At 37.6% G+C, this 62543-nt stretch overlaps 3 protein-coding genes and 1 long non-coding RNA gene across 7 annotated transcripts; 2 read left to right on the top strand and 2 right to left on the bottom strand.

The window, feature by feature from the left end:
* The first annotated feature begins 22493 nt into the window (after positions 1–22493).
* On the top strand, positions 22494–24252 carry LOC122994281. Its single transcript, XR_006406550.1, has 5 exons — positions 22494–22642; positions 22841–22939; positions 23183–23212; positions 23656–23694; positions 23823–24252. It is a non-coding gene; the product is annotated as an uncharacterized LOC122994281 (long non-coding RNA).
* Positions 24253–28125: 3873 nt separating this feature from the next.
* Positions 28126–32513, top strand: ackr4a (atypical chemokine receptor 4a). Of its 2 annotated transcripts, none has more exons than XM_044368124.1 (2): positions 28126–28264; positions 30859–32513. In XM_044368124.1, the coding sequence occupies exon 2, from the start codon at positions 30874–30876 to the stop codon at positions 31981–31983; it is 1110 nt and encodes a 369-aa protein (XP_044224059.1). In that variant the 5' UTR covers positions 28126–28264; positions 30859–30873; the 3' UTR covers positions 31984–32513. The 2 variants fall into 2 exon arrangements, with proteins under 2 accessions (XP_044224059.1, XP_044224058.1); XM_044368123.1 differs by lacking the exon at positions 28126–28264 and adding an exon at positions 28901–28987.
* A 1741-nt stretch (positions 32514–34254) lies between these two features.
* Positions 34255–43422, bottom strand: e2f5 (E2F transcription factor 5). Of its 3 annotated transcripts, none has more exons than XM_044368127.1 (9): positions 43309–43422; positions 43076–43211; positions 41506–41615; positions 41084–41245; positions 40372–40474; positions 39775–40099; positions 36500–36637; positions 35542–35580; positions 34255–35409 (listed from the first exon to the last, which is right to left on the bottom strand). In XM_044368127.1, the coding sequence occupies exons 2-9, from the start codon at positions 43202–43204 to the stop codon at positions 35333–35335; spliced, it is 1083 nt and encodes a 360-aa protein (XP_044224062.1). In that variant the 5' UTR covers positions 43205–43211; positions 43309–43422; the 3' UTR covers positions 34255–35332. The 3 variants fall into 3 exon arrangements, with proteins under 3 accessions (XP_044224062.1, XP_044224061.1, XP_044224060.1); XM_044368126.1 differs by having other exon boundaries at positions 40372–40480; positions 43076–43224; XM_044368125.1 differs by having other exon boundaries at positions 40372–40480; positions 43309–43421.
* A 1600-nt stretch (positions 43423–45022) lies between these two features.
* On the bottom strand, positions 45023–60614 carry lrrcc1 (leucine rich repeat and coiled-coil centrosomal protein 1). The gene is made up of 19 exons (XM_044368122.1): positions 60163–60614; positions 58485–58690; positions 58250–58315; positions 57984–58151; positions 56320–56486; positions 55289–55504; positions 54605–54795; positions 53707–53881; positions 53363–53511; positions 51470–51674; positions 51024–51163; positions 49455–49656; positions 48644–48829; positions 48191–48365; positions 47447–47610; positions 47022–47230; positions 46556–46693; positions 45619–45754; positions 45023–45295 (listed from the first exon to the last, which is right to left on the bottom strand). The coding sequence occupies exons 1-19, from the start codon at positions 60204–60206 to the stop codon at positions 45185–45187; spliced, it is 3048 nt and encodes a 1015-aa protein (XP_044224057.1). The 5' UTR covers positions 60207–60614; the 3' UTR covers positions 45023–45184.
* Between the last annotated feature and the right edge of the window lie 1929 nt (positions 60615–62543).

Raw genomic sequence — 62543 nt, forward strand, 5'->3', positions numbered from 1 at the left:
GCATTTTCTTGTAACAATGTTATGTGTGTTAATGTTAATTTTGTTAAAGGTGAAGAGATGGACTGCTCCGCAAATAAGGCACGGATCACGTCGCGGCCTTGTAAGACTGAATTTGATTGATTTTTATTTATTCAATTTCTGTCTTGTAATTACAATACTGTGAATCCTCCAAAAGTTATATCTTGACATTAATCTTAATCTATCTTAGTTTTTAACATCTTAATCTGGTCATTGTGCAGTAGCCGGTTACTAGTGGGTGCAAAAGTTCCTTCTCATGTAAATTATATGCAAGGAGGTTTTCTTGTATTGTAAGATCCTTGATTTAGGTCTGTCTGTTTAGGTCTGTCCAACATGTTGACACAGAGAATTTTTTTTTGATTTGCAGCCATTTCTATCTATCTATTATTAAGTAGAAGATTACAAATGTTCAGTGAAACAGTAGATGGGGGAAATAAGGCATTTTCTTATAATAATGCTCTTTTGTTAAAGGTGAAGAGATTTCGCCTTCCTAAGAACCCTGCAGAAGAGGTAGTACTAAAGAAGAGACAATGTGCAGAGAAGATCGGAGGATGTGGCTTCCTGGTAAGACTGAATTTGAATGATATTTATTTATTCAATTTCTGTCTTGTAATTACAATACTGTGAATCCTCCAAAAGTTATATCTTGACATTAATCTTAATCTATCTTAGTTTTTAACATCTTAATTTGATCATTGTGCAGTAGCCGGTTACTAGTGGGTGCAAAAGTTCCTTCTCATGTAAATTATATGCAAGGAGGTTTTCTTGTATTGTAACATCCTTGATTTAGGTCTGTCTGTTTAGGTCTGTCCAACATGTTGACACAGAGAAATAAAAAACAAAATGTTTTTTTTTGATTTGCAGCCATTTCTATCTATCTATTATTAAGTAGAAGATTACAAATGTTCAGTGAAACAGTAGATGGGGGAAATAAGGCATTTTCTTATAATAATGCTCTTTTGTTAAAGGTGAAGAGATTTCGCCTTCCTAAGAACCCTGCAGAAGAGGTAGTACTAAAGACGGTAGACTGTCGTCGTAGGATCAATGGATGTAGGGGCCTGGTAGGACTGAATTTGAATGATTTTTATTTATTCAATTTCTGTCTTGTAATTACAATACTGTGAATCCTTCAAAAGTTATATCTTGACATTAATCTTAATCTATCTTCATTTTCAACATCTTAATTTGGTCATTGTGCAGTAGCCGGTTACTAGTGGGTGCAAAAGTTCCTTCTCATGTAAATTATATGCAAGGAGGTTTTCTTGTATTGTAACATCCTTGATTTAGGTCTGTCTGTTTAGGTGTTGTAACATGTAACATGTTGACACAGAGAAATAAAAAACAAAATTTTTTTTTTTTTTGATTTGCAGCCATTTCTATCTATCTATTATTAAGTAGAAGATTACAAATGTTCAGTGAAACAGTAGATGGGGAAATAAGGCATTTTCTTGTAACAATGTTATATGTGTTAATGTTAATTTTGTTAAAGGTGAAGAGAGGGACTTCTCAGCAAATTGCAGGAAAAAAAGGACAAAAGAGGAAAGGAGAATATATAAGACCTGGCGGATTTCCCGTCTTGGTAAGACTGAATTTGATTGATTTTTATTTATTCAATTTCTGTCTTGTAATTATGTTACATCTTGACATCAGTTATATCTTGACATTAATCTTAATCTATCTTAGTCTTCAACATCTTAATTTGGTCATTGTGCAGTAGCCGGTTACTAGTGGGCGCATTAGTTTCTTCTCATGTAAATTACAGTATTTTTAGTTGTCTCTCTCTCTCTCTCTCTCTCTCTCTCTCTCTCTCTCTCTCTCTAGGACCAGTAGTTTCTTGGTGGTATACTGGTACAGCTGACAATACCACAGCACCGTTTTCACCTTCCCATTCATTTGAATGAGAAAGTGTGGCTGGTATTGTATAACAGAATCTGCCATCTGCGCTGAACAACACTGCCATCAAACTAGAGGCTTTGCTCTTTTCAAACAGTTGAAGGATGTGAAAGTGACAGCTAACCTGAACCCTCCAGTCCTCGTTTCTCATAATTCATCAACCCAAGAACAAATCTCATCGACAAAACATATTCAATTTTTAATGTAAATTTATATTTTAGTACTCATGAGTGTTTATTACGTTGATGGCACAGGATACTTCTCTATTAATCATCTAGTTTTTTGTTTCTAAATCAATTATCAATGAAAGAAGAAGATCAGTAAATTTGGAGATTGCCATATTAAGAACATTTCCATCTGCAAAACAAATCATTTTCTACAGACATGTTGCATATGTTATCTCGCTTCAATGTGCTTTTTAATTACAATGACAAAACTGTTTAATATCTGTTAAATAAATGTTTTAGTTAAAACAAAACAAATTTGCCTTTAGAGACAATATGCTAAGATGTGTATCATTCTCTGCAAGTGCTCTATTATGTGACCACAAGATGGAGTCAGTCAGCCTGATGTTCTGTTATCTACTATGTGACAAAAAATAAAGGGCTTTAACAAAAATCCACATGAGTTCATCATCTCTTAAGCTTCCATTATTGTTCTTTACATGATGTTAGTTGTATGTAAGAATGTCCTACTGTCAAAAACCAAAACACAGCTCTTCCCTAGTAAATTATATTAATATGTCCCCCTCCACTCAAAAATGTTTTGCTTATCGTTCCTTCACTTGGATATTTGAGCTTCACTGTATTGAATGATGTATGTGCAGAGTTTGCACATTTGTCTGCTGAAAGTGGAAAGTTTCTTCCTTCTATTATATACAAATATTATAAACAAATTATTATTCAAAGTAAAGTATTAAACATCTTAAAGCATGTCTTGAGGGGATCTTTAAGTAAATTTGATTGAAATTATTTTGTTCATGTTTCTACTTTCTAAATAAAACAAATAACATAAATAAACATATTTTGTTTCTCTCAGGATGGTTGGGGGGTCCTGTTGGAGGGGCGGGCTGCCAGCATATAGGGAGCATTAACAACAGCTTACTGACTAACATGCTTAACTGAAATTTACAAAATGATTGTGTTTTCTTTGTCATATTTTGAGCCATCCTAGTGGTGTGGCTTAAGGAATGGCAATGTCTAGATCAGCAGTGCAGCAGATTTTATACCTTTAGTTTGGAAGGTCATCCATATTCAACCCATTAACCTGATCTGTTACTGTGGACCTTGGATGCATAATAAGAACTGGATATGGTGGCATCGCTCATCCTTGCTGTCAAGTTTACCCAGTGGCCCCTGCGGCCCAAAGAGCATTTTCCCCATAGACCACCATTATAAAAAAGAAGTCTATGAAGGTTTTGTGTTTGTAAAACTTTCCTAGAACCTGGAAAAGCGATTTTAAAATCCATGTCATGTCCTGTTTCAGCAGGATTTCGAAAAACTTGTCCATGCATTTATCTTCAGTAGACTCGACTACTGTAAAACACAACACCGTAGGTATAGGAGGGGTTGGGAATGACATGCTGGGTTGGCTGTGCTGTGTTCCATTTTCTAATTTTTATATCTCTTCTTTTTTTATGTCTGTTATTTACATTTAAATATACATTTAAAAACTGCCCACAATTTCATTTGAAGTGTTGCCAGACGTAAGTGCTGCATAAGTGCTGAGTTGGAGCACAAAACAGGATGTGTTGACTTTTTCACTATTTAAACAAAACCACAATCTCGCCCACACAAGGGTGGAGGTCCCGACAAAAAATACATGCTACCACTGCAGGTCAATGGCAACAGAAGATAGTCAATAACAGTTTTACTGAGTGTGTTATTGTACTTGAATTTTTATAGACAGAAATAAAAAAATACCATGAGGTCCAGCAGAAACTGTGGCAGGAATGGGGTCATGTGTCAGAAGGCCAATCCAGCTGCACTGACCTACAACAGTCAAGATGAGAAAGGAGGTATTAGTTAAAATATGTGTTTTATATTGTAGGAGCAGAAACCATTAGTTGATGAATTCAACAGAAAATTAATTGGTAACCATTTTGATAATGTAATAATCATTTTAGTCTTCTTTAAGCCAAAATGCCAGAAATTAGCTGGTTTCAATTTTTCCTCTCTCAACTAAAGGTAAATTTCTTTGCTGTGTAGTTTTTTTTAAACTAAACATTAAAATTGACTTTTTGCTTTTATAAAACCCCAATAATGTCACTTCCTTGTCACCATTACATCTCAACTGCAAGTGTGTAGCTGCTGATGACTTGCATCTTGGTGATAGTGATAGATTACATCCTGTTGTTGCTTCATCTTTGTCTTATCAGTTCCAGTGAGCGTGATAAACGTCGGCTTCCTTTGGCCTTCAGTCCGTCAGCCATGGACAGAGGTGTGCTGCTGGTTCTGTTGTGTCTGCAGGCTTTCCTGCTCATCACAGCCTTCACTTCTACAGATGCAGCCGCTCTGGTGAAAGATGATCAACAACAACAGTCTACTGAGCTGGTAAGAAGATCCACTGCTGGTCACCGACTGCAAGGAGCTTTTCTTGTGTTGTGTTTTTTTTTATTTGCAGCCATTTCTATCCATCTATTCTTAAGTAGAAGATTACAAATGTTCAGTGAAACAGTAGATGGGGGAAATAAGGCATTTTCTTATAATAATGCTCTTTTGTTAAAGGTGAAGAGATTTCGCCTTCCTAAGAACCCTGCAGAAGAGGTAGTACTAAAGAAGAGAGGATGTGCAGACCTGCCCGGAGGATGTGGCTTCCTGGTAAGACTGAATTTGATGGATTTTTATTTATTCAATTTCTGTCTTGTAATTACAATACTGTGAATCCTCCAAAAGTTATATCTTGACATTAATCTTAATTTATCTTAATTTTCAACATCTTAATCTGGTCATTGTGCAGTAGCTGGTTACTAGTGGGTGCAATGGTTTCTTCTCATGTAAATTATATGCAAGGAGCTTTTCTTGTGTGGTAAGATCCTTGATTTAGGTCTGTCTGTTTAGGTCTGTCCAACATGTTGACACAGAGAAATAAAAAACAAAATGTTTTTTTTTGATTTGCAGCCATTTCTATCTATTATTAAGTAGAAGATTACAAATGTTCAGTGAAACAGTAGATGGGGGAAATAAGGCATTTTCTTGTAACAATGTTATATGTGTTAATGTTAATTTTGTTAAAGGTGAAGAGAGGGACTTCTCAGCAAATTGCAGGAAAAAAAAGACGAAAGAGGAAAGGTGGATGTAGAAGGAGGCACGGAGCATGTATGGGCCTGGTAAGACTGAATTTGTTTGATTTTTATGTATTCCCTTTCTGTCTTGTAATTACAATACTGTGAATCCTCCAAAAGTTATATCTTGACATTAATCTTAATTTATCTTCATTTTCAACATCTTAATTTGGTCATTGTGCAGTAGCCGGTTACTAGTGGGTGCAAAAGTTTCTTCTCATGTAAATTACAATATTTTTTGTTAATAGTTGTATCTCTCTCTCTCTCTCTCTCTCTCTCTCTCTCTCTAGGACCAGTAGTTTCTTGGTGGTATACTGGTACAGCTGACAATGCCACAGCACCGTTTTCACCTTCCCATTCATTTGAATGAGAAAGTGTGGCTGGTATTGTATAACAGAATCTGCCATCTGCGCTGAACAACACTGCCATCAAACTAGAGGCTTTGCTCTTTTCAAACAGTTGAAGGATGTGAAAGTGACAGCTAACCTGAACCCTCCAGTCCTCGTTTCTCATAAATCATCAACCCAAGAACAAATCTCAGCGGAAAACATATTCAATTTTTAATGTAAATTTATATTTTAGTACTCATGAGTGTTTATTACGTTGATGGCACAGGATACTTCTCTATTAATTATCTAGTTTTTTGTTTCTGAATCAATTATCAATGAAAGAATGAAGATCAGTAAATTTGGAGATTGCCATATTAAGAACATTTCCATCTGCAAAACAAATCATTTTCTGCAGATATGTTGCATATGTTATCTTGCTTCAATGTGCTTTTTAATTACAAAGACAAAACTATTTAATATCTGTTAAATAAATGTTTTAGTTAAAACAAAACAAATTTGCCTTTAGAGACAATATGCTAAGATGTGTATCATTCTCTGCAAGTGCTCTATTATGTGACCACAAGATGGAGTCAGTCAGCCTGATGTCCTGTTATCTACTATGTGACAAAAAATAAAGGGCTTTAACAAAAATCCACATGAGTTCATCATCTCTTAAGCTTCCATTATTGTTCTTTACATGATGTTAGTTGTATGTAAGAATGTCCTACTGTCAAACACCAAAACAGCTTTTCTCGGTGGTAAATGGTATTAATTTGACCCCCTCCACTCAAAAATGTTTTGCTTATTGTTCCTTTACTTGGATATTTGAGCTTCACTGCAGTGGTTGACTCAGGGTATCTCAGGGGCAGGGGCAAAAAAATATAAAGGGCACCCCCACTTCACAATGTTTTTTCTCCCATACAGTGCACGCTATAGGGCACACTTCAGTATGTTAGATTTAGTGGAACCCTAAATTTGCACTTTTTCCTTTTTCGTTTTTGTTCACTAGAAGGGCACCCATACATGACCTCCAGCTCACCTCATTACAACAGCATCATAGGGCACTGTGTTACATCCTCTTCATTTAAAGGGCACGTCATATTTTCTCATCTTTGGGAGATCTTTACAGGGCACTATTACATTTTTTTCCACTGAAAGGGCACCATGAGGACACTTCATTTCAGATTGTCACATATAGAGGCCCTCTACAGGGCACTTCATCCTGATTTACCCATAACTAGATAGTCATTACAGAACTTTTGTTTTCTCCTTGGTGTGGGCACTAAGGATATGCAGAGAGTCCACTATTTGTATTTGTATCTATATTTGTTGAGGCAGCAAAATTATTTATATTTGTATTTGTATTTGAATAAAAGTGGAAATTGGTATAATAATCCAGTGTTAGTCTTACAAAGGAGGTCTCCACACAGGGTCTTGAACTGGAGTCTCCCAGATCATAGACGACTGCACTGACTACTGAGCTAAAACAAAATGAATCACAAGAGTGCAGATAGACCTCTACTTATTTATACACCCATAACACAGAGACAGCACAGTGTGTAATGTGAAGAGAAGAACTTCAGTGGCGATTATTGCTTTGCACTTTTCATTTATTGCCTATTTTTTACAACCTAACTTTGTGGAAAGGACGAGGGGAACAACAGGTTATGGAGAATCCCTTGAAAACACTTTGCTTGTGTCAGTAGCTCAGCTTTATCTCTGAAGAACAACCCCAACTTCGGGAGTGATGTCCAAATAAGGAAATGTGCATCATGCAGCAGGTGGATGTGATGTAATGAACATGTTCATTATTTTCCACACACATTCACACTGGCAACAGCCAAGTGTGACCACAGTCTTTTACTGGCAGTTGATGAGAAGCTTCACTTAAGCTTGAGCTGGGCTTTTCTGGTTTGCTCAAGAGCACACCAACAGGACATAGCATTGCAACATGGTTTAATACCTCTGGTATTTTGTAAATATGGTATTGACAATTTACAGTTTTCTTTGATATCAAAGACCAGAAATATGTATGGTTGCAATATAGGTGTCTCTTTATTTTCTGGATGGTCTCTATTTTGGCTGATACTATATACTTAAACTGATGAGCAGGAAATGGCCGATGGGGGGGAAAAGCAGAGATATCAGTCAAATCAGGGAGTCAGTGACTAGAGCTTAAACAAACAATTTCAAATTGTCTGTGTGGATGCCTGTGGCTGTGTTATTTTTCATCTGCATACACCCTTTGAATTGCTTTTCCTTCCTTTACATGGAAGTGGTTGGTTGGCAGTGAGTATATTAAGACTTGTGTGTTTCACAGCTGTATCAAACTCTTCATTTCATCAACCATGAACAACAGTATGCTACTGGTCCTGTTGTGTCTGCAGGCTTTCCAGCTCATCATAGCCTTCACCTCTACAGACACAGATGCCGTCACTCCGGTGAGAAATTATCATCAACCGTCTCCTGATGGGGTAAGAAGATCCACTGCTGGTCACTGACTGCAAAGAGGAGGTGCTTGACTTTAATAGTGTTTTCTAATTAGACTGTTTAGGTCTAAACATCAAACATGTTATAGCTGAGAGAGAGGTATGTATGGCTGCAGATAATGGTTACTTTCATCCTCGATTAATCTGACGATTATTTTCTTAATTAATTGAATCGTTGTTTGGTCCATAAAATGTCAGAAAATGGTCAAAATTTGTTGATCACTGTTTCCCAAAGCCCAAAGATGACATCCTCAAATATCTTCTTTTATCCCGACCAACAGTTCACAACCCAAAGATATTCAGTTTTATTATCATAGAAGTATATTCACATTTAAGAAGCTGGAATCAGAGTTCTTTTTTTTTTCCTTAAAAAAATTGCTCAAAACAATTAATTGATTATCAAAATAGTTGCTGGTTCATTTAATAGTTGGCAACTTATCTATCAACAGATCGTTGCAGCTCTAGAGTTTTGGTTCATAGCTTAATCAAGTGTTGACAAATTAAAGGCATGGTGACACGGTATTTTAAAGTCCAACTTAAATCAAATTGCATTTTTTGTCTGCTATAGCGTACACATCTGTTCTGTAAATCATTTGTCCCGTGTTTTCCTTGAAACCAAAAACTTCAAAACAAAAGGGAGAAATTCACATTTTCAATTCTTTGGTTTCATGCTGGAGTCATTATTTCAATACAACAAATGAAACCTTGAATAAATGTGTGTTCTATCGTAGGCAGAGCAGACGGTCACACTGAGCCTGATTGCATCCTGCTACACAACACAGGAGCCACTCTGAATAACAATCCACATTAGCTTTCCTGCTAAAGTCTAAAGGACCGTTTAGGTATAGATGTCAAACACTTGCTGAGAGAAAACTGTGAAACAAAAAGATTTTGTTCTGTTTCTGTTTAAATACAACTGACATTGAATAGGAGTATAGTAAAACAGTGGAACAAAGTGGTTTTCTGTGTAGAATAATGTATAATTTCACCTGATTTTGTTATAAGTGGACAGAATGAGTGTACATTACAGAGAAAAGAGCAGACAAAGAAAACAACGAGTGCCCAAATACAGTTGGAGACCAGGTGTACGTTCAGGCTTCCACTGGATTAAGACCAGATTTGCTTGACTTTTGAGTTCTTTTAATTTACAGGAAAAATAAATTCATCCGCCTGTCATCTACAGTACAATATTTGCTGAACATCATCACTGCCTCATTTCAACATTTTGCTCATCAGTGAAAAAGAGTGATGCTAATAGGTGAAATACAGTCATTTGTTTTGTGTTAGTCACAGTACTTACTGCATACTAATTAATAGTTACTGTTTGTTCTATCACAGCATAAAACTGAGACTGGAACACACTTGGAAGCCACAAAGGTATACTGAATGTTAATACAAATGGTTTTACAAGAACTTAAAAATAATACTAACAAATAAGTACTGCATGTGATATTACTGTTACTTTTGTTGAATTTAGTAGCTCCTTTTCAGACACTCTTTCTCTCTCTCCATTTACAGATTCCAAGTACAAAGAGCCCCCAATTAAAAAGTGTAAATATGCATATTTTTAAGAAGAATTATAACATACAGTAGATTTAGATCAAATTTATTTTGAACTCTTGTGTGAGTGACCCAAAGGTAAATACAAAAAGAGCTAACCTCTGTACTCAAGCAAGAGGTGTTTAATTTTTAACCCCTGACTGATTAGCTGACTTCGATAGAAACCATTTTTTGTGATTCTTCTTATCTAACTTACAAATATGAACACATATCTTGTCCTGTACCTCAGCTTGTTGAATGAGTCACTAAACAAACATTCAAGGTCAGTTATCAGGCTAGATAGTTATATAGCTGCTCAACTGCAGCACATTAAACAGCATGTTAACATATGGGCCCAGTTAGATGCTGGTTTGGTCAAAATCCCTCTTCACAACACACTGTCTGTCCATGACTTGTAGTTACAGCAGTTCGTTTACTTTGTCTATGTTCAGTATGGTGGTAGCCTGCCAGATAAAGTCAATCAAACAAGCCTCCAACACACCTCTCCAGCCAGCTGACACAAAAAGGAGTATTTCTGATATAAAAACTTTTTTCTTCATTCTAATACTACACTACTAACAATACATTTGAAAAGCATGTTGACATGATTTTTGACTGCAGAAAGGGATGATTAAATGTGATTTCATGTGATTTCAGTTGGACTTTAAAAAAGAAGCTGGTTTTCTTAATGAACATTTTATTTTATTATATCATTTTTAGAGCTGCAACAATTAGTCGACTAATTGATTTATCAATCGACAATCAGCAACTATTTTGATAATCGAATAATCGTTTTAGTCATTTTTAAAGCAACTATGCCACCAGGTTTACTGCTGCTCAGTTGTGAGGATTTCATGCTTTGTCAATCATTTTAGTAAATTGATGATCTTTGGGTTTTGGACAGACACAAAAAGACATTTAAAAACTTCATCTTTGACTGTGGGAAACAATAACAGGCATTTTTCATTATTTTCTGACATTTTATAAACGACTAATTGACCAAAAAAATCTGCAGATTAATCAATACTGAAATTAATAATTACTTGCAGACCTAATAACTTTTCCTCATTTTGTTGCAGGTCATAGGAAAGCCTGTGGATCACAGAAAAGGGATAAAATAAAGAGGTAAACGGCCAGGATCCAGCTGTGGTAAGAGAGCAGGATGTCATAGTGTCCTCATGGTAAAATGAAACTTGTTGTATTTCTTTTCTGTCCTAAAATAAAATAACTTTCCTACATTGAGAAACATTTACTGAAAGCAAAACTGACAGGTGGCATCATTTAATTTTCCCTCATCATTAAAAATGCTGATACTAATAAGGGAACTATAGTATTTTTTGTGTAAAGAAAAAGAAAAGAATGATATTATACAAACTGGTTACATAAGAATAATCTTTCTTTTGCTTTTATCAAGACCCAACCCTAACCCCATGCAAAAGGATCTGAAAGTGACCACTAACTAGAGGACCTGCGCGCTCTACTTACCGTTTCTCATCATCAACACGGGAACAGATCACATCTTTTTAAGAATATGAAGAGCCCATCAGTGTGACAGAAACTGCAAATAAAATGTATTGACTAGGCAACTGACACTGCATTCATTGCTTCCAGAGAGACATGTTAATTTCTGCTAAGTTTCCTGTTTCTAAATCAGTTAAAGAAACAGGACAGTTGATATGGACATTTAATCATTTTATGCAAATGTGGTGCATATGTTACTTACTGTAGTTTTAATGTGGATAAATGAAATATGCACTTACCGGCCACTTTATTAGGTGCACCAGTGCAATATAGTGCAATCCAATCCATAACAGCCATAAATTCTACATTTACGAAGCTTATACATTTTCAGTTTTTGTTGACATTAAGTGTAATGGGGTGCATTATATTGAATGGTGTTCCTAATATTTTGCCCCCCTCATGTATGTTAATGGAGTGGGCAAAATATTAGAAACAATATTAGTACACCACCACCACCCGCTACAACCTCAATCATAAACATAAAGTAGAATTATCACCTTTTTGACAATGTCGACAACAACTGAAAATGTATAAGCTTCAAAAATGTAGAATTTATGGAAGAGCTGTTGTATTGGATTACATTATATTGCACAGGTGTACCTAATAAAGTGGCCAGTGATTGTATCATTATGTAATACTTTTTTATCCAAAGTATTGCATAATGTGACCACAAGATGGAGTCAGTCTGCCTTGATTTTCTCTTTGTGTACTTTGCTGTAAACAAAATAAAGTGGTTGAGGTGAAAATACTCAAAAGTGATAATATAACAAAATGATATGTAAAGAGGACTTTTAAAAAATCGTATTATTGGCAGATCTGGGATTTGTCAGATAGTTCAATACAATATTCTTGGACCAAAAAGTTGTTGAATCTATGTATCTCCAAGCACAAAAGTTCTGTAATGTTACATTCCCTGTAAACTAGGTCGTTTCTGGACATCTTAGTGCTCTAGGATGTATCATTATAGACAATAATTGAATGATATTTTAGTTTAATTCAGCTTTTCTCAACTTCTGCTGTGTCATGTCATCATCAACACGTAGTCTGTTAATTAGTGCCTTTACATGCACACTAGCGTCCCTGCTATGACTTACACTGGTTTTAATCATAAACAGGATAACAGGATATAACATGGTACACATACCCCCGGGGGTCAATACATTTTCTTATCTAACAACCTGCTGGCATTATGTTTACTGATATGAGCAGGAATGTTTAAGGAGGGATATCAGTCAAATATACTGCTACTTTTGGTTAAAGAAAACATTTTCCAAAAAATAACCCATCCACACTGTGTTTGTGTGGATGGGTTATTTTTTATCTGCATTCACCCACTTAATTCCTCCCTCTTTCTCCACATGGAAGTGTTTGTTTGTCAGTGAGTATATAAAGACCTGTGTGGTTACAGCTGTATCAAACTCTCCAGTCCGTCAGCCATGGAAAGAGGTGTGCTGCTGGTTCAGTTGTGTCTGCAGGCTTTCCTGCTCATCACATCCTTCACTCCTACAGATGCAGCCGCTCTGGTGACAGTTGGTCAACAACAACAGTCTCCTGATCTGATGAAAAGATCCACTGCTGGTTATACTGACTGCAAGGTTTTGGTACATATTACAAAATACAGTTTTGCAATATAAAAATTGCAAAACATAGTCTGTGTGTGTGTGGTATGTGAGAGAGAGAGAAAGAGAGAGAGAGAGGGCAGTTTGATGTGTCTTCTGTTTATCAATTTTAGGGCTTTATCTCTGTCATCATTGTTCAGTTGAAGTGGATTGCGTTGCAACATTTAGTCCATGACCATAAATGCTCTGTTACAACAGCTACAACTTCTCTAACAAGCACCCAATTATTGAAAAACTTCACTAATGTTACATTCAACACAAAGTGATTCAAACAGAAAGAACCCTGGGAGACTGAAACTCTAAAACTCACTAATTACACTTTAGTTTTTATATAGCTTTAACTAACAAACAAAGATATTACCTGTTAATTTGTGAGTTTAAGGTGCTGGTAGGCGGATTCTGTTTAGACAGAGCCAGGTTACTTGTTTCACCCAGTTAACCAGTCTCTCTGCTAAGAGAAGCAAACAGGCTGCTAGCCCTGTCCTCTTCCAATGCACTTTTACAATTGGTAAAGTCTAATTTTGTAAACACAGTATCTGTATCATTGGTGGCCCCAAAACTGCACGTTTTACATTTTGTGAGATCACACTACACGTTTTACTCGGCATGAACACGCAACATTTATGTTCACACTGTATGGATCAATTGAATGGCCACAACATGGGTGCTCACACTGGACATATAAGCACACAACCCCTGGTCGGTTTTGTCCAGAGACAATTCAAATAAAGTTTATTCAAATAAGATGACTGTTACTTTGTGCAATTCAACTCATAGACACAGACGCTGCATTGACTGCTTCGGCTTGTTGCTGCCATACATCAACGTCGTCGCCATATTATACCAGGCAAGTCTGGCCTGTAAACAAATGGAAGTAAACAGGGGAGCTGCAGTTGCTCTGGATAAAAAGCACTATAACATTTACATTTCTTATCCAATTTCAGTGAGTCATTTTTATATTCAAGGGTTTATGATCTAGGTGGAGTAGAAAAAAGTTTTGAAAAAAAAAAATTTTTCTACTCCACCCAGATCAAACCCTTGAATATAAAAATGAATCATTGAAGTCAGATGAGAAATGTACACATTATAGTGCTTTTTATCCAGAAAGACTGCAGCTCCCCCGTTTACTTGTGTTTGTTTACAGGCCAGACTTGCCTGGTCCAATGTGGTGGCAGCGTTGATGTACGATCCAAAGGCCAATGCGGCGTCTATATATATATGTCTCTGATTCTACAATGAATGAAAAGTAAGAAGAAAAAAAGAAAATGGTTGGAAGATGCAACCAGTATGATCCGTCTGTTCTGCAGAGAAGTTCAGTTTTCTATCAAAGCAGTCTGGACTATAATTTCAGCCACAGCCTGTAAAATACTACTCCAATAACATTAAAATAAGCTCAACATAGTTTTAATGAGCTTCTTTTGACAGCAGCTATGTGGGAAATTGGATCAAGGAACTGCTCAAACTGCAAGTCAGCCAAACAAAGTTTCTGGTACACCTGAAATCCAACAGGTTGCCTGACAACCAGATCATTGATCATTCAATTAATCAGGCACTGTGACCCCCCTCAAACTGCACAACCTATGACAACCAATCTCGCAGAAATTCGGCCCAATATTTAAATCAGTCAGAGCGACCAATTCAGGCTTAATCTGTAGAGTGTTTGTCTGTCATGCCTATATTAGCCTACTCTCCTCTCCTAGCAAAACTGCTTGACTGAGACAATTGCCACAAATGACACAGGAGCTAGCTACTTTTTTGACTCATGGACAGATGAGATATATATAATCTAGAAAGCATTGAAAAAAAAAATCTAATTGTTTGATATTCAGTCACTCTGCTTCTGACCATATATGTGTTTTAGAGGCCGTGTCATTGGGTGGGCCTGAGCTCTGATGGGTGACCCAGAACCACCTGAGCCCACCTCTGGATACAAGTATGGAGAATTTTTCTTCTTTAAACTAAAGGTAAATTTTTTTGCTGGATAGTTTTCTTTGAAATTAAACATAGCAGTGAAGATAATTTACTTTTCGCTTTTGTAAAACCCCAACAATGTCACAACTTTGTTACCGTTATATCTCAACTGTAAGTGTGCAGCTGCTGATGACTTGCATCTTGGTGACAGTAATGGATTACATCCTGTTGTTGCTTCATCTTTGTCTTATCAGTTCCAGTGAGCGTTATAAATGTGGGCTTCCTTTGGCCTTCAGTCCATCAGCCATGGACAGAGGTGTACTGCTGGTTCTGTTGTGTCTGCAGGCTTTCCTGCTCATCACAGCCTTCACTTCTACAGATGCAGCCGCTCTGGTGAAAGATGATCAACAACAACAACAACAGTCTATTGATCAGGTAAGAAGGACCACTGCTGGTCACTGACTGCAAGGAGCTTTTCTTGTGTTGTAAGATCCTTGATTTAGGTCTGTCTGTTTAGGTCTGTCCAACATGTTGACACAGAGAATTTTTTTTTGATTTGCAGCCATTTCTATCTATCTATTATTAAGTAGAAGATTACAAATGTTCAGTGAAACAGTAGATGGGGGAAATAAGGCATTTTCTTATAATAATGCTCTTTTGTTAAAGGTGAAGAGATTTCGCCTTCCTAAGAACCCTGCAGAAGAGGTAGTACTAAAGACGAGAGGATGTGATAAGTTGATCGGAGGATGTGGCTTCCTGGTAAGACTGAATTTGAATGATATTTATTTATTCAATTTCTGTCTTGTAATTACAATACTGTGAATCCTCCAAAAGTTATATCTTGACATTAATCTTAATCTATCTTCATTTTCAACATCTTAATTTGATCATTGTGCAGTTGCCGGTTACTAGTGGGTGCAAAAGTTCCTTCTCATGTAAATTATATGCAGGGAGGTTTTCTTGTGTTGTAAGATCCTTGATTTAGGTCTGTCTGTTTAGGTCTGTCCAACATGTTGACACAGAGAATTTTTTTTTGATTTGCAGCCATTTCTATCTATCTATTAAGTAGAAGATTACAAATGTTCAGTGAAACAGTAGATGGGGGAAATAAGGCATTTTCTTATAATAATGCTCTTTTGTTAAAGGTGAAGAGATTTCGCCTTCCTAAGAACCCTGCAGAAAAGGTAGTACTAAAGACGGTAGACTGTGCAGAGAAGATCGGAGGATGTGGCTTCCTGGTAAGACTGAATTTGAATGATTTTTATTTATTCAATTTCTGTCTTGTAATTACAATACTGTGAATCCTCCAAAAGTTATATCTTGACATTAATCTTAATCTATCTTAGTCTTCAACATCTTAAATTGGTCATTGTGCAGTAGCTGGTTACTAGTGGGCGCATTAGTTTCTTCTCATGTAAATTACAGTATTTTTAGTTGATAGCTGTATCTCTCTCTCTCTCTCTCTCTGTCTCTCTCTCTCTCTCTCTCTCTCTCTCTCTCTCTCTCTCTCTCTCTCTCTCTCTCTCTCTAGGACCAGTAGTTTCTTGGTGGTATACTGGTACAGCTGACAACGCCACAGCACCGTTTTCACCTTCCCATTCATTTGAATGAGAAAGTGTGGCTGGTATTGTATAACAGAATCTGCCACATCTGCGCTGAACAACACTGCCATCAAACTAGAGGCTTTGCTCTTTTCAAACAGTTGAAGGATGTGAAAGTGACAGCTAACCTGAACCCTCCAGTCCTCGTTTCTCATAAATCATCAACCCAAGAACAAATCTCATCGACAAAACATATTCAATTTTTAATGTAAATTTATATTTTAGTACTCATGACTGTTTATTACGTTGATGGCACAGGATACTTCTCTATTAATTATCTAGTTTTTTGTTTCTGAATCAATTATCAATGAAAGAAGAAGATCAGTAAATTTGGAGATTGCCATATTAAGAACATTTCCATCTGCAAAACAAATCATTTTCTGCAGACATGTTGCATATGCTATCTCGCTTCAATGTGCTTTTTAATTACAATGACAAAACTGTTTAATATCTGTTAAATAAATGTTTTAGTTAAAACAAAACAAATTTGCCTTTAGAGACAATATGCTAAGATGTGTATCATTCTCTGCAAGTGCTCTATTATGTGACCACAAGATGGAGTCAGTCAGCTTGATGTCCTGTTATCTACTATGTGACAAAAAATAAAGGGCTTTAACAAAAATCCACATGAGTTCATCATCTCTTAAGCTTCCATTATTGTTCTTTACATGATGTTAATTGTATGTAAGAATGTCATACTGTCAAACACCAAAACACAGCTCTTCTCTAGTAAATTATATTAATATGTCCCCCTCCACTCAAAAATGTTTTGCTTATCGTTCCTTCACTTGGATATTTGAGCTTCACTGTACTGAATGATGTATGTGCAGAGTTTGCACATTTGTCTGTTGAAAGTGGAAAGTTTCTTCCTTCTATTATATACAAATATTATAAACAAATTATTATTCAAAGTAAAGTATTAAACATCTTAAAACATGTCTGGAGGGGATCTTTAAGTAAACTTGATTCAAGTTATTTTGTTCATATTTCTACATTCTAAATAAAACAAATAACATAAATAAACATATTTTGTTTCTCTCAGGAGGGTTGGGGGGTCCTGTTGGAGGGGCGGGCTGCCAGCATATAGGGAGCATTAACAACAGCTTACTGACTAACATGCTTAACTGAAATTTACAAAATGATTGTGTTTTCTTTGTCATATTTTGAGCCATCCTAGTGGTGTGGCTTAAGGAATGGCAATGTCTAGATCAGCAGTGCAGCAGATTTTATACCTTTAGTTTGGAAGGTCATCCATATTCAACCCATTAACCTGATCTGTTACTGTGGACCTTGGATGCATAATAAGAACTAGATATGGTGGCATCGCTCATCCTTGTTGTCAAGTTTACTCAGTGGCCCCTGCGGCCCAAAGAGCATTTTCCCCATAGACCACCATTATAAAAAAGAAGTCTTTCCTAGAACCTGGAAAAGCGATTTTAAAATCCATGTCATGTCCTGTTTCAGCAGGATTTCGAAAAACTTGTCCATGCATTTATCTTCAGTAGACTCGACTACTGTAAAACACAACACCGTAGGTATAGGAGGGGTTGGGAATGACATGCTGGGTTGGCTGTGCTGTGTTTCATTTTCTAATTTTTATATCTCTTCTTTTTTTATGTCTGTTATTTACATTTAAATATACATTTAAAAACTGCTCACAATTTCATTTGAAGTGTTGCCAGACATAAGTGCTGCATAAGTGCTGAGTTGGAGCACAAAACAGGATGTGTTGACTTTTTCACTATTTAAACAAAACCACAATCTCGCCCATACAAGGGTGGAGGTCCCGACAAAAAATATATGCTACCACTGCAGGTCAATGGCAACAGAAGATAGTCAATAACAGTTTTACTGAATGTGTTATTGTACTTGAATTTTTATAGACAGAAATAAAAAAATACCATGAGGTCCAGCAGAAACTGTGGCAGGAATGGGGTCATGTGTCAGAAGGCCAATCCAGCTGCACTGACCTACAACAGTCAAGATGAGAAAGGAGGTATTAGTTAAAATATGTGTTTTATATTGTAGGAGCAGAAACCATTAGTTGATGAATTCAACAGAAAATTAATTGGTAACCATTTTGATAATTAAATAATCATTTTAGTCTTCTTTAAGCCAAAATGCCAGAAATTAGCTGGTTTCAATTTTTCCTCTCTCAACTAAAGGTAAATTTCTTTGCTGTGTAGATTTTTTTATGTTAAACATTAAAATCGGCTTTTTGCTTTTATAAAACCCCAATAATGTCACTTCCTTGTCACCATTACATCTCAACTGTAAGTGTGTAGCTGCTGATGACTTGCATCTTGGTGATAGTGAAAGATTACATCCTGTTGTTGCTTCATCTTTGTCTTGTCAGTTCCAGTGAGCGTTATAAACGTGGGCTTCCTTTGGCCTTCAGTCCGTCAGGCATGGACAGAGGTCCCCCTCCACTCAAAAATGTTTTGCTTATCGTTCCTTCACTTGGATATTTGAGCTTCACTGTACTGAATGATGTATGTGCAGAGTTTGCACATTTGTCTGCTGAAAGTGGAAAGTTTCTTCCTTCTATTATATACAAATATTATAAACAAATTATTATTCAAAGTAAATCTTAAAACATGTCTGGAGGGGATCTTTAAGTAAATTTGATTGAACATGTTCATTATTTTCCACACATATTCACACTGGCAACAGCCCAGTATGATCACAGTCTTTTATTGGCAGTTGATGAGAAGCTTCACTTAAGCTTGAGCTGGGCTTTTCTGGTTTGCTCAAGAGCACACCAACAGGACATAACATTGCAACATGGTTTAATACCTCTGGTATTTTGTGAATATGGTACTGACAATTTACAGTTTCCTTTGGTATCAAAGACCATAAATATGTATGGTTGCCGTACAAATGTCTCTTTACCTTCTGGATAGCTTTCTACTTTTTGGCTGATACTGTATACTTTAACTACTGAGCAGGAAATGTCTGATGAGGGAGAAGAGCAGAGATATCAGTCAAATCAGGGAGTCAGTGACTGGTGTTTAAACAAACAATTTCAATTGCTTTGAATTGCTTTTCCTTCCTTTACATGGAAGTGGTTGGTTGGCAGTGAGTATAATAAGACTTGTGTGTTTCACAGCTGTATCAAACTCTTCAATTTATCAACTATGGACAAAAGTATGCTACTGGTCCTGCTGTGTCTGCAGGCTTTCTTACTCATCACAGCCTTCACCTCTACAGATACAGATGCCGTCACTCCAGTGAGAAATGATCATCAACCGTCTCCTGATGGGGTAAGAAGATCCTCTGCTGGTCACTGACTGCAAAGAGGAGGTGCTTGACTTCAACAGTGTTTCTTATTACATGTTATTGCTGAGAGAGATATTTATGTTATGTAGGGCTGCAGCTCATGATTATTATCATTATCAATTAATCTGACAATTATTTTCTCAATTAATCGATTAGTTGTTTGGTCCATAAAATGTCAGAAAATGTTGATCACTGTTCAGTATTCAGTATTCAGTTTATTATCATAGAAGACTATAGAAATCAGAAAATTCACATTTAAGAAGCTGGAATCAATTTTGAATTTTTTTCTTTAAAAAAATGACTCAAAACGATTAATTCCAACTTCAGTCAAGTCAAGTCAAGTCACATTTGTTTATAGAGCACATTTAAAAACAACACAAGTACTGTACAGTACAAAATCAGGCAATAAAAACAGAATGAAAGACTAAAAACAAAACAGCCACATAACATATAGCACAAATCAACAAACAGTTAAAGCATAGAAAAAGAAACCATTTTAAAGTGGATCCAAATGCTGAAGAATAAAAGTATGTTTTGAGCCTGGACTTGAAGGAATCAATGGAGAGGGTAGATCTTAAATAGAAGGGGATGCTGTTCCACCGTCTAGGGGCTACACAAGCAAAGGCGCGGTCTCCCCACCGCTTGAGATTTGTTCGGTGTACAGCCAGAAGCCCTAGGTTAGATGACCTGAGAGTCCTGAAGGTGGAATAAGGGGTTAAAAGGTCAGAAATATAGGAGGGGACCTGTCCATTTAAAGCTTTAAAAACAAATAGTAGAACCTTGAAATCAATCCTGAACCACACTGGAAGCCAGTGGAGAGAAGCCTCAATAGGGCTATTATGGTCTTCTGGACCAATTGCAGGCAGGATAGGGACGACTGACTAATCCCCGTGTACAGGGAATTGCAGCAGTCTAAGCAGGAGGAAATGTATGGATGACTTGTGCATGTAAACAGAGAGGAGGATAGGACCTAGGAGGGAACCCTGTTGGACACTGCAGGAGAGACTAGCTGGGGGGGAGGAAGAACTGCCTATGTTGACAGAGAAGCTTCTATTGCTGAAGTAGGATGCAAACCAGTTTAAGGCAGAGCCAATAACACCAACGCCATACTGGAGACGGTTGATTAAAATGTTATGGCCTACTATATCAAATGCTGCGCTGAGGTCGAGTAGAATCAGGGCGGCACAGTTACTGGAGTTGACAAAGGAGCAGGTCATTGGACTGGACTTTTTCCAATATGTTATTTTGGTGTAAGTAGGACAGGAATTGATTTAGGATAACCTTTTGATGAGACTGGGAGTTTAGAGATAGGTCTATAGTTACTGGGTAGGGTGGGGTCTAGGTTGGGTTTTTTCAACAAGGGCTGGACCACTGCATGCTTGAAGCAGGTTGGAGCAGTACCAATGGCCAGGGAGGTGTTGAGCATGGAGAGGATGCTGGCTGTGTTAAAGACTTCCTTCAGGAGAGAAGTGGGAACAATATCAAGCGGGCAGGTTGCAGGTTTCATGGGTGAAACAATCTTTATAAGGGAGGATAAAGAGATGGGTTGAAAGCTGTCCAAGATGGATGAACAGACCAGTGAGAAAGCTAGGTCACGGGTGAGGGGGGAAATGTTTAATCTGATGTCCTCAATTTTGGAGGTGAAATTTTTTCAAAATTCCTTGCACTTAGCTGGGGTCTCATGTAAGCTGGTGCTGGGGGCAGGACAGATGAGAGAGTTAATGGTATTGAATAAGACCTTGGGATTATGGGAGTTGTTGGTGATGAGGTCAGAAAAGTATTTTGCTCTTGCTGCCCTTACAGCATCCTGATAGTCATCCAGATGCATAAAATCAGTCACAAGGGGTTTAGAGGGAAAGCAAACATGGATATTGAAATCACCAAGAATCAGGACTTTGTCAAAATTAGATCTTCAGTATTCTTGGTGGACGACAGACAAGTGCAATTAAGAGGGGATTTGCCAGGCCCACTTTAATTAATTGCACTTCAAAGCTGGAGAAATGATCAGGATTTAATAGGCGACAGTTAAAATGTTTTTTGAACACAACAGCAAGACCCCCGCCTCATCTGGAGGATCAAGGCATACTAAAAAAGGTACAGTCATCAGGACAGAGTTCAATAAGTGGAGCAAGCTCATCAACGTTAAGCCAAGTTTCTGTCAGCAGGAAGAAGTCCAAGTCATGGGTGATGAAAAAGTCATTAAAAATAAAAGTCTTATTTGATAGAGATCTCACATTGATCAGGAGCAGAAATGCTTTGGAGAGCATATCTGCTTTGTTGCATATTGTGACCACAAGATGGAGTCAGTCTGCTTTGATTCTCACTTTGTGTATTTTGCTGCAAACAAAATAAAGTGGTTGGGGTGAAAATACCCAAAAGGTGAGTCAACAGTGAGTGTCTGTATTAAATGGCATTGTGTAATAATATAACAAAATGATATGTAAAGAGGGCTTTTTAAAAAAAAAATCTTATTGTTGCTGGATCTGGGATTTGTCAGATAGTTCAATACAATATGCTTGGACCAAAATGTTGTTGAATACTGTGAGATTTATGTATCTCCAAGCAAAAAAAAGTTATGTAATGTTACATTTCCTGTAAACACAGTTGTTTCTGGACATCTTGGTGCTCTAGGATGTATCGTTATAGACAATAATTGAATGATATTTTAGTTTAATTCAGCTTTTCTCAACTTCTGCTGTGTCATGTCATCATCAACACGTAGTCTGTTAATTAGTGCCTTTACATGCACACTAGCGTCCCTGCTATGACTTACACTGGTTTTAATCATAAACAGGATAACAGGATATAACATGGTACACATACCCCCGGGGGTCAATACATTTTCTTAACTCTTAATCCAACAACCTGCTGGCATTATGTTTACTGATATGAGCAGGAATGTTAAAGGAGGGATATCAGTCAAATATACTGGTAGTCGCTGTTTTGATGAAATTGGACTTTGTCATGTTTGTTTGTCAGTGAGTATATAAAGACCTGTGTGGTTCACAGCTGTATCCAACTCTTCAGTTCGTCAGCCATGGACAGAGGTGTGCTGCTGGTTCTGTTGTGTCTGCAGGCTTTTCTGCTCATCACAGCCTTCACTTCTACAGATGCAGCCGCTGTGGTGACAGCTGATCAACAACAGCAGTCTCCTGATCAGGTGAGAAGATCCACTGCTGGTTATACTGACTGCAAGGAGCTTTTCTTGTGTTGTGTTGCTGAGGCAAAGCTGCGAAAAAAAAAGATTTTGCTCTGTTTTTGTTTGAATAAGTGACTCTGAATACGAGTATAGTAAAACAATGCAACAAAGTGGTTTTCTGTGTAGAACAATGTATAATTTCACCTGTTTTTGTTATAGGTGGATGGAATAAGTGTGCAGTACAAAGAAAAAAGAAGACGAAGAAAACGACAAATGCCCATCTGTAAATGGGCAAATGAATGTGGGCGCCCGCCCTATGTAAGACCAGATTTGCTTGACTTTTGAGTTGTTTTAATTTACAGGAAAAATTAGTGAATCTACCTGTCATCTACATCTTGAAAAAACATTTTCTGAACATCATCACTGTTTTATGTCAACATTTGATTTTGTTCATAAGTGAAAAAGAGGGATAATAGTAGATGGTGTACAATCATTTGTCTTGTGTTAATCACAGTATCACTGCATATCAATTAATACTTACTTGTATTTGTTCTATTGCAGACAGTTTAAAATACCCGGGATGTACCAAAGGTATACAGAATTCTTAAAGAAATGCATTCACAAGAAATTAGTGGTAAAATAATACAAACAAATAAGGACTGCATGTGATATCACTGTTTGCACACAATTACAAAATGTAAATGTGCTTGATATTTTTAAGAAGAATTACAACCTACAGTAGATTGAGATCACATCTATTGTGAACTATTGTGTAAGTGAACAAAAAGTAAACATAAAGAAAGAGCTAACCTGTGTACTCAAGCAACAGGAATTCAATTTTTTTGGCTGACTTCGACAGAAACCATTTTTGGTGATTCTTCTTATCTAACTTTCAAATATGAACACATATCTTGTCCTGCACCACAGCTTGTTCAACAAAAGAGGGATGTTAGTAGGTGAACTACATTTGTCTTGTGTTAATCACGGTATTACTGCATATCAATGAATAATGACTTTTATTTGTTCTATCATAGAACAAAACTGAGACTGGAACACTCTTGGAAGCCACAGAGGTATACTGAATACTTGAACAAATGTATTTACAAGAACTTAGCAGAAAAATAATACTAACAAATAAGTACTGCATGTGAAATCACTTTTGTTGAATTTTCAGACACTCTTTCTCTCTCTCCATTTACAGATTCCAAGTATGCAGAGCCCTCAACCGACTGTGGACGTATAATTAAACAATGTAACTGTGCTTGATATTTTGAAGAATAATATTACTGTATGAGTAGATTGAAATCACATCTATTGTGAATTATTGTGTAAGTGAATAAAAAGTAAACATAAAGAAAGCTCACCTGTGTACTCAAGCAACAGGAGTTTAATTTTTAATCCGTGATTGATTGGCTGACCTCGACAGAAACCATGTTTGGCAATCCTGCGATGGCTCCATTATTGATATGTTTCCATCTGCGTGACTTTTCCCCTTTTTATTCGAGTCACTGACCTGAAGAAAATGGAAGAAGCAAGACATGAATCATATTCTCTTAAAAGATGCTGTGCCTTGCCATTTGGCATGTTGGTGATAAGAACGTAAGGGTCAAATATTAAAGTCCTTGTCTACTCAAAAATGTGTTTTGCTTATTTTTACTAATATTTTAGCTTCACTGTGCAGGATAGTGTACGTACAGAGTTTGGGTTGTTTTTACATCAATCCATAGAAAGGGAAAGTTTCTCTGTGCTCACCTTAAATCTGAGTTTAAGACATGAATGTACAAGCATGATTTTGTGACATCAGAACTAGTTTGGAGCCAGTTGTGGTCCAGTATGCAGCTTACACAAGTGTGATGTGGAAACTTGAGGCCTCCGGTGCAAACAGGGGTAAATGTGTCTATTAAGCCCACCAAATCTGCTTTTCAGACATTTTTAATATATACTGCCCCAATTTAATTTAATTTATTTTATTTCTTTTTAAAGTCTAATCTCTCTTTTGAAGTGTCAATAATTCAGTTATTACAATTTCTAATATTTTTATCGTTTAATTTGTCAAAATATGTCTGGCTTGTGCTAAATGGCTACTTAACATACCCTTTAAGCCCATGGGTGTTTCAAATCAGCCCACTTCATGATTTGTTGATATATAAATATATATAATTAAAAAATCTTAACAATACAAACTTGTTCTATTCAAATCTGTAATCTCTTAGCTCTCAATAGCTATTTTCAAAATTAGAAAATGGTTCAAAAGTCAAAAGAGAGAAAATTGAAACACAGTCAAGTGGGCTTAATAGGAGCAGGTGGGCTTAAAGGGAACATCAATGAATTTATGGTTAAAATACAGAATATTCTATTCTATGCACATGACATTTAAAAAACAACTATATGAAATAAATCTATATATGGCACAATACATAACATGAAAAGCATAAATTAATCATGCAGAGAAGTAATTAGCTATACTTATTTACATCCACCCCAGACAGTGTGATTTTTTGTTATCATCACCTTTAAGCCCACCAGGCAAAAATTTTAATTAAAAAAATAAATAAAGATAAACATACACATTTATTGTCTATTTAACAGTGTAATGATATAAACTGCATACAAAAATGTAAACTATACATGCTTATCAAGCTTTATGTCAGTGCAGTGAACCATACTATGCAGCTACTGTATTGATGCAGCATGTGGTCTGTGTGCTAGCATGCTAAAACTCATATTTTGATTTCAAAAGAAACAATATTTCTAATACAAGTAATATTCTAATATATATCTTATTCACTAATCACTGTTGATAACAATTGAGTCTTTACCAAAAACAGGGGTAGAAATATGCAAAAAATATTTGAGGGAACCAAAATGACCAAAGTTTTTGAGTAACTTCTTCTGGGATCAGCAGGCTCAAGTCACACATGTGCTTCAATAACAACATCGACAAATCTGATTGGCTTACAATAAAAAATGTCATTTATGTAACAAGCAGCAAAAATCACACAGCAAAAAACAATGATGTAGTTTTTTTTTTTTATTTGACTCAGATGTTACAAATGGGCTTATATGGTAGGTGGGCTTAATAGGGACGTTTACCCCACTGAGAATGGACTTTTCAGTGAAGTAGAAGACATCTTGTGTCCATCACTTAAACTTTTGAAATGAATTCCACATTTTTGATATTTAGTTTTTAATATTGTGTTATTTTTTTACTCTCTATGTGCATGAAGTTCTGCTCATATTGTTTAACCCCTTAACATCCACTCTTTTTATAGAATTTTCGCCTATTTGGCATACCCAAATGGAAAAGCTTATAACAGAAGAACTGTAAGGCCATGATGCACGTATTAGGCTTCATTTGACAAGTGACATCTTCTAGTTTCTGGAAATGTGTTTGTTTAGCATGTGGCTAAAACACAAACAAAACTACATCAGTTCAAATAAGGCTCAAAAAAGTGTTTTTGGTCCTCGTCTATCATGAGTCATATTTGAATAACAATAATTAGGACATGCTTAATGCCAGAACTATTCAAATCACCACATACATTCTACATCTTGTCAACCTGTATAAAATTCCAGACCTATAGGCCTAACCTTATGGGAGCTAAGGAGTTTTTAGTTTGTGGTGTCACTGGTGTCCCCGAACCTCTCCAAACATCTCAAATTGGCCAAATTGTGCCAATTGCTTTTACTCATTACTGCCGCTTAAGCGTGTTGCCGGATAAATATTGATATTGTCTCACGATATGTGCTCCACAGCAGTTTTTATACAAATAAAATTTCAAAAAACGCAAGTAAGCTGTATCTTAATTAAAGGGTTCATCCATCCATCTTGTAACCTGCTTATTGTGTGTAGCGTTGCAGGTGCAACTGCAAGAAACAGTTCATAACCTCAGCAGCTTAACTAATAGAGTGCAAACATACTCACATGCACACCTCGAATTTAACAGTTTGCCCAACTTTCAAGTCTTTGCATTGTAGGAAAACTGTATTAGAACATGCAAACTCCACACAGAAAAGCTTCTTGGTCCTTGGAACAGTGCTAACTACCACTGAGACACTGTACCACCCTGAAAGTTAGATTATCCACCAGGCAACTGCTGATGCCCCAGAGCTCCAGCCTTAATATGTCTCAAATGGTGTCGGCAAATTGTGCAAATTTGTTGGGCAAAATGCACCAATAAAACACAATACAAACTGATATAATACGTAGTGCTTTATTTCCTAATCCTGAGGCTTCATTCTAGCTTCTAGCATCACCTATTTCACGTGGACACACAGATGAACTTCGCTACGTGTGTGACTGGGCCCACAGCTCATTTTTGCCCCGAAGCCCCCTACATAGCTCATTAATATCACCCTCAATTAACCTCTGAAACAAATGTTAAAGCTGTCAGTGATGGTGTCAGCTATATGCGGGTGTGAGGGTGTAGCTTCTGATTAACATTCAACACCCACTGAATACACTTTTATTTATCATATGTATTTTTCACTGCTCACTACTTCTTTTCACTGATGGTAAACAACTTTATTTAAACCTGATATTTCACCAGCTGGTCTGCGAATTCAAACAGTGAGTATAATCACTCAGTCATGACAATAGAAATGACTTGAAAGTGATGTATAGCCTGTTTTTTCCTCTACGTGTGTATGTTAATTTTTCCTATTTAATGATCTATTTTTGTAGCACACAAGACAATTTTATACTGAAAACAAGAAAGAAGCCAGTGTTTGTTTTCTCTGTTCATCACAACTGTGGAAAATACAAGCGAAAGGTCTTTTTCTTTAAAAGAAACAACATGCGTCTGCCAAATGTGGGTGGATTAAAACCAAAGGTAATCCTCCACATTCCATGTGGTTTTAGCTGCAGGGTGATTATTAAAACAGTGGGTGTGGATGTAAACTTAAATACAGTAAAGACGATACAGGTGCATGCTTTCCGGAGGCTGTAGGGTATTCTTACTAAAATATTGCATATTTAACATATGCAATATTTACTTTTGCACATTTTGCACAAATCTGCGCAAATATTTCCTTTTATCATTGCTAAATTAAACATCTTCTGTATCATCAAAGTTTGCTAAAATGCAGGTTAAACTTCAATTTCTAAATTAAATACATTTTTAATTTAGTGATTTATTTATATTTCATTCACAATGCATTTGCAGGAATGCTTAATGTGCTCCAATACAGCCATAGCCTGATCTAATGGCTAATAAGCAGCTGCACTGAGGTGATTAAGGCTTTACAGTTAGTGTCTTGCTCAAGGGCACTTCAGCAGTGGAAATGAGGGATGGACAAATGCCTGTCTTTCACTTCCCCTCCGATATTTGGTTTAATGAATTACAGTCTCTGTCTTACATCTGGTGTTGAAATGTTGCTAACATAGCTGCTTTTATCTTGGTGTAAACATGTTCATTCATGTTCATAAAACTTCTCCTCAGTAAACACCCCAAACAGATAGTCTAGAGTGGTGACTTCATTTATGTCTCCTGTCACTTGACTTCTCGCTCTCTCCCTCTCTCTCTCTCTGAGTCATCCTTCTCCAAAGGGTGTTTATAGTGTGTAGAGCCACAAAACTCAGCTAGACTTGAAACTGGACTGGATCCCTGCTCTTTGCCCCGAGAAACAAAGCAGTGAATCACGGTAAGAAAGGTCCCTGCTGACTAGGTGTGTTCACATTTCAGACCTTCAGTATGTGTAATGTTTATTTTTCATATCTGATTTCATCACATTTGATTTGCATAACACTCACTAATCTGCTATTCCCAAATTTAAAATTTAAAATAATGAAGGAAAATACTAGCTTTACCTGACATGTCTAAGTATTTTTCAATTATATATCCTCTGTAATTCTGTAAAACTGCTGTTTGATGTAGAAGACACAGATGACAGCTAACTAATGTTTTTGTTGACAAAAAAATCGAGATGAAAAAAACGGAAAGTAAACAATTAGGACACCATATTACACCTGCAGGGTCAGAGTAAACTCAGTGAATGGCCATCACCACATTTGCTATAATCAGGAGGAAATTATTTAACAAGGAGAGTCTCATTGAGATTAAATTATCTAATTCTGTTTTATGCGAATGCCACTGCGCATTCCTGCAATTCCACAATGAGAAGGCATTTCTTTCAATTATAAATTTTGGGGTTTGTGCTGCGCTACAATTACGATGTCTTCACCTCAGACACAGAGCACTCATAAAGCAGGATTTTGTAACGTCCCGCCCACGCGTGCTGTGCGGGTATTAAATCATTCGAACCTTTCTCAGTTGAGAGCGACGTAGTCTGGACTCTACGAAAAGCTTTGACTCGTTCTTTTACGGGACATATTCATACACACGGGACATGGTTGTATAAAATACCGTAAGTATCTATCAAACATTATGCACAGCTACATTTGTCCTTATCTGTAATGTAATATCTCTCTTTTTTATCAGCCGTGTAGCTTTATAAACGTCAAGAGAAACATTTCTTGTTGTTGTGATGCGCCACCCCACCTACAAATACATCTGTAACACTGCTATATAACCACAAGTTTCACAGTCTTTTTTTGTTTCTTTGTTTTAAAAAACTGTAAGTAATCAGATTTAAAGTCGTTTGATAGGCTACTTTAGTAGAAATGCCACAAGGCAGAAATAGGATACCTGCAAGTGCTACATTCAAAAGTGTACTTTAAGTACATGATTAGAAACAAAATGTAGTTATGATATCAGAAGTAAAATTATTGCACAATGTCCCTTTCAGAATAATGATAATGTTATTATATGCAGTATATATTATATTAAAGGACAGGTTCACAATTTCTCAAGTCGGTCTTAAAACAACAGTCTGGTGGCTAAATGACCACTGAAATAGGTTTTTCTTACTATAATCATCCCTCCTGTTTATAATGACCATTATTAGATCCCTTCATAATGAGCTTACATTGTAAGTGATGGGGGGCCAAAATCCACAAAATGTATTTAAAAGTTTATCTGAAGCTAATATGAAGCTTCAGATAAATGTCTAAACGAGTCAAATCAGGTAAATAAAGATGGATGACAAATTAAAGGAAAAACCTGAATAAATGAGTGGAGAAACATAACGAATGCAGATGCTTCCACATAGGCACACTGCATGGTACAATTAAGCAATTAACATCCAATCATGCTCTGTGACAGTTGATTTTGATTTTGTATCAAGATGGCAACAGGAAAAGATCTAAGTGACTGTGAAAGAGGGTTCATTGTTGGGGCACAGACGGCAGGAGCTTCAGTCATAAAGACTGCTCAACTTGCTAGTGTTTCAATAGGAACAGTGACTAAAGTGGCATCTGCGAGAGTAAACCTCACTCCCTGACATCTTAGCCTCTTTGCTAGCGTTCCCATCTCCCATGTCTGAGGTTATGAGTTCAAGTCTAGCGTGAGACTGTGCTTGTCTACACAGGCCTACTATGCCAAGGCACATTGAAGCTGTTCCGGTGGCACATAGTGACCCAACACGTTACTAAGACACTTAATGTTGGTTTTTCCTTTAATTTGTCACCTGTCGTATCTTTGTTAATGTGTCAATGTCGTATCTTCTGTTTTCATCCAGGACCAGGTGTCCTTCTTTCAAATAGATATTTTGAAACTCTTCATCTTCAGCATATTAATTAATGCAGTGAAGACATCTGAGCAGGGGGATCTCCGTGGGAGTTTCAGTTTATACAATCTGGACTTGTAGAAACTATGTGTCCTCCTCTGCTCTCGGCACTTAGTCACACTTCAGCAAGACAGAATGAGCACATTATTTTATCTCAGCAAAGGTACAACAGGGAGGAATAGTTCAGGTCAGGACACGATATCCTGGTCCCAGATGTCGACATGGGGATGTTGACTTTGATGTTATCATGGTACTTTAATTAACCTACAATCGCACAACTATTTGCAGATTGCATAGGGTGTTTCTTCTTTTTTATGTATTTCCCCAAACAAGGGGAATTTTTGTTTCTACATATTTTCTTACTAGAAGGAAAGTCAAGTTCTCAGATAGCAATTTCCCAGATTTTGGCTCTACGGTAATATTTGCTTGTGGCTTTAGTGGGGTCATGGTACTAAATTATCATGACTTTTATGTACATATAATTCCCAACTTTGTTGGCAGCTTTTAAATTCGTGCTCCTGTTTAATTTAAGATATTTTCATTGTTGTTCAAGCAGCACTGTGAATGTTTAAAGGCCATAGATAAATAACCAAAAATGTCCTCCCTCACAGATTTATCTAATTAGAATGGAAGTCTCGGCGGAGGATGACTACTATTACCATGAGAACTTCAGTTTCAACTTCAGCTATGATGACTACTCCCCACTCTGTGAGAAGGGTGACATCCGCTCTTTCGCAGCCCTTTTCTTCCCCATCACGTACACAGTGTGTGTGGTGGTGGGGCTGACAGGAAACATCTTAGTGGTGGCCGTGTATGCCTACCACAAACGCCTGAAGACCATGACAGATGTTTTCCTCACCCAACTGGCTGTGGCGGACCTGCTCCTGCTCTTTACGCTGCCTTTCTGGGCTGCTGACGCGGCGAGGGGTTGGGAGCTCGGGGAGGTCGTCTGCAAGATCGTGTCGGCCTGCTACACTGTCAACTTCACCTGCTGCATGCTACTGCTGGCCTGCATCAGCCTGGATCGGTACTTAGCGCTGGCCAGAGCACAGGGCAGAGAGCAAGGAGGGTGGTTGCAGAGGATATTCACCAGGAGACACTGCTGGAAGGTGTGTGGGATTGTTTGGGGGACAGCTTTCATCCTGGGCCTGCCTGATTTGATACTGTCTGAAGTTAGGTGGGCATCGGATAGGAATATCTGTCAAGCTATCTATCCTCCATCTTTAGCTAGAGAGGCTAAAGCTTCCCTGGAGATAGCCGAGGTGCTGCTGGGATTTGTGATTCCTCTCCTGGTTATGGTGATCTGTTACTGGAGAGTGGGCCGAGCGCTTAAGAGCCTCCCTATCAAGAGCAGAGGCAAGAAGTGGAAAGCCCTGCGTGTTCTCCTAATAGTAGTGGGGGTGTTTGTGGTCACTCAGCTGCCCTATAACGTTTTGAAGGTCTACCGGACGATGGACTTCGTCTACATTTTAGTGACCCACTGTGGGACAAACAAAGTGTTGCACCAGGCGGCTCAGGTGACAAAGAGTCTGGCCCTCACTCACTGCTGCCTCAACCCGATCCTCTACGCCTTCGTGGGGTCCTCCTTGCGGCAGCATATGATGAAAGTGGTCAAGAAGTTTGGGGAGAAGAGAAAAAGAAGCGGGAAGACGAGAACTCCTGCAGAGGATGAAGGGATGGAGATGTCATTCAACTCCTGCAGTGCATCCCAAGAGACTAACACATTCTCAATATGAGTTACCACTAGTACTTCATGGTGAAAGACATATAGACATGCATCAAAATCACATATTTAGACTTATTTAGTAGAGTAGAAGAATAGATACAGTTACTCTGTGTTATAGTCTACATTTTTTGAAAACAACAGCGATGGAACCATATGTGGAAATCATTACATTTACACTACCATGAATATGGACAATTTAGGGTTTTTTTAGATATATTTTTGAGTATTTTTTTTGCCTTTAATAGATAGCTGATAGTAGAGAAGCAGACAGGAAACGAGGGAAGAGAGAGGGGCAACAACAGTCCCTAGCCGGAGTCAAACAAAGGACATTGCAGTCGCATGCGCAGTTACCACTCAGTTACGAGGGCAATGTAGTTTGAGTCAAACTGACATACACTGTCCTGCTACAGTAAATAGTCACTAGAGAATCAAATGTGTATCAATCTGTGGATGAAAATAGTCCACAACAAATGCATTATTTACCCCTCTTTGTGTAACTTTTTGCAATTTTTGTTTTAAGAAAGCACATAGCCTTTTTTTTTTTAAAAAAGATGGAACTATATATTTGTGGCGTATTTTTTAAGATTTGATTCTTTATTAGGTATGAATGGGCCTATGTTTTGTATGATGTTTTGTCAGTTTTTACAGCCTTGTCCTGAATAAATCATATTTAGTTTTAGTTGTGTTTTTTTTGTAGTGGCATGACAATAAAAGAGCTTCAAAATGCTCTTTTCCTGCATATCTCACAAGCTTAAATGTGTTTGTTTATAGTTTATTCTAATCCATGAAACATTAACTACTTTCTTGGAAAACCACAAACATTTTTCCAACTACCCACGCAATACAAAGTACAAATAACTGAATAAAAGATGAAAAAATAAGAAAGAAAAAACAAGTGTTTGTAAATCTATGAAAGAACTTTGCTCTTTTGGCAAACAACCTTGTGATAGTGTCAAATAGTGCTCAGCTTATTTTTTATTGTAATCAACTTAAGTAAATAATACTTACATCTACACAGGCAATAAATTAGATGAATCACACACGCCGGCTGAGACATGATCTCTGATAGTCATCTACGATCTTTAATATTGTTCCATTTGACAAAATTATGATGCTAAAACACAACCGTGTACTTTCAGATAAGGTATTTTATTTGTCAGCTCAACAATATAAATGATTTATGGAAAACTAAAAGATAGCACATGTCAAAGCATCCGCTAGGGAGCTTCTGGACTGTTAGTGTAGTTTGCAAACAATCCTGTGCCAAATCTACATTCAGTTGGGATTTGACTGGCTTTGATGTAAGGAAGCCACAGTTTTGTTCTGTCCTGAATTCCTCAGGACATCTGAAACCCACATTTACTGAACACTTTTCACTGTTTTCACTTTACACTGCACAGCTTTTCTCTGAGCAGGCAGCCAAGTTTGCTTAACAGTCTGATAAACTACTTCTGGTAATCTTTTCACGAGGTGATGTTGAGCTGCTGGAAAGATTGTCATTGTCTTGATAGTGGAAATTCTTACTTTATAATTACAGATGTTTTTTCTGTGACAACGATTAAACCTGGCAAGATGAAAACATTCTTAGTATTCGTTTGTGTCGCTGCATAGAGAGGGAGGGACATTCAAACATCTAGTACATTTGCAAAAGTCCAGCACTAGCACACTCGGTACCTGTTTAGATAAACAAAGGTCAGTGCCAGACTTTGCTTGCTCTTCGCAAATCAGTTATAAGATCTCCTTACAGTTATACATAAGTTATACATAAACATAACACTACATAGTTTAATCATGTTTTTGTTGTATCAACAGTACTTTTCCCTGTTGATGATTTAACATATTTATCGCTCAGAGAAAACGTAAACACACCTGGTGTGACGCAGGGTCATGGATTACCTTGTATGTCTCTGTTTTTTTTCCTTTCTTTCTTTCTTTCTCTATCCCAGATGGTACAAATCAAGTAATGGTTTGTTAAGTGACGCTAACACGTGTGAGGCTTCATGCAGAAACCATATGACTAAGGTTTTCCATCTGGCAACTGAGCAAAAAATTAAAAAAAAATAAAGGTTTTGCGCTTCAACCTGAGGATAAAACATGTAGACACAGCGTGATTAACAAAGCCTGCTGTGTGGTTTTAAACTACTTTCACAAACATGCCAAAAACGTTATTGAGAGGCTTCTTTTTGCCCATGTTTTAACGATTTGTGCTCTGTTGTACTCTCATTTTACATTTGTAAATTAAACTATAATCATTATTTGTTAGGAAAGAAAAGTTTGTAAGTCAAGATTAAATCCTTTATTGAAAAAAATTTTTAACAGTGCAAATAAACAACTAAATGTAACAAAAACATTACTTCTTGCAATCAAAGAAAACTATAAATATACAAAAATGCCGACCAAGGCTCTTAACATCTGATATTTCAGATCAGAAATATGGCTAATTCAGTTATTAAATTACGATTAAGGCAGTCAACCAGCTTCAGTTTCAACAAACTACAACCAAGAATTTTCTCTTAAATTAAGTAAAAAATATTAGTTATTCAAATATATAACTGTGATAATAAAAATGTATAAAACAAAAACTTAGAGGCCTAAGATGGCAGTGTGACAATAATTTAGAGAAGAAAACTTTCTGGCTTTTTCACATGAGAACAAGGTTACAAAATGTAACAAAATCACTCCTTAAATACAATATGCCATTTTTATCAAATATAACTATGGAAAGGTACTGTACCAGTGTTACCAGTCTGTTTATGTACCCTGAACTAGATCGTCAACCCTGTATCAAAAGGTTTTTAAAAAGCCAATACTGAATCATTACAAGTTACTGTAAATATCAGCTAAAGCAAAACACTGTCACAGTTCCAAATGTTGACCAAGCAACAGAAAGTAAAGCAGTTTTCTTCAAGTCTCAGACTTTCCACCAGATGTGGAAAAATCAAAGATGCGTACATGCAAAAGTGCAGTAGGAGGCTGAAGGATTCATCCTGGTTTATTTCCACTAAGGCACCTCATTTCTCTGGAACGTTGTGGATATTTAACCAGTAAATCATTAAAAATCCAATGACGACATAATGACCCTGTAGCTACATAAATATCTTATCCTCATTCAGGCACTATGTTTTGTGTTGGCTGTGAAGGCAAAAACCCAGCTTAGTAAAAAAAGAAGCTGTCTGGTGCAAAGCGGTGAAATCTTACATATGTAAAGGGTATTTAAGATAAATGACAACGGCATGTTTAAGTATCAGCGGTGCAATTGTAACAAAAATAGCAGAAAAGTATCTTTGAAGTGTCTCTAGAGGGAGGCAAAAAGTGCTTCCTGAGATTGTATAAGCATATAGCAGAGCCCCCATCAGCCGTCAGTAATTAAGGATCTGTACGTCAAACAGGTCGCACACGCCTTCATTGTCGTCCAGGTTGAAGCTGTAGTCTATGCCTGCATGTAGAGAGAGAAGCATCAACGAGAATACTGTAAAACATAAGTAAGACAGAAACAGATATATATAATCAAAATTCTATATGCAGTCTAAGTAATATATAACTGTTGAACAGGTTTTGAGGTGCTTACCATCAGTACACATCAGCTCATCAATTAGGTCAACAGCTCCTACAAAAGGATTAAAAGCACATTTTTTACAGCTTCTACTTCAGAGTGTAATGAAAAATTTACATTTATGGCCTGTGTAACATCAATTTATAAGCAACAAAACCAGATAAAAAGTCAACAAAATATCAGTAAATTATTCACCCATTTTCTCTTATCAGTCCAAGTAATATTGGAATCAATACAATCAATAAAAAGTGATCTTATAGGGGACATATTTATACACATTTACAGGTCTATATTTGTAATTTGGTGCTCTACTGGAATATATTTGCATGATTTACAGTTAAAAAAAACTCAGTTCAGTCTCTGTCTGAATCATGGCAATTTAGCTCCTGTCTCTTTAAGGCTCTCATCCCAGAGAGCCCGCTCTCTTCTGATTGGCCAGCTCTTGAAAGCCGCCTCTCTGCAGACGTCCACTGACTGCGGAGGCTACCTCATGATGAAACAAACTATAGTAGTAGGATTTCACTAGTTTTTCTCGTTCTTTACTTGAAATGTCAACTTCTCAAATACATTCGCAAATGTTCGAGACGAAATCTGATCTGAAATATGTGAGTGGACAACATGAACAACCCATAGAAGAACCTTAGCAACAACCTTAGCAACAAAGGCTACAGAACAGATGGTTGTTTTTGGGCATTAACTATGAGCTGACAGGTAGGAAAAAATGTCAAAGTAGGTTGAAGCCCTGGCTTTTGACTTGCAAGGAGCATTTCTACATATGTTAACCTCAAGTTTTAGAACTTTGACCGTGTTTAACATAAATATCCAACATCAGAAGAGAATATAAACAACAGGAAATCACAAAAAGCATAATATGTCCCTTTTAAAGCCTCTACAGAACCATAACTGAAACAAATGTGCTGCTAGATGCAATCTGCTCAGCGTAACTGTATTTATTCACATCCCTGTGCCTTACCCTCTCTGTCGTCCTTCATGTGGTCTCCAGCAGAGTTGAGCTTCAGCAGGGTGCTCATATCCAGCACAGACTGGAACTCGTGACCCGCCAGTTGCATCTGCTGCTGCTCTAACACTGGCGCAGGCTGAGTGTGACACACTGCAGAGGGGAATGGGAGGTATGACAAGAATAATTAGTTGCACAGGCCCTTTCATAAAGTACACCTGAAGCATTGTGAAGTTCATTTATCTGAACGTGGTACTATAAGAAGAGGATGGGTCGCTGTCCAAAAGTGTGTGGTGAAGCACATAGAGAGAGACAGCCTGAGCAGTCAGTTGTGACTGAAATGACCAGAGCAGAGTATAACACTAAAGATTGTTTGGTAAGTGAACGTTGCATTATTGCATTATGCTGTTGCATTATTCCTCATTTTCATTGAAAAATGGGTTTCACTTTGACAATTTGCTGGCTCTGAGCTTTACCATGTTTCCTAGGTATGTTTCCATCTTAACGCCTACTGCAACACTGACTCATTCTTTATAAGCTTATTTCCAGTAGAGGAAGTGGTTTGTCTGGAACACAAACTGTAAATGTCTATATTTAGTTAGTTCCCATGACATGAAGCGGGATCAAATGCAGACACTGTCTTGCTTGCTAGCAAATTCTGGTTGACCTGCAATTGGCTTCATTAGTGTAATTGTCTTTCTAGGTGATTTACACCACAATGTTGTGTTACAGAGTATTTTATACTGAAGAAATTTGACAGAACATTTACAAGTTGAGGAAGATGTTAAAGGATTATAAAAGGAGAGCCTTCACACTCCCTCATTCAATTTTCTTCAGTACTGTATGTACAGGTTTCAAGGAAAGGAACATTTTATGCATTACAAATATTGGGTAGACAAAGTTCAAACATTATCTTGGCATTTGTCACAGTAGAAATTACTTTTGTATCATTGCAGTATGTTGTACTACGATTAAGGGCGTTACGCAAATACAAAGTCACTTAAAAAGGAAGGAGGTTTTGCACATTTAAGCCAATTTCTTACCAACTGTGAAGAAACTTAACTGTTCTAAAACAGTTCTTGAACTGATTTCTTATGGTCCAGCCAGATACTGGTTTTTATTCACTGAGAAACACACTAAGAAAATCAACTTGCTGAGACTTGAAACTTGTCTGAGATAGGCAAGCCATTATGAATGACACAGCCCTATTATTTTTGCTTTAAGTTGCGTTACGGTGACATTGTGTTTCAAGCAGCAAGCCTTTTTTGATACTGTTTCTACAGGCCAAGACATGCTAACATCTGATATTTCTTACTCGGCTGCTAAAAAGCAACCTTTTAAAAGCAATAATGGCCCACGCGATTCACATGATCCATTTCGTAAGGCCAGTATTTGCTTACAGTTCTTTTTCAGAATTTGATTTCCTGGTAACTCAGCTCAGCAGTGCATTGCTTCCGACTCTTAGGCATGGGAGCATTACTGAGTGAAAAACTGTCTGCTTCCAGTACAGTAGAAAAAAGTTGCAGGTTTATTAGGGACACCTGGCTAAAACTAATGCAATCTAATACAACAGTGCTTCAAGTTTATAATGTTCAGTTTACGTTGAAACTGTTTTAGAGAGTTGGTGATTTGATCTCATGGTTAATTATACTGGAAGGTTTTTCTGTTTTTTTGTGATATATACAGTTCGATTAAGTTTTCGCATAAAGGTGGATGCATAACAGTTCACTTAAATACACCACATAAGCATGATATAGCAGAGTATTTCTCTCTGTTTCCCAACCCATCTCACCCCTAGCCCAGTCTGGTTGGACATTGCCAGAGTCCTGCGATTACACAAAGTTCAATCAGACTGAACTCTAGTCGAAGCAAAACACACAATTCGCAATCTAAATCAACAGTGTCTCTACACAGAATTGAATGGTCTGACTTCAGCTTCGCACCTTGACCTGCTCCTGATGATGGTTTTAAAAGACCAGTGTGTAGGATTTAGTGGCATCTAGCGAGGGTTTGCAGATTGCAATACCCTTCCCCTCCCATTCCAAGCATGTAGAAGAACCTACAGTGGCCACGAAACTCATGAAAAATGCGAAAAGTCCTCTCTAAAGCCAGTGTTTGGTTTGTCTGTTCTGCGCTACTGTCAAAACATGGTAGGCTCTGTGGAAGAGGACCTACTCTCCATGTAGATATAAAGGGCTCATTCTAAGGTAACGAAAACACAACGATTCTTATTTTCATGGGATTATACACTAATTAAAACATACTTATGAATATTATATTCCATTTCTGCCAAGTCCGTTCCGCTTGATGACACTAAATTCTACACACTGGACATTTAAAGGCCCTGCACACCTAAACAGGGGTTTTCACTTATTTTGGCTGATTAGCCCACTTGAGAGGAAAGTGAGAGATGTCAATCAAGCACAGTCACACACAGAAGGGGTCTACTCAGATAGAATAAGTGTAAACACCTGTGGCCTGTGTGTACTACATTTTTCAGGGGCTTTTAAAAAAAAAAGTTTGTAACAGCAAATATGCCTCTGTCCTGTTTTGGAGTAACTCAACAACACCACCTAACTGCAGCCTCTTCAATCTCTAAAAAGCTTAATCGACACATCTCTAAAACAATGACAAAAACGAACATTATAATCTTCATGACATAGAATTTATTTCACAGCTGTTAGTTTTAGCTAGGTGTAAATAATAATGTATATCCAATAGGCTTGCTTCAGTGGGGGATATCCCCAGTGGCTTTTGGTGCACAAGTACAGACCAGTGTGGTTTTCTCTACGCTATTACCACTCAGTGAACTTTGAAACACCAGCTGCATTCAGCCAGGACATCAAACATCAGGCGTGCGACACACAAAAAAAAATGAAATTACCAAATTTTATAAAAGTTACAAGAGGGAGGGACTGAATTTAACTTCTTCTGACTTGTGATGGGAGATCTGAGAAAGAAAGAAATGAAACTGCTCCAGTGTGACGGTACTTTGAGATTTATGTTAAGCCAGTTTCTTAACATACGCAAGTGTTTATTCAGTGTTTTTTTTTATTCCTCTACTTTTTTATTAATAGTGCAATGCAATAAAAAACTTTGGCTGGCTATATTTATTTAATCCTCTCTCTTATGTTTAAAACCTCTACTGTACGTGTCAAATGTGAGGTTCTGCACAAAAAACCGCATGACTGGCGGTTTTTCTGAGGAACTTATGATGCAATACGTTTTTTTCCCGCAACAAGCCCATTTTCCACCCACTCATCCTCAAATCTCAAAGTCCCTGTCCTTACCCATCTGTATGTCAGGAGGGGTGGATGAGGGCGTCAGCACGTCATCATGTTCTGGCAGCACCATCTGGTGGTCTGAGCAGAGAGAGTCCTGGCTGCAGAAGGAGGAAGTGGTGTTAGAAGTGGAGTAAACAGATGTTGAGAGAGGGAACCTCTGCAGGCTGGCGGGGGTACTGGGTGGAGTTGGCATTGGACAGATATCGTCGGTGGGCGGCACAGGGAACACCACAGGTATTGTGGAGTCTGAATCCCTGTTGATGAGCATGACCTGGATGGGAGCTGACTGACTGCGTAGGTTCACCTGGTACTTCTTCTGACCACTCTGGCCCTGAAACACAACAACATGGAGATCAGCTTACAGTCATACATTTCTGTGCATGAGTAATTCTTGACCTGGGTGTTTGTAAGTAGGAGCTAATGTAGAGCACCCTAATTACACTTCACATGCCACAACAAACTTATCATGGCATTAGCTAGCTTTTATTACAGACCGCATGTGGTTTACCATAGAAAATAAGGAAAATATTTTAATTTCTTGTCTGCTGACTATGACTACAAAATTTAATGTGTCCAATTCAACAAAGCATGATTGTGACCAACCATTTCAGGTAGTGGCACCTCCAGTTGAGTCCCAGCAGGAGCCACTACAGCCAGAAGAGTGTCTCCACTGAAGGCATTGCAGATGTCTTCATGTGTCACAAATGTATAAGTGAGGAAATGTTAAGGAAACAGGAACAGGATTACATATGAGGGAAATGGAGACAATAAACTGGAAAAACAAGACTGTGAGCATTGTGCAAGTCAGGATTAGCCTAGCTCTGCTTACACAAGAGACTGACAATAGCAATTATATTTATAATCCTCTCTTTATAGTGTTTTCTCTGTTCAATAAGCAAACAGTGTTAAAAGGATCAAATGGGGTTTTTTTTCCCCTCTGAAATTAATAAATGGAGCCAGGACTTGAATTACAAACTGTAGAGAGAGAGAGAGAGACCCAAAGAATCAAGAGCACAAAAAAAAGAGAATAACATTTCACTTCAGTGAAGCAACATTTCACTGGAACGGCACGGCATCAAATTTAAAGGCTCAGTAGTAAATGTTTTAAACACTTTCAGGTTTAGTGAAACAGGAAGTTGCTTTTGAATATTATACAAGGTAAGGATGGAGTGTTTTTAGTTTCAACTTGCCTTAATATGAACTGGCACAAAATTACAGTTTGTGCACTCAAGATTGTGAAATGAAGAAAAGAGACATCACACAAAAACACAGACCTGAACTGAATTAGAACTGAACCTCAAAATTCAAAGGATATATACTAGTGATGGGATCATGGTTGAGGTGTTTAATGTTCTCCTCCAGCCATGCCTTCTGGTTGTCCAGCTCCTTCTCTTGAGCCTCTAGCTCAGAGATATGGGCCTTCAGAACGTTCACCTGCTCCAGCGCCTCCTGGGTTTGGCTTCCCTTGTTTTCCCCCCTGGACTCGATAATAAATGATGAGAGAGGAAAGGGTGAGATATGAACAAATGCTGCTACTGTTTTGCTATTACTAAGTGGGTGTTTTCAAAGGAAAAATTTTGATTTGGCTTAAAAAGCAAATATGAATATTTTTTAATTGATCAACTTCTGGAGATGATGAAGATGCCAATTTCCATACAGCGCTGTAGAGATTTTCAAGAGGTTTCAAAATATTGAAGGTGCTGAAAAATGAAAACAGTAAAACTTGTTTTTTCAAACCTCCACTGGATTATGTTCTTGTTTTTCTTCTCGATCAGCCCCACACCTTCCAGTACGTTGGTGATGTCATATATCCTCCTCTTCTGTTTCACTGCCAAACTGTCTGCAGCCTGTTAATAAGGAATTTCCATAAAGGGTCTCGCTCAGTGACAGAACTTTTGTTGACAAGGTACATCACAAAAAAAAGAAAAAAAGAGAGACTCAAGTAAAGCTAGCAAGTGGAGGATTTGGCAAATTAAGCTGCACAAACAGCAAATCAAACCCCTTGGCAGAAGAGGACAGTTATACAATAGCAGAGGAGGAAGGAGGAGGGAAAGGGTCTGAGGAGCTTGCAGTGTAAACATTAGCCAGCTTTGGCGCGCAAGTAGAGAGGGAAAACTCCATCATCATCACTGTGATAAAAATGAAGATAGATTTGTTGAAAGATAAAAATGAAAAAATAAACTTAAAAAATAAACTAAAATAAACTTTGGTCTGGCCACAAGCCACAGCCACGAGTCAAAACACTAAGAGCAGATGGTAAAACTGAAATCTTTAATAAGCTTTCTTCTAAATGTCTCCATTTACTCACAATTTACGGAGCTTCATAGTAGTTATAGCAGACAGCTCTAAGAAAATAGTTTGAGAGATGGCAGGAAGGAACCTTCAAAAAGAACATGTGCTGGTTGGGACATCCCAGTTTTTTGACATTTGTTTGACATTTTGAAAAGGAAGATATAAATGTACACACAAGTACAAAAATGTCAAGGATGGCAAAATAAATTCCAAGGTTGTGATCCTTGCTGTAAAGATAGGAAACGACAACAGCTGAGATAAGTCTTTTGGAGTCACTGTCTTCTAACGCTCGATTGTCTTGCCTTGCTTGTAAATCGTTTTGGATTAGAACGTCTGCCAAATGACAAAATGTAAATATAAAAATGTAAATCTTGGACTTTTTGTGCCGCTCTTGGCATTTTTGTGGTTGTGTGTGATTTAATGCCCTTATTCTTCTCATAAAGTCAAAAACTGGGTTGTTTCCTCCCTGTCAACTCTCTAAAATATTGTTGTTTTTTTATGTTTGTCTGCCATTATATTTGCATATGTATATTAAAATATGGAGAGGGACTGTCAGACTGTCCAACTACGGACAGTGATGTAGCAAAGAGTGTCTTGTGGGGACCACCACAGGTTAATTAAAAGGGGGTTCATAGTAATCTGTATTGAAATTGGCAGATTAAGAAGCTATGAAATAACATTTAGGGACTACCACATTTACCTCTAATGAACAAAATAAGCTGATTTATTTTCTGACTATTTTACAGAAGATTAGCCATCCACATCATCCAAAAACAAATACAGCTTTTTACTGCTTGTGAGTAGTTTGTGTTGTTGGACCAACAAACGAGGAGGCCTGGCTAATGGCGGCTAGCTAGACCACCTGGAAAACAAATCAATGCACCTGACTAGCCCCATTTAAGAGTGACTGACAGCCCTTTGTTCACGTCTGCTGCCTGAAAGGTACCACCAGAAAACACCGATTAATTTCCCCCAAAAACAACAACAGTGAGCCTGCCCCTGTCGTTTCACTGACCACTTTCAAATCAAGGACGCCATCCTCCGCTTCTTGCAGCAAACTGACAAACTTCCTCGTGAGGAGCCCCAAACTTTTCTCGTAGCGACTCGGTGTCGAGCGTGCAGTCTCCGTCGTCTCAAGCTCCATCTTCTTTCTATAAAAGAAACCTTAACTTATTTTAATGAGCCTTATCTGCGTTAAACTGCAAATTACGTAAATTTCTTTTCATTCAGACACGTCGTCTCTGTTACCTCAACGGGACGTCGGCAGTACCGGTAGGGTTTTTAAATGAACAGACGTTACGTTAGGTTACAGTTGCCACGGCAACCCTTGTCCAGCTCGTGCCCCCCAGTCACTCGAAATATGACTCCGCCCTCCCTTCTGTCACCATGGAGACCACTCTATCAGGACCTAATCTAATGATAATCAGAAATAATCGGTATGGGAGCCCATTTCAGCCAAAACAAAACGAAACATGAAAAGTTAAAAAAAACAAAAACATGGTATCAAAATGAATTAAGTAAGTTTTATGAGATGCTTCTCAAATTCTTGACTTACTATTTTATAATTTTGACTCTAAAAGGCAAATTCTTGACTACATTTTGAATTATATCAAAATTTTGACTTGACGTCTAAATTCAAAATGTAGACTTATCTTATAATTGTGACTTATTAAGTTAAACGTTTGACTTGTTATCTCAGGATATTTTTTTTAGTAACTCAAAATTTGGACTATTTTATAAGTTGGACTTACATCTCATTATTTTTTACTTACTGTACTATCTTACAATTTAGACCTAACCTAGTATCACAATTTTGACTTACTATCTCATGAGTCTGACATACCATCTTAGAATTTTGACTTTATATCTCATAAATTTGACTTGTCTCAAAATTTTGACCTGTCATAAGTGCTTTTAATGTTATCAAGCATATCTTTTGATCTATTTTTTGTTTGTTTGTTCTGTGGTCAGGTTTTCGGGTTAAAAACCATGAACCATAAAGCGTATCGTCCACAATTTGATTCTGGCTTGAGACCCTTACATGTCATTCCCCATCTCTCTTTCTCCCATGTCATCTCTCTACTATTGATTCTTCAATAACAGCAGAAAATACTTAAAAATATTATTTTATCCTTTCCTGGTGGAAATGGTCTTCCATATTACTGAGCTATGTGTACAATAAAATTTTTCTCCTCATAAATATTTAGCCAACAACAAAGTGACCACTTAGAAAAAGAGTCACTTTGTTTTATTTTACCAAACTGGCCCTCATACTAGTTAAGAATCTTATTAAGATTTTCTACACAATTCCCAGTCACCTGTTAAACTAAAAAATACACTATTGTCTTAGCTGTCTCCAAAGGTGTCTTGTTACTTTTACCTTACCGATAAGCACTGTGCCAAAAACAGCCTACAAGGTCAATGAAGTGTCATATGAGATATTACATAGAATTTATCCTGAGAAAAATGTATTTAAAAGATTAAAAACTGATATTGATTTTAGTTGTAATTTTTGTGGACTAGTCAAGTAAAGCATCTCCGATTTATTGTTTCATTGTATTTACAACTTTTTGACTCGGATGTTTTTAGTGAACACTCTTTTACCCATTAGGCTCAAATAAAATTGAAGCATGATACATAAAAGAATGTTAATCATAATTTAGATGATAATTTTACTTGGAAAATATCATATTCACAAAGCAAAATGGTCAAATTCCAAGCCTATTTTTTCAATTAGTAATTAATTTAAATGTAAAAATGTTAAAAATTAGTAGTAAAAAATAATGTCTTCAATGATATTTCTTGTCTTTTCTATGCTCATTTACTTGAATTAAGATTTCTCTTCGTAGATTAATTGTTTACAGTGCTGTAATAAAATTATCCATTCACACAATTTATTTCTCATCTGGAATTTGTGTAAATACAATGTTGTTATTTGTAAGAAAAAAAGACATCAAAATAAGCTCAGAGAATTTATTGGAAAATCATGATAAACTAAAAAACAACAATAACTTAACATAAAAAAATGAACACGTAAATTATTTTATTTAAAAAATACAACTGTGCTGTGTTGTCTGTGCGTTTTAATTCACACACTGACATAGCTGGAGTAACACTTCATGTGTTAAAAGTCTTTTAGTACACTGGTGAGACGTTTCATTTTCTCTTCCATGATTCTCTTGTTAGTTTCTGTCTCTTCCAGGAGCTGACGCATCTCCTCCTCCACATCAAATACCTAAAGTACGCAGACACAGACAACTTCAGCTGCAGAAAACACATGACTGTGGGTTTCACATTCAAGCCTTTTTAGAGATTTACAATGCTTTGTTAGGTGAAATACAAATAATTAAAGCGGGCATAATTAGAGCTGAAAAACTGGCTGAAACCCATAGAGGCCAGTTTTATTCATGATATTGTTAATCTGGTGAATTTTGTGACTGCATATCTGCATATTTGCCTCCATTCATGATTTTCAAAACATATTTTTGTTTTTGTTTGCTGGACTGCTGGAAGACAAAGATCTGCCAGATAAAGAATGGAAACTTTTCAGCAGCTTACCCTCTGATTGGCCTTCTCTATCTGTTTCTGCTTTTCATTAGCTAGTTGAAGCAGCTCAGCTTGATGGGCAGCCTGGATAGACTCCAGTTGCCGACGAAATGCATCATCCACACAGTGTAACTTCTCGACTGCATCTCTGCAGGACAGACAACCACAAATAAAACATAACATTACATGAGGTAATGGTAAGGCACATTAAACCTATGAAGTTTTTAGGGTGGATAGAAACATAAATTAATATTTTATTTAAAATTATATCACACACCTGTATCAAGGCAACATCTCTAAAACGACCTAATCATGTTTTGGCCAAGACTTCATAAATCATATGATATTACAATTTCAAGTGTAATAAGTTCTCTATTTTTTGAATTTGGAAGAGAAATGTTCATATTCATACATTTTGGCCGGGGCATGTATTTAACAAATGCAAAACTTTTCAAGATAAGGCATATTTGGTTTTACTTTAAGGCTTAGGGGTAAAATCATTTTATCAGCCTCCTTGACCTAGGAGATAATTCTCCTCCTCTCCTCCAGGATTTAGGAGAGCTGCGGAGCTGTCCTTACCTGTTCCCAGCAGGTGGACTGTGATAGCACAAACATGCTTGCACAGTCTGGTAGATACAGAAACACAAACTTAAGGACACTCGATTCAAAGTAACAAGCGTCCTCTAAGGTTTTGAATGCATTTAACCTTCTTGTGATGGATTCTGTCCAGAATAATCGCCCCATCTACAACGCTGTGTCTGTTAATCATGTCCTTAATTATAAACAAGCAAATACATACAAATACATACAAATTTACATTTAACACTTTCAGCAGATTCATAGGAGTGATTCTGAGATGCTTGATGACAAATATAGGTCCAGAATATGAAAGAAAAGGGATTCATGAATTGAGTTTTGCTCTTGTTAATATCTCGATATTGTGACGTACTTGTGAGCTTCTGTTGCTTTATCTCTTTCTTCCAGCAGCAAGCATTCCTTGGAATCAAAGTTCTCCTTCATGCGCTTCACCTGGCTCTCTAGCCGAGTGAGCAGGTCTGCCTTCTCCTGCCATTTCTTACTAGAATCCCTAAAAGGGGAGAGAGAGAAAACATAATCAATCAATCAATTTTTATTTATATAGTGCCAAATCACAACAAAAGTCATCTCAGGGCACTTTTCACATAGAGCAGGCTAGCATCTAGACTGTACTCTTAAATTTACAGAGACCCAACAATTCCCCCCTGAGCAAGCACTTGTCAACAGCGATAGAAACCTCAAGCAGAACCTGGCTCTTTGACCTTCAATTTACTTATTACAATTGCCATGACACATTTATTATAATGCACTTTTAACTTTTAAGAGCAGAATTTTTACAAGCTAAGTATGTGTAGTTGTGTTTGTGATGAGACACTTGCCTGTAAACTCTGTTGACCTCCTCAAGCTCCGCCTCCTTGTCCTCCAACTGCTGTTTCAGCTCCTCTTTGCGCAGGCTGAGATGTTCCAGCCTCTCCCTGAGCTCAGCCAGCTGAGCTGTTTCCTCCTCAAGCTGCTGCTGGAACTTCTTCTGGGCCTGGATCAGCTCCTCGCGCAGCCTGCGGATCTGCTCGTCACGCTCCTGCAAGGCCTAAACAACAGGAAACCAGAAGAGAAATAGAAACTGCCTCAGCATATCTCAAGGTAAAAATAGGATAAAATGGATAGATACAAACACCAAGGAACATACAATGCCCGTGATAAAATGCACAAATATAAAAGTTGACATTCTAGTAGAATGTTTTTTAAGTTTTTTTTGCTGTTTTACTCTTACTTCACCAAACTGATTTCAATAGTGTCCTGCTACCTCTTTGAGTTTGCGGATGGTTTCTGTCTGGTCTTCAATGATTCTGGTCTTGATTTTGAGGGCATCGTTGTCCCTCTCATTCTGTTTCTTCTGTGTCTCCAGCTCAGTGCCCAGCACCTCTATCCTGGCCTCCAGGCGTCCACGGTCCTGAGCTAGAGATGCTCCTAGTAAAAAAAACACAAGAAAATGTAAATTAGATTTCATCTCTCACAAGAGCAATTATTGTGAAACTGTACTATAAACTTTATTCTTTTGCCTATTATTCTTTTGTCTATATTTATACATTTTATTCAGTGTTAAAATATTTCTGTATTTCTATTATGTTTTAATGGATTTTATTGCTTTATATAATTGATTAAAAATTTCTGTGTTTTGCTACCGTGTACAAAGAAAAGTATGTGTCTCCCAAATAACCACTAGATGGCAGGCTTTACTTTAAACAGATGAAATAAAAAATCAGCACACACAGTTTTAAACCGAACAGCTGCTGCCTTCTTCATACTTCATACACTTTCTCCATAGGAAAATCTCCAAGATGTTAACAGTGACTCACTTTACCCAGGGCAAATATGCAGCATCCACCTGGCAAATGCATTATTAGTAGAGTAGGACAGACTCAGAGAAGACCTACACTAGAATTTCTCAATAAACAACTGAAACTGGCCGTCAGTGTGTGTCATGCACTATAAGGATCACTGAAAGCAACAACAGTGAACAGAAAGTGCCCTCATGAATGTCTCCCACCTTGCTGAGCGAGCTCCTGGCCCCAGATCCTCCTCTCTGCCCTAAGGCCGTCTATCACCGACTCCTGAGCTGTGAGTTGAGACAACAGTCGAGCCTTGTCTTTCTTAAGCAACTCAAGCTGCAGGGTGAGATGCCGGTCCTGCTCCACCTCTGTTTCCAAAGAATGCAGACGGCTCTGGCAGAGGGACAGGCACAGAGACAGTATTAATGATCAACAGCCATCTGTCATGGCAGACAGATGGAGAGACAGCTGGACCATTCAGTATTCCATGGTGTCTCAAAGTAGTCTCTTACAGGCTCAGGCTGAGCAATATTTGACTGATGCCCAGAACTTATCAACTCTATCTTAGACATAATGTGACTTTACAAACCTGATCAAGGTATTTGCTCTTAATTTAAGTGCTAATGGAAAAAATCTGACAGACATCTCACTGTTTTAATCTGGTGGTGTACCTTTAGTTCAGTGACAGCATCTTTCTTTGCTTTGATGAGCTCAGAAATACGATTCTTCTGTTCCTTGACCATGGCTGTGAGCTCCTGCACAAGAGAGCCTGATTTTTTCTCTCTTTGCTGGGACTGGCCGAGGGTCGCCTTGAGCTCCAAAAGCTCTGCAGTCATCTGATCACACGCCTCCTTTACCTACAAGAAGTAGAGTGAGGATGTGGAGGTGAATGTGAATATAGACATCTAAAAGACTTTGGTCCAAGCATTACCTGAATTGACAATTCTATCAATCAATGTCACATTTGAGATCTGACAGAACGGGTTTTAGGGGTCATGGATTTATAGAAAGCAATCTTTTAAAAGTTTCCATGAGTGAGGGTCTGGTTGGCAATCTGTATCTCATTCAGAATTTCCAAAGTGTCAAAAGTTTGAAGACTTAAAGTAGCAAATCGTGCAAGCAGTAGCAATCAAGAATAAGATTATATTTTGTGCAAAGGCTGAATGAAATCTGTAACCATATGGGGAAAGTACAGACCGATTCAAATTCAATCCCTTTGTATAGCACTCTTCCTCTGGCAATCACAGACTACTTGTCCAGAGTCAAATGATCCTAATTCAATCTCAGCTTTCACCATCAGGCTGAAAAAAATCCACTAAGTCTATTTATATTGGGGTCAATTCCCGTTCAATCATTTCCTTCTTACTGGACACAGAAATCATTTCAGCTGGACGGTACAGAGAATGTAGAGTAAGATTTAGGACGACGACACTTTAGTGATTACAGGCCATCTGTATGGCTGGCGCCCATCTTTCAGCAGACCTCATAGAAGCGAGCAGCCTCGATGGTTAGTGCCATGCGGAACTCATCCTCCAGAGCAGCGTACTCTTTCCTGCCCTCTGCCAGTTTCTCCTCCAGCTCCGCCTCCCTGGTGGCATGTCTCTGTTCCACTAATGCTACTTCTTTTGCCACTGCCTCACGGAAATCCACCCCTCCCGGCTGCAACCGCAAGTCCAGCTGTTTTCTGTGGAAAGAATGCAAACAAGTGAGGATAGTACGTTGCCCTTTTTAAACAGGCTCCTGGTCCATAGCCTTTATGTTATAGTAACTTAAAGGTGAAAATGTATGTTTAAGGTAAATTTAAATACAGTAAATTGAGGGCTCACTTAACAGGAAATTGTACAAAAAAGTTTAAAGCCTCTGGAAATTTGGCTTGAAATAGTAATGCATATATGATATCAAAGTTGAATGTCTCATTAAGCATTCACAGAAATCTGAGTGAAAATAAATGTTCATAACTATTAGAAAACCTAGTTCAAAAAACAGCTCATTTTGCTGTTTAGACCATTTCTCAAGACTGTGTAGGTGTGGCAGATCGCATTTTGATTGACACCTACACCGGCTACTGGGGGCTGGCTAACTACAGTAGCTAACAACTGGGTTTCCATGGTGCAGAGCCGTGATTCTAACTCACTGAGCCTCGCCTCCAACACGGTATATATACAACATTTATTACATGTACCATTATCACTAAAGGAGGCAGGAGAATAGTTAAACATAAGACACACCGAGTTCATCATCACCGGTTGAGATGCAGAAACGCTAACACTACCAATGAAACAGAGACTCCAGCAACCGGAAATGAGACAATACGCTTACCGCAGCACGTCACATCGGTTATGACTAGTTTGCAGAATTTATTGTGTAATTTTTGTACTAAATGTCTGAGCATAACCACACCCAATTCAAACCCAATATCAGGAAAGTTTACAAACACTTAAATCACAATGTTTCAAATTTGGATTAAAACTAATTTCCAATACTTTTTAGATGCTTACTATTATGTACATAAGACCCTAAATTACCTTATGTTGTTGTGGATTTGGGTTCCCAGTGGCTTTAAATTTTGAAATCTTTGATTTGGATGCAGAACATTTCTAAAAGAAGTTTGCTAGTATTAAATTAATGTTACTACTATTGAATATGAAAACAACTGAAAACTTGGTTTCAAAACTTGTATATTTTTCTATAACACTGGATATTCAAGACTAAATAAGCAATAATCAAAGTTTGGAAAAAAAACAAACATCCGGTCTGTGGATATTATTTATTACGATGTTAAACACTCAAAAAATTCAGCAGATCTGATTCATCAGGACTGTACAGATATGGTTGGCTCAGATTTGATTTGACAGTGCAGGTAACAGAAACAGAAACAACCCACAGACTATCATCAGTATTTTATATTATTTAACTTTGGATGAAATCTGTTGCATCCATGACCCCCTTACTGATTGAGAAAATAGATTTTTAGGGCATTTAAAATGGGATAAAGTTGATATTGATGCATACCTTCTTCCAGTGATTCAGAATAAAAAGCTTCAGGCGTACCTGTGCTCTTGTTCCCTGGACGCCAGCAGTTCATGTAACTGCTGTAGTTTGTCTTTGTGCTGGCGCACTGAAGCTCTCTGGATATCCACCTCCCTCTTCAGAGCTGCTGCCTTGTTCTCCAGCTCCAGGTGCCGCTTCATCTGAGGAAAGTCAGCGCATGATTTATCGAAGCCTGTCACATTGAACCATCTCTGTTGAATCATTTTATCTGTTTGTATTCATTCACTCTGCATGCTGGGTGATTGAACTACTGCACTGGTATAAACAGAAATGATAGTGATATAGGGAGTTCAGTGGTACAGTAGGTATCAGGGTGTAATAAAAACAGAATGATAGATGATTCTAAATTAACTTGTTCTGGTGGCGTCATTGGTATTCTATGTTGAGAATTTAAAATCGATCGTTATTAAAACAGTGATACAGGTATACGAAACTAGCTACTGTACCTCCTCAGCCTGCTGACGAGCCCTGAGCGTCTCACCATGGGAGATGCTTTCCTCCAGTCTGTGCAGTGCAGTCTTATGTTGTTCTTCACTGCTGCGGGCCTGCTCCAGCTGCTGGATTAGGGACTGACACCTCCCCTCCAGCTCCTCAACACGAGTCTGCAGTTCAGAGCGCCCTGATCGCTCCTTTAGCAACAAATCTTTCAGTCTGGATGGAGAAAAACCATGACGTAGCAGTCCTTACTTAAGCAGCACGTATGAAAAATTAGAAGAGTAGAAGGCATAATACTCCAAATGTGTATTTACTCTACACGGGAGAATAAATAGAATAGGAAACTATCTACAGTTTTGTGATGGCCTTGTGTGTGGTCTGTGTTTTATCTTGCAGAGTTATAAATGTGATAGCCAGTGAACCTGGAGAAATCTTACATTGTAACATAATCAAAATCTAATCTCAAGGGAGAGAAAATGTAAATATTTGTGAAAATGAAAACAGGTGAAAATGATTATACAAAAATTAACCTTGGGGAAAAGAAAAAGGCAAGATAAAAGTTTGCACACAGTACAATCACACAGCAACCTCCAGGGCTGCAGTTCCTCAAATGGCCACTTGAGGCTCCAAAAGCGAGTCAGTCCGGTCAGTCCCCATAGAACCCTATGTTAAAATGCCCAACTTTACAGCAGAGATAAACATGTTTACAGCCTGATACAAACCGTCTACGTCTCAATAGATAATTTCCCCTTTCATGACAACTTGATGGGAGGTGAACTATTTCATAACTCGTAACCCGTTTAATTTTTATTAAGCCGTAAAGTTATGCATAGTTAAGGACGTGGCTGCTTTGAGTGAGAGGTCGCACTGCCAAGATCGTGATAGCTGGAGCCGGTCACTTCAAAGCTTCAAAACCGTTCTATAGAAACCAATGGGTGATGACATGGTGGCTACGACCAATTTTTTTTTTTTTTTTCTTTTTTACAGTCTATGAGTACAACTAAACTAGACAACTGTTGGACCATCTCATATACAGTCATTCCCTCTTTAGATTTGCCATGATGAGCCATTTCTCTGTAATCTGTCTCCTGATGAGCAAGGGAGTCAACAGTAACAGCTGTGTTCAGTACCATTAGAAAGTGACAGTTAAGATTGATTCATGTAATACTGCTGACATATGCTTGTCATCGTGCTTCTAATTACAACCATAATGCAGATTTATCGAAGCAGGGTGTGATGCAAGTAAGGACAGTGCACAAGATAGCTACACCTGGCTCTCTGGCACTATCTGTGCAGTGCAGAAGCAAGGACGCTCTCAGCCACATGTGTAGGGATAGAGATAGGAATATTTAATTATAGATAATTATAGCCTCTGGAATTTAAATATAAGGTTTAAAAAGCATGATGGGTGCATAGGTTAATGATCCTAATACTAAATAGCTTTATTATCACACACAACTGCAGGCATACTTTAAGGTTTTGGGGTAATGTGTGCTTGATTTCATGAGAGGCTATGGGACAATGATAGTGAGGAATTTTAATGGTGGGATGGATACCCATTGTTCAAGAATGAGACAAGCAGCAGGCCCTGGTCTCAGGAGAGCCAATACAAAAGATGAAGAGGGTAGAAATGGATGAGAATCCATTATGCAGTTGACAACTGAAATCCACAGAGACAAGTTCAATTATCCCTTTTCATCATGATATCTGCTTTAGAGCTGCTGAGCCTATTCATGTGCAAGTTTGTGTGCATCTGTGCATGTGAGCATGTACTGTATGTGTGTGTGTGTGCGTGTGTGTGTGTGTGTGTGTGTGTGTGTGTGTGTGTGTGTGTGTGTGTGTGTGTGTGTGTGTGTGTGTGTGTGTGTGTGTGTGTGTGTGTGTCCAACCAGTTATCCTCTAACCTGTCTGTGGTGTGCAGGGCCATGCTCTGCAGGTCTTTTTCCTCGCTGACCTTTGTCTGCAGGCACTTAAGCTCCTCTGTTAGCTTCCTCACAGCCTGCTCGGCCTTCCAGCGTCTTTCCCTTTCCTGGTCACGCTCCTCCACAATAGTCTGCACATATACAAAAACACAAATACACATAGATTAAAACAGAAAGGAATACAACTGGAAGTCTGCTTTTACAGAGAAACTCACAGGGGATTTCTAATTTCCTCCTTTCCACCTTTTTTTTTATACACATAACACATTAATTCAATAAAAATAGAAGCTGTCATTCAGTCTGCAGGGGACCTATCCATTCTGTACCCTGTAGGTTTCCTGCTCCTCAGTAGACTTGGTTTTCACATCGCCTGAGGCCTTAGCAGCTCTCAGTGGTCCCCTCCTTGCTGGCCCCGCTGCGTCTGCACCCCTTGCACTCCCAGCCTTCCCTCTGGGCTCTACAGCAGACTTTGAACTCTTCTGTTTATGATTCTCCTGATCGCTGCACATAAAAACAAATCACAGGTATTGAACCAGCTGTAAATTGATCATAAACAGCCCTCTAGCAAATGTCTGGCTCTATAAAGGTCAAAGCAGATGACTTACCTACTTTTACAGGTAAGCACACTTTAAATTGAATTTTGCGCTAATATTTAAAAATCACCTTGCTTTTGATGAGGACAGTTGGGAGGTTACATAAGTTAAATTACTGAATCTTAAGCACATGTCATCAGTGGCTGATGAAGTAAAATGAGGGGGTAGACCACAGAGGCACGGTCGTTAATCATGGGAGAGAGATGACAGTTGTAATTTCTAACAGAGAGGAGGAAAGTTCACAACATCGCTCAGAGAGGAAAATTCATCATCTCCTTTCAACTGAGAGGGAAAAGGATTTCCTCTATCATCAAGATACCTGATGATATTAGGTTGATGCATGCAAAAGAAAATGGAAATATCCATCACTGCATATTGTGTTTGATTATTATGAATGTAGATATTGTCAATTACTTCATCATAAACACTTCTGCCTCAGCAAACTTTGGCAAGTATATGAATTTGAATATCATCGCTCAAAGATAAACTCTATAATGTTGTTTTAACGTCCAATAGTGCTTAGAAATTTCTTGATCTGAACACAGGTGAGTCAGCAGTTGACAGACATGTAAACATTATTTCAACACCAAACAGTTAACCTAAGTACTAAAGAGGCAGGCACAGAAATCACCTGTCTGATCTCCTGCCTTTGTTCTCCTTCGTGGTCCTTGTTGTTATGCTGTTACGATGCTTTGGGATCCTGGTGCGCCTCCGGTTTTCCTTCCCGCTGTCACACTCGCTCTCTGACGTGCGGTCTGTGTCCCTCTTGGCTTTGCGTACTGTCACCACAGGATGGCTACTGGATTTGTCACCCGCAGGGGCCTGAGTAAATATGGCAAAAATGCTCATAATACGTGAGGGGATACAATAATTATTGAGCAGACTACATGTTGGGATGAGTAAAAACTAAACAAAAGATTCAAAAGACATACAGTGAATGAGTATGCCATAGCAGTAACATGAATTGGAACTCTTTTAAAAATGTGTTTACCTAATTAAAGTATAAGAACTTCACACAAAAGGTGTGACAATTATTATCTATATACCGCAAGAACTGACAAATTAAGCAATTCCAAAATGCATCTTTAAGAAAGAATACTGTCTTAAATGTGAAAATGCTAAAATACTGCCATTGGTAATATTTTGTGATTTATAACCTGTTATTGCACTGCAGACTAAGTATTATTGTTTTTTATCTAAAATAAAACCCACCAATAATTTCATCTCTGTTATATATTATCCCACTGACTGTATATCTCGCACAAACACTTCTTATTAAATGACTCATTGGCTTTCAGCAGTGTTAAATAAGCACCTGCAGGACGAGCTGGGACACCTGGTGCTCCAGTTTCCTGATGCGTTGTTCATTAACGGGGTCTGCTGGATCAGCCACAGCGGAGGGAACCTGCTGGAAGCGCTGCCTATCTGGTTGCGCAACTGGATCTGTGATTGTTTCAGAGGCAATCCGCTGACGAAACTGGGTCAGAACCTTATCAATGCGGGGTGTGGTGAGGGGGACATTCCCTATAACCTGCAGAGAAACTTAAATTGTATTTTATTTTCATTTGACTGAGGATATAGTCTTATTTTAGGGTCCCCGCTGTGACACAGAATTACATGACATTTCTGGGACTTTCCTGAAGTCAGGAGATGAGATTCCTTTCTCAGTTTAGAGTTGGTGGAACAGAAAACAGATGGAAATTTCCACCTTGTGCAAAGAATGTGAAAAGTACTGCAGGTATTTGTGACGGGATCACATTCCCTCACTATCACTGTATAAATCCATAAATTACATAATATTCCAGTTATTCATTGACTAGTGGGAATTTAAAACAGACTGGAATATAGGAAAGTACAGTGGCTCAGTGATCAGCACTGCTGCCTCACTGCAATATAGTCCTGAGTAAGTAAGTCTTTCCAACTTTATACCTCAGGATTATATAACTGTCGCTTTTCTCACATTTTAAAAGTCAGTGGTCAGGAACTGCAAAGGGTAATCACACAATTTTTTCTTCTTACTGTGTCTGAACTTTCCAGATCCAAATATACAGAAGTGGAATCCAATTCAATGATGTTATATTTTGGATACAAAATGCCGCATTCATGAATTTGAAGACACAGCAATATTTACCTACAGTATTTAAAGTCCTCTTCATCCAGGTGTGGATACAGTACTTCTGTATTTTGGAGCTTCTTATGCATTAAAAAGTGTTATTGTGTAATTATGATATTTTTCCATAAGGTAATACTAATGAAATCACTGGAATATGGTCATTTTATAGCAACAGACATTATGAGAATTACAACTCAATAAATTAATTGTAATATGATGCCATTTAAATTTACCGCTTCATTGCGACTAGTATCTGAGGAGAGCAGGAGGTCCACATAGTCTTCAAGACCAGGGATATCCAGGGGACTGTTTATCCCTGGATGTGATGGATTTCCCAGCCGGTCCAGGCCGTCCAGAACGGAGATATGTGGCAACGACTGCATAACAATCTCCCTGTAACCTGCAGCAGGACAACACACATATATCAAGAAAACCTAACCAGTCTAGAGCTGTGTGACTGTCCACAAATACATTCTTATTATATTATTCAAAGTGCTGCATGTCAAATCAGTGGTATATATGACCTACCTAAAACGTCATGCGTTATGGTGGTTATTGATGTATGAAATCAAATAATCTATAAATAAATGAATAACATCTCTTCTGTACATGCTATCCTCATATGCACTTATTGATGTAGCTTAATTAACGAGAACTGAGCACCGTTAATATAAACTCATATTGACAGCGAGAGCTGTAAGAATGCTTTAAGTGCGCCCTCATGGATTAAAACACATGCTTTCAACACATCTTGCTGCAAATAAATCATAAACAGGAAGACATGGGTAATGGGTGCAGAGTATAAGCTAAAGAAAAACACTGCAAGGATTTTTACATTCATATGACTGCTGTCAATCCAATTATGAACAGACACAGGCAGAAAAATAGATCACAGTGATCACTATCAGGTGCTCCTAATTTGACTACCACTGATTTTCATTGTGCTTTCATTACAGACAATACTGGGGAGGGTTATGAGTCAGTTGTTTTGCAAAATCTAATGATTATCCTCTGGATTAGTGAGTGATTCATCAAAAACAAAAATGTAAAGATCTGCCAGTTGTAGCACACACAGCTTAAATCTATTATTACAATTTATATATTATTATATGTTTATCATGATGTAGTACATTTTCTTCAAAATCAATTAAGAAACTTTTAATGAATAAGCCAAAATGTCCGTCAGTAATGTCAGTAATCTGGAAGCAAAGTAAATATGTGATAAATCAGAGTATTGTATCACATTGATGCAAAAATCCTATAAAATATTCAATATGATCATAGAGCGACCCTGCTCATTGATACTAAAGAGATAGCTGCCGCAATATAAACAGTATGACAAAATCTCCTTAAGTTTTTATCGTCTCATGTTATATCATCATATCACTTTACCCCTATGTCCTACACATAAAATGTTTCATGTAAAAGTATTTACAGTATGTACAGTATACCCAAATAAAATCATTTTCAGCAGCTATGGTGATATGTACTAGAGGTAGGGTAGTTTTAAAATGAACAATCTCTCTGCACCGGAGTCTACTCAGCAGCTGTGTGCTACTGTATGCTACTTTGCCAACTCAAGTGCTGCATATTAGCACATGAATACCTGAAACAGCCTCAGAGGGCATAATCAAACAAAGTATAAAAAAACAATACTATTAATAAATTACTTTTTTTGCATTATGTTGTGTTTACTTTGTGCTGTGATGTGTATTTCTCTCCTGGAGACCATTTAAGTTTTATTTTTTTTTGCACATCAGCTAACATGTACTGATATATCAGTAATATAAGGTAATATACTGGTCTTAAAACTACTGTATTCCAATACAGTCATCAAAGTAACATATACAGTAACAGAGGATTTTATATACTCCAAATTAACATTTTTGTATCTTACCTGGCGACCTACAGATGGGGTTGTCTCTGCCATCCTGACTCAAAGTGACCTCACTTAAAGCTTGCAATCCCAGCAGGCACTGCAGGAGGTGATCGATACTGTGCAGGTGGTTGCTATGGAGACTCAGGTGCTTCAGCTTGTACTCCGTGCCGTGAAGATACAACAAGCCTAATGAGCACATGAGAATCAACACCACTGATGTGTCAATCATCCGTTAGTCCTTTGATTTGAGTGTAGAAAAAGACCTCAGTCAGAGTTCAACTCACCAGTAAGGTTATTTATCTGATTGTAGGACAAGTTTAATCTAGTTAAATTCACGAGGCCATTCAGTCCTGTGGTGCAGGGAGGGGAAATTAACAAGTGAGTGATTCTACAGATCATAAAGCAGTGGCAGCACTGTCAGAGTAAACACAAGACTCGGTAATGAAGAATTATCATTTGGGGAACACCCAATGTGCTGAAACAATTACTGTCCAAGTAAAATGGTGACTAAAGACTCACCCTCAACCTCGGCGATTGTGTTGCAGGATAAATTTAGAGTCCTCAGGGATGTGAGAGAACTGAGACCTTCAATCTTAGAAATGCAATTTGAGGAAAGGTCCAAGTGCCTCAGGTGCCAAGCTGAGGTCAGACCCTCAATCCTTGGGATGTGATTGCAGTGCAGATTGAGTGATGTTACAGTGGGACGCAGGGGGACATCCAGCAGACTAGACAGAAGGCAACGAGGTGAGACAACATAGTTACCGCGGAAGATAACATTTTGGTGTACATGGTGCCCAAACCCTGCAGGAAAATTTGCCTAAACATTGTAGGGCAGCAACTAATGATTCTTTTTATTCTCAATAACACTGTAGATTAATTTTTTGAATAGTTGATTCATTGTTTAGTCCAAAACTCTTTATAATTGTAAAATAAATAAATAAATAAATAAAAAAAGCTCAAGGTTACATCTTAGTATGTCTAATTTTGTCTGACAGACAGATATTCAATTTAAAATTATATAAATAAATATAAAAGCAGCAAATCTTGACATCAAAGAAGCTGGAACAAGATCTTTTTAATCTGGCTTTTAATGTGGGATAATCCAACATTGTCAACTCGTTTTCATCTTTGCTATTTATATTTATTTCCCCTGATTAGTTTATTGGTATTGTTTTTAATGATTTATCTCTTTGTTGTCAAGCATTTTATTTGTGGATATTGTTTGTTTCCATTTTTGCAGTTTCGAGATACTTGTATTTTACTTGAGTACTTCAGTTTTACTTTTACTCCACTACATTTCTCTGTTATAATTACTGGTTACTTTGCAGATTAAAATTTTACATTTTGACTAGACACATTAACACACTGCTTGCACATGAATTTTAGTTTTAATGCTACTGGAGTGTTTTCAATTTGTGGCAATGTCAGTGCACTTTTACCTGAAGGATAGGTTCATGATTTTTTAAAGTCTGTCTTAAAACATAAATCAGGTGCCCATATGAACACTAAAAGAGGTTTTCCTTGCTGTAATCATTCCTCCTGTTCATGCTGATCCCTTTCAATTTCGGTGATGGGTGCCAAAATCCACAGTGTGTCCACACAGTCTTGTGCAAAAATGTATTTTAAAGTTTATCTGAAGCTTATATGAGGCTTCAGCAGTCTGAGTTAGTCATATCAAGTGGATATCTGCCACATTTACAGTCTTTTTTAGCATAAAATTCCCTCTTTGTGTTTCCCTGTTGAGCTGCGGTGGAAGTATAGTAACAAAAAGAGGGACTTTGGCAATAAAAAGACTGTAACGTTGAAACATATCCACTTGATTTGACTCATTTGGACGGTTGGAGCTTCATATTAGCTTCAGGTAAACTTTTAAATACATTGTTGTACAGAGGGAGGCTTGTGGATTTCGCACCCCATCACTTACATTGTAAGCTCATTATGAAGGGATCTTCTAATGTCCAGTATGAACAGGAGGGATATTATGGCAAGAAAGACCTATTTCAATGTTCATTTAGGCTCCTGACTGTTGTTTTAAGACAGACTTGAAAAAATGTGACCTCGTCCTTTAATTTCAGCTGGGAATCAGTGGCTTAAATTGACCCAACACAATAAATTCAACGTTTTAAACAAGAAAGGACAGTACAAGTTCTAAGTTAACTATAAAAAGCATGAAAAGATCTGTGATTGGTTACGTTACCTTGTTATATTCTTGTTGATAAGACTCAGCTCCTTGTCTCCCATAACGACAACATTCAGCTGCCGTTATTTAACGTTACCTGCTTAATGTTAGCTGTGTAACTGTTGAAGTCTGCAAACTAACAAAACAAGATAACCTACCACTACTGTCTTATCAGGCAAAATGAGTGGGAAATCTGCTGAAAAATAGCAAACAAACATTCAAATCTTTAGCTAAGTTACCGAGCAGCCTAGCAAAAGTTTACTAGCGATCGAGCTCAGAGGAGGAACAACTCATATGAACCGTCTACAAGCTACAGTTACGACTGCTGGAACAACTAACAAGAGTCCGTTATGTTTTCTAAAACAGCCCAAATATACGTATCGTGAGGTTGTAACAACACTTTGTTGTTGTTTAGAATCCCTTGTCGGAGTTGAACTCGGCGCGTCAGGCGTCGTACTTCCTGTTTACATGACGTAGTAACGGTAACATCCGGGAACGCTTTACTTGTCCCGCCCCCTCACTGAAGGCCCTATCCCGACTATTATATTATATTATATTATATTATATTATATTATATTATATTATATTATATTATATTATATTATATTATATTATATTATATTATATATTTTAGGTCAACAGGAGTTTAGAAAGAGATTGTAAAATGGAGATTTAGCATATGTAATCGTATGAGTTTTAGAAGCTTGTTATTTAGTAGTCACTATATGATTATAAGGTAGCCTGTTTAAGTTTTTACGCAGTATGTTCCCAGTCTGAGACTAGCACTTGGAAGAGTTGAGTTTGTTTTTTTCACTGACAGTTAGGCTAGATAATCACCTATATAGTATGTGTAAACATATGTGTCAGAAATGTATCTTCTTACACATTATAATAACTTTTTGTCTCTATGCATTGGTTAAAAGAACATACAGTGTATGTTTTGCCTATATGTATGTATATTCATCCCCTAAAGTTTTCATAAAATATAAGGCATTCATAGCCTGTTTTGTAGGTAATACTGTTGTTATATAAGGTGCTAATTTACTAAATGGCCAAAGCAGTTATTGCCCTGATATCCATAGGGGTCCCAGAGGCCCCATATTCAATGCAATTTAATTAATTACATTATTACTTAACATGTTTTACTTTAATTGCACAACCTCCACTTGCAAATTACTCTTCTGCACATTCATGTATAGTCCCCATTTAGTTGTTACAGTGGCTGGTTTATCATGTCTCATCTGCTTGTTGTTAAAATGTATTATTATCTGCCTGTTATTACTTAGTCTGCTTGTTATTACTGGATTAGTCTTAAATCTTTTTGTCTGCTTGTCGCCTCAGTTGTTAATCCTTCATTAATTTGGTGTGGTTTTCACTGGTTTGTATTGTCTGTATTGAATACTATTCAACCAATTTACCACAAACAAGGCATCACCAGGGGCCCACACTTCATTTTTGCCCAGGGGCACTCTAGTCAGCTAATCCAGCCATGACAATACAATACAAACCATACAACATGTTGTAGCAAACCACTTTGAAAGAAGCTAAAATTAACACAATACAGAATACACAAGCATTCTATGTTCATATATGAAATGTACGCAAGGTTATTTTTGCAGTATCTATGACTCTTACACATTTGTTTACCTCACTAGCCCCATGGTGTTAATTGGTATGTGTGTGCATTTATCACTCCATATGTTTAACTGACGTTGATTCTTCTTGCTTGTTTGTTCCTTCAGGCTGTGTCAAAAGAGGGAAAAAAGATCTTCAAGCTAAAGCACACACTGGCTAAAATCCAGTATTTCTGTTGTTCACATCATTATATATTTGATTCTTTTAAGTACCAGCTGCTCCGCTCAGATTTTGTGCCACCTGCCCCCTTTCGCATCAATTTCACAGTTGGAGAATGTGGTGAATGCAGAAGTTCTAGGCTAAAGTACAAAAAAAGGAACACAAACAACATGTCGCCCACCAAAACATAACAGAAAACACATTTATTGATTACAAAACAACCACAAACTGTGTCTTTAAATTAAATGTCTGTGTTCTTTTGGCATTTTGTACGAGGAAATGCAAAATCTCACTATTATGTTTGCAGCTATTTACATCTGCAAATACAAGACCGAGAAGGAATATTAACTCAGATACATACGTACACTTATTGATGCTGTGAAATCATGTATATCTCCATAAAGTATGTTTCAGACACACACGCAAGAATAATTCAATATGAAGAGTAGTACATGTCTCGTACACCATGGTTTACAACCTGGGGTTCAGGACCCCCACCAGGAGTCACAAGATTAATTTAAGGGATTGTAAAACAAATAACAGAAGAGGACAGAAGAAAAGTGGTAAGTATTTTCTCAGACTTTCCTCTAATCTTTTCTTTTCTT

Source organism: Thunnus albacares, chromosome 12 (genome assembly GCF_914725855.1).
Source record: "Thunnus albacares chromosome 12, fThuAlb1.1, whole genome shotgun sequence".
NCBI classification, from domain to species: domain Eukaryota; kingdom Metazoa; phylum Chordata; class Actinopteri; order Scombriformes; family Scombridae; genus Thunnus; species Thunnus albacares.

Bases quoted from the DNA above. Each gene is read 5' to 3' on its own strand.
- ackr4a (XM_044368124.1), top strand. From the start codon at position 30,874: ATGGAAGTCTCGGCGGAGGATGACTACTATTACCATGAGAACTTCAGT.
- e2f5 (XM_044368126.1), bottom strand. From the start codon at position 43,204: ATGGAGCTTGAGACGACGGAGACTGCACGCTCGACACCGAGTCGCTAC. The intron at 40,481-41,083 runs ATATCCTTTGAA...ACATTTCCTCAC, and splicing joins CATGATCCCATCACTAGTAT to TTATACATTTGTGACACATG. The intron at 35,410-35,541 runs GTAAGCACCTCA...CTCTACATGCAG, and splicing joins TGAGCTGATGTGTACTGATG to GCATAGACTACAGCTTCAAC.
- lrrcc1 (XM_044368122.1), bottom strand. From the start codon at position 60,206: ATGGGAGACAAGGAGCTGAGTCTTATCAACAAGAATATAACAAG. The intron at 58,152-58,249 runs GTGAGTTGAACT...TGTGCTCATTAG, and splicing joins TCAGATAAATAACCTTACTG to GCTTGTTGTATCTTCACGGC. The intron at 47,231-47,446 runs GTAGCAGGACAC...CCTGTTGTTTAG, and splicing joins CCATCCGCAAACTCAAAGAG to GCCTTGCAGGAGCGTGACGA.